The sequence below is a fragment of the Herpailurus yagouaroundi genome, unplaced genomic scaffold (assembly GCF_014898765.1).
Source record: "Herpailurus yagouaroundi ecotype Mexico unplaced genomic scaffold, PumYag 186, whole genome shotgun sequence".
NCBI lineage: Eukaryota > Metazoa > Chordata > Mammalia > Carnivora > Felidae > Herpailurus > Herpailurus yagouaroundi.
In genome coordinates, this window is record NW_024412417.1 from 13,925,920 (window position 1) to 13,998,008 (window position 72,089).

At 45.6% G+C, this 72,089-nt stretch overlaps 1 protein-coding gene and 2 long non-coding RNA genes across 3 annotated transcripts in view; 1 reads left to right on the plus strand and 2 right to left on the minus strand.

The window, feature by feature from the left end:
• Positions 1 to 10,129: 10,129 nt before the first annotated feature.
• Positions 10,130 to 22,530, plus strand: LOC121042807 (uncharacterized). Its single transcript, XR_005796456.1, has 4 exons — positions 10,130 to 10,392; positions 19,777 to 20,026; positions 21,368 to 21,425; positions 21,712 to 22,530. It is a non-coding gene; the product is annotated as an uncharacterized LOC121042807 (long non-coding RNA).
• Positions 18,234 to 44,602, minus strand: LOC121042808 (uncharacterized). The gene is made up of 3 exons (XR_005796457.1): positions 44,529 to 44,602; positions 39,421 to 39,530; positions 18,234 to 18,356 (listed from the first exon to the last, which is right to left on the minus strand). It is a non-coding gene; the product is annotated as an uncharacterized LOC121042808 (long non-coding RNA).
• Positions 44,603 to 70,709: 26,107 nt separating this feature from the next.
• Positions 70,710 to 72,089, minus strand: part of KLF10 (KLF transcription factor 10) — a 6,930-nt gene continuing 5,550 nt past the window's right edge. The window contains exon 4 of the mRNA XM_040494156.1: positions 70,710 to 72,089. This exon is cut by the window's right edge and continues 224 nt beyond it. Coding sequence (XP_040350090.1) covers positions 72,054 to 72,089 — 36 coding nt within the window. The 3' untranslated portion in view covers positions 70,710 to 72,053.

Below are 72,089 nucleotides of genomic sequence, written 5' to 3' on the forward strand. Positions count from 1 at the left end.
TTTGTGATCACGGGTAGAAGATGAACTCAGAAGTTGCCCTCAGGGAGCACCTGCTTTCCACGCTGACCCAGAAGCACTTCTTTCCAGTCTGGAGCTGTACAGGCAGTATTGGGGGCTGTTTCTAAAATTATAAAGCAAAAACTAACTGCATCACTGCTTAGGCCACTGGATCTTGATGAATGGCTAAAATTTGACAATTTTACGTGCTCTTCTCCCTAACCATTGCCAAGTTCTGGTACCACTTTTAGTCCCCCAAAGGTCAACAAACCTGGCTTTGACAGGTGATGAGGCCCATGATTCGAGGGCCTTGGGTGGGCTTCAGAGAACGTGTCAGTTAACGGAGGACTCCTAGAGCCAGGATGCAAGAAGAGATGTTGGAAATCCAGAATTCACTGTTCCTGAGGCAACTGGTCTACCAGTTAGAACCTTTTCCAGTAGGGTCATCTTTCTCTTTGCATAGTAGAGAGCTCCCCGACAGGCATGCACATAACCCTGCACAGCTGGAATAACTTCTTCCCTTAGTAGAACTGGGACCACCAAGCATTAGAGTATCTGGAATTACTAGCCTGGAAGGTTCTGGGGGAAGATAGCCCTTCTCTTCAACTGAAATTTGAACTGTAGAACTGCATTTTCACACACTGAAGAAAATGATCTGAAAAGAGTTTTACCCTGGGTTGTCAATTTATTTTTTACACTCATAAATTCATAGGTAAGAAATTCAGACGGAGCATGGCACGAATCTTCTGGAGGCTTCTTCACTCACTCTTTGGCACCTGGGACGGGATGACTGCAGGGTTGAGCTTAGCTGATGTGGTCACCTGGTCCGTGATTTCAGGTGAAAAATCTTAAACAGCAGCATACAAAATGTCACCATATGTGTAAACAATTGCTTTTATTGAAAGCAATACAGCAATATTAAAACATAATATTCAGCACTTAAAAATATTTTTACTCATGGAACATTTGAAATTAATACTGCATTAAAAGATTATAGGAATACAGTCACCATGCCTGTGAAAATAACTACTAGGGTCAAACACAAATAAGTTTTGTTCACTAGTTTCTTTCCCATATGTTTGTGGTTATTAAAACCATTTAGATTGAAAATGGATCAAGGCTTACTATTGTTTCTATAAATATAGTTTCTATAAATTATATAAATATAGTCTGTATCCCAGATTTTCCGGGACAGCCCGGTGACCGAGTCCTGGTTTGGGGATGGAATATTGTGGTCCAGGCGTATTGCCCGTGTGGGAGTCGGGGTCTGCTGACTGAGGTGTTAAGGGGCTGGGACAGGTTATTCAGATAACAGCAACAGAGTGAAAAGGCACAGTAGCAAAAAAGGTGTTTGAGCCAAACTGGCAGCCCTTGAAGAAGCTTTCAAAGGAGGCAGGAATGCCTGAGACCAGCATGTATCTGGGCAAAACAACTCGATGATAGAGTAGGCAACTATTTTGGAAGAGGAAGTTGGTTCTCTTGAGTCAGCAGCTTAGTCACCTTCCGGTATTATCGGGATCCAATATTTTTAGCCTTCAGGACCTGGCCAGGGCCTTCTGAGGCGGATCCACCTCCTACGAAGGGGTGGGTTCTGGAAGAGTGGGCCCATGGGGTTCAGCTGTGGGAGGAGCCTTCGTTCCTTCTTCACGTGAACCCTCACAAAGACGCGCTCTGTGCCCAGCAGCCTGAGAGAAGCAAGCAGGATGCAGAAATGGCCCACACCCAAATCTTTGCCTTTGATGAGTTTTCAGTCCAGCGTGGGAGACACATAAAGTGAAAAGTTATAATTACACCTTATCAAGGATTCCTATTCAGACAGAACCAAGCCCTGAGGGACACACAGAGGACAGCTCCACTAGCCACAGGGCAGCTGGGGCGACTCAGGTGGCCCGTCGGGTGGCAGGCCTCACACACGCCCTTTCTAAGTCCTCACTCCCTCAGTGGACAAATGAATTGCTCCTCCTGGGTCTGTGTGAGCTCTTCTGAGGAGCCCCCTTATCTTTCCAAGCTCTTTTGCTTCTTTCCCTATTTTCTGCCCTTTAGGGATCTGTCAGAGTCCAGGCAGGAAACTGAGCCTACACTCAGCTGGAATTTTTTTAAGCCTTAAGTAATAAGGGATGTTGATGCCCACGGTAACTACCAACAGAGAGAAGCTGCTCTCAACCTGACCTGCAGAGGCAGGGGAAGAAATGGGATCACCGGTGTCCAGATGACATCTGGGACCCTGGGCGAGGAGCTGCTTGAAGGGTGTGGCTACAGAAGGGTGCACCTGCCGCCAGAAGGACTGCCCAGCAGGTGGGGAGTGAGAGGAATAGATACTCTCGCCCACTCTTTTTTTTTTTTTTTAATTTTTTTTCAACGTTTTTATTTATTTTTGGGACAGAGAGAGAGCATGAACGGGGGAGGGGCAGAGAGAGAGGGAGACACAGAATCGGAAGCAGGCTCCAGGCTCCGAGCCATCAGCCCAGAGCCCGACGCGGGGCTCGAACTCACGGACCGCGAGATCGTGACCTGGCTGAAGTCGGACGCTCAACCGACTGCGCCACCCAGGCGCCCCTCTCGCCCACTCTTTCCTCCCTGAGAGTGCATCCCGTTGACCAACCACAGTGGAAGGTGAGGGAGCCCGGGTGATGTGCTTTGATGAGGTTAGCCACTGAGGGGTAACAACAAAACAGAGAAGACCTTAATATGAAACTTCAGGGTTAATGGAAAAAAGCCAAGGCTCTTTCCTTTTATCTTTCCTCCTTACCTGCCTTCCTGCTAGACAGGGCCTCATGCCAGGCATTAAAGGATCAGGGATCAACAGGCCAGACCTGGATCTCCACTTTATGGAGCTCATGGTCTAGGTGGGAGACATATATAAAGCATACAAATAAAGGGATACAGGAATGGGATGGACAAGCTCAGAGAAACAACCCTGAGGTCTGTTTTTGATTCTCCAAAGGTGGCCACATAGCTCCTTGCTCCTAGAACTACAGTGTCTGAAGAGACCCCATGAAAACTCTCGCTGAGAGCGGGTCCTAGAAAGCCCACATGATAGACCACTCAAAATTCAGGGACAAAATGCTTCTCAGCTCCACAGTCACTCCTCTGTTATCCTTCAGCATTTCTACCCCTTTTGCTTAAACCTATCCACTCTTCCATAATATGTAACAGAAGAGAAATTCAGGAGGATGTTTTTTAACCTTGGGAGGAGGAAAACCATCAGAGCAAGATGGGGTTCCCAGTGCACAGTGAAGGAAACCATCAACAAAACGACAAGTCGACCTACTGAATGAGAGAAGATATTTGCAAATGATATATCCAATAAGGAATTAATATCCAAAACAGATAAAGAACTTATACAACTCAACACCCCCTTCCAAAAAAAAAAAAAAAAAAACCACCCGGGCAGAGGAACTGAACAGACCTTTTCCCAGAGAAGACATGCCAATGGCCAACCGACACACGAAAAGATGCTCAGCATTGCTAATCAGGCAAATAAAAATCAAAACCACAATGAGATAACACTTCACACCTGTAAGGATGGCTAGTGTCAAAAAAACAAGAAATATGTGTTGGCAAGGATATGGAGAAAGGGGAAGCCTTGCACACTGTTGGTGAGAATGTAATTGGTACGGCGACGGTGAAAAACAGTACAGAATTTCCTCAAAAGATTAAAAGTTGAAATACAGTGCGATCCAGCAACTTCACTTCTAGATATTTACCCAAAGAAAATGAAAACACTAATTTGAAAAGATACCTGCACCCCTATGTTTATTGCAGCATTATTTACAATAGCCAAGATATAGAAGCAATCCAAGTGCCCATCGACAGATGATTGGATAAAGAAGATGTGGTATATATATACAATGGAGTATTACTCAGCAATCAAAAAGAATGAGATCTTGCCATTTGCGACCACATGGATGGAACTAGAGGGTGTTATGCTAAGTGAAATAAGTCAGAGGAAGACAAATACCATATGATTTCACTTATATGTGGAACATATAAGTGAAACAAATGAACAAAACAAATGAACAACCAAAACAAAATAGAAACAGATGAATAAATACAGAGAACAAACTGGTAGCTGCCAGAGGTGAGAGAGGTAGGGGGAAATGGGCCAAACAGGTGAAAGAGATTGAGAGCTGCAGACTTCCAGTTATAAAATAAGTAAGTCATGGGGTGGACAGTCCAGCATAGAGAGTATAGTCAACAGTATTGTAATAACTTTGTAAGGTGACAGATGGTGACTACACCCATGGTGAGCTTTTCATAATGCATAAACGGATATAATATTGCATGTCAACTGTAAGTTTTAAAAATATATTTATAATCTGACAATACCTCAAAAACGAAGAAACAAACAAAAGATGGGATATCCAGTAGCCATAACAGAAAATACAGATGTAGTCAATTACATTTTACAATACTGAGGCAAAAATCAAGTCAAAAGAAAAATAATAGACTAGAGAAAAATAGTTGTAACTTGACAAAGCATATATCCTTAATGGACAATGTGGAAAACAGAAGACAAGCAACTTAAAAATGGGCAAGAAGGGGGCGCCTGGGTGGCGCAGTCGGTTAAGCGTCCGACTTCAGCCAGGTCACGATCTCGCGGTCCGTGAGTTCGAGCCCCGCGTCAGGCTCTGGGCTGATGGCTCAGAGCCTGGAGCCTGTTTCCGATTCTGTGTCTCCCTCTCTCTCTGCCCCTCCCCCGTTCATGCTCTGTCTCTCTCTGTCCCAAAAATAAATAAACATTGAAAAAAAAAATTAAAAAAAAAAAAATGGGCAAGAAGAAGGCTCATGGCAGCTTTATTCATAATCTCCCCAGACTGGAAACAGCAAAGATGTCCTTCAATAGGACACTGAGTGGATAAATACACTGTGGTACATCCACAGAATAGGGTGGTAATATTTTTTAAAGTATCAAGTCACAAAAAGACACAGGTAAAACTTAACTACATTTTCTCAATGAGTGCCTATCTACCGTATGATTCCAGTGATAGGAGATCTAGGAAAGCCAAACTAAAAGAGACAGTAGAAATGGTGATCGCTGGGGGTTTGGCAGGAGGGGGTGGAGGCTTGGATAAATGAAGCAAGGGACTTCAACAAACCAAGGCCTGAGCATAAGATAAGCCCATTGCTAGTTGAGTGTTGCCGCTGCTACGTCCTCTCAGCTGACAAAGCAAGGAAATATATGTGTGCCATAGAAACTAATGTTTATATACATATCGATAAGCATTTCCATATGAACATGAGTTCATTCCTATGTCTGCAACTCTAGTCCATGGCCACTCCAACAGTGAGAAGCCTGGCTCTTCTGTATGATACTGACACTATAGGCACAGGACACTACATAATTTGTTAAAAACCCACAGAATTTTAAAGCACAAAGAGTGAACCAGTATATACAAATTTTAAAAAACCATTTAGGAGGTCAAGGCATACCAGGATAGAGCATAGACCGTGGCAAAATAATCTGTATTATAAATGTATTAAAACATCTTACTGAAGTAGGTGGGAGAAGAAGGTGGTGACCTGAGTAGCTTTGGAAATGAGTGGAATTATGAGACTGAAGGCAAAAAGAACTGTACATAAAACTTTACTCTTGTTGATGAAGTTTCCCATCAGGGGATGGAGGTTAACAATTCTGATACAGTGAGACCTGTCTGCTGGAAATGAACAGTTAAGTAAATATTGGGGGATGGCGGGAGCCAGGCTTCTCACTGTTGGAGTGGCCATGGACTAGAGTTGCAGACATAGGAATGAACCCATGTTCATATGGAAATACTTATAGATATGTGTATAAACATTAGTTTCTATGGCGCACATATATTTCCTTTGCTTTGCCAGTGGAGAGGACGTAGAAGGAGCAACACTTAATTAGTAATGGGCATATCTTATGCCCAGGCCTTGGTTTGTAAAACCATTCTCCAATAAAGAAACCAAGACTGCTTGGAGAAATAGCTGATTCTAGGATAAGGGAAGGAATATACAAGAGGAACCTGGAGGATCCTGTAGTGGCACAAAGCAAGGAAGTACTCATAAAAACAAAGCAACCAAAATCACATTGGTAGGGGTATGTCGAAGGGACATGGGAGCCAACTGAAAGAGGTCCCAGTGGTCAAAGCTGGAACAACCAGAATATCTAAAGTAGTATTGCATTAAGCCCAAAGTGTAAAGTAAATATCCGTGCATCTACATGGATAGAAATGAATGCTTAAATAATTAAATAAGGGAGAGGAAACAAATCTCTCCCGCAGAAGAATTCCAAATTATTCACAAAGACTCTGTCCTCAAAGAGGCAGAGCATAACTCCCTACTCCTTAGGTGTGAGGTGTCTACATGACCTCCTTCCAAAGAGTATACAGCACGGAAAAGGCAGGAAGGAAGATTAACTGGAGCAGAGAAATCTGACAAATACAACCTCAGCCAGGTGATCAAAGTCAACACCAACAGTGATGAGTCACATTGATGGTATGTGCTGTAACACCCGTCTGGTCACGAGAAAAGGCTCAGGCAAATCTCAGTACAGGGACATTCTGAAAAAACAATGCCTGACCAGTACTCCCCCAAATTGTCAAGGTCATCAAAAACAAGGCAAGTCTGAGAAGCTGTCAAAGCCGAGGGGAGCCTGAGGAGATACAGCAACCAACCGTAAAGTGGCATTCTGGAACAGAAAAAGTACATTAGGTAAAAACTAAGGAAATCTGGATAAAGTATTCACTTTAATAAAGATGTATCGATATTCGTTCATTCACTGTAACAAATGTACCATAGTAACCTAAGATGTTATTAGTAGGGGAAATGGGCTTGGACTCTACCCGAGCTTCACAATTTTTTTCTGTAAATCTAAAACTCTTCTTAAATACAAAATGCGTTCAAAAATAATAAAATAAAAAAAAAATTTTAAACGATAAGCAAGAATATAAGCAGGCAATTTGTGGAAGAGAAAACGCAAGTAGTCAATAAACACGGAAAAAACCCCACGACGCCTGTGGTCTTCGTGGAAATATGAATCAAAATAACAATGGCACACTCTTCGTTCGCACATCCAATTAGCATACGCTATAGAGAACAATACTATTTAACTGTGGCTGAGAGGCAGTTTTGCAGGAAAGTGGACACACTCATTTCTTGATGGTAAAAGTGTAAATGACTAAAACTTTGGGAAAATAACCTGACATTGTCCCCTAAGAATGTGCTTATCTTTGGAGGCCCCATTCTACTTTGGGGAATCTTCCGGAAATAAGAGCAGTGGTGCAAACAAACAAAAGGGCACATTTTGAAGCTGGGTTTGAAGGTGGGGCTATCAGAACACCATCTGAATATCTCCCAACGAGAGAATAGCTGAATCAGTTAGTCTACCCATCCTGTGGAATATTTATTTGGCTAGTTAAAAGAACTGATGGGTGAGGTCCCTCTGGGTTGGCCTGGAGGGATTCCATGACACATGAAGAGGAAAACGTTGCAGGTTAATGTTTATGGTCCTGGTTCTGTACCACGCAGCACAACATGCAGATCTGCATGTGTGAGGCTAGGCGTGGACGCAAGGCTGTTTCCCCACAGGAATTATCAGGAAAGGGTGGGCCAAGCCATCATCTTTTTCCTTACGCAGCTCTGTATCGTTTGTAACACAGAACAAGTGTGTGTTACATTTTAAGAAATTTAATGACGTTTAAATGGGAACGTTTATGGTCACGTAGTAGGCAGAGTGGTTTCCCCACCCACCCAAGACACTCGGTATTAATCCCTGGAACCTGTGGATATGTTACTTTACATGACAAAGAGTTTTAAGTCATATTTGCAAGTGTGAGTAAAGATTTTGAAATGGGGAGAGTATCCTGGGTTATCCAGGTGAGCCCAATGTAATCACAAGGGTCCCTCGAAAAAGGAGGCAGGAGGGCGCCTGGGTGGCGCAGTCGGTTAAGCGTCCGACTTCAGCCAGGTCACGATCTCGCGGTCCGTGAGTTCGAGCCCCGCGTCAGGCTCTGGGCTGATAGCTCAGAGCCTGGAGCCTGTTTCCGATTCTGTGTCTCCCTCTCTCTCTGCCCCTCCCCCGTTCATGCTCTGTCTCTCTCTGTCCCAAAAATAAATAAACGTTGAGAAAAAAAAATTAAAAAAAAAAAAAAAGAAAAAGGAGGCAGGAGGGTCCCATCCAGAGTAGGACAGAGCAAAGGTTGTAGTGATGCAAGCCAAGGGGCCACGAGCCAAGGAATGCAGGTGGCCTCTGAGAAGTGGAAAAGGCAAGGAAATGAATTCTCCCTCAAAGTCTGCAGAGAGAGCACAGTCCTGCGGACGTCTTAATTTTAGGACTTCTGACCTCCAGAATTGTAAGCAGATAAATTTGTGTTGTTTTAAACCACCGAGATTGTGGTACTTTGTTAGAGCAACAATAGGAAATAAACACAGGGTCACATTTAAGATATGACCCGTCATTTTTACTTTAGTATTCTGAGTTCCCAAAGGAAGATTTTTATGGGGTAAAAACGAAGTAGCCAAAGTATCTCAGATTTCAGCTAGGGAGGAGTCAGTCCCATAGAAGAGATGTGTGAAGAAGGCCTTCAAAGATCACAAAGTTTGTTGAGGAATGGCAGTGGTCCTCACCCCTGGCTGTGCATGAGATCAGAATCAGTCACAGATGCTTAGAACACTCCTCCCAAGGGGAGTTCTCACCCAGGCTCACGAGGGGACGTGCGTGAGGACGCTCGCTGCAGAACTGCCGGGTCCAGAGGCCAGATGAAGGCAACACAGGTGTCCATCCCTAGGTGACGGACAGTCAAGTGCGAGGGATACTGTGAAGAAATGAGAAGCCATGAATAGACATTCATACGTCCATCAGCACAGAACCTCAAAACATAGTATTGAGGGCAAAAGGTAAGAAAGCATACAATTTATGAATGTACGTTAAAAACACAAAGACTCAGAACATGATCCATTCGCAAACACAGATGCGTACTTAAGAACGTATAAAAGTCCATGGGGTGCCTCGGGTGAGAGTAGGGATCAGGGACCAAGAGGTCAAAGAAAATAAAAAGCAGGACTCTTTGAATAACTCAGTGCTGGTAAAGTGGTATATATGGTAAAGTCTGACCAATTCAATTCTGCACCCGGACCCCTAAATGGAAGAAGAATAGATTCAGGTTAATGAGATCCAGCTCAGGCCTGGGCCTTGGCCATTTTTAAAAGCTCCAGAGATGATTCTGATGTGCCTCCAGGTCTAAGAACCTGAGGTTCATGCTGAACACAGGCAGTTCGGTGAACAACCGTCTAGACAGGAGGAGGCTCTGGAGAGAAGGGAGGGTAGTAGGGGAGACACGGACCCCTAAAATGGCAGCTATTGTGTTTGGATGGGTGGCATTATAAGAGACCCCCTTCCTGTCTCTTCGACACTACTCTGAATGATGTTGCATTGCTTTTATGTATTTTCAATGCCATCGACTTTTGTTTTTAAGTAGTTCAGAGTTTCTAGGGAGAGTTAAAGGTCATGAGGGAACTCAACAGCCACTTGAGATTTTAAAGCTCAGAGTGAATAGTAGCAGTTGCCAAATTCAGCAAAAATCAATGTTCAAGTGCAGTTGAAACGACTTAACTCTTGAAGGTCGGAAGAAGTCTTAACAGTTATACTTAAAACATTTGTCCTTATATGTTGCATTTCACAGTTCAAATGAGGAAGTACATTTAACTGATATCTAAATACATGACATACTTATAAAAAGGAAAGTGAGCGTACCGAATGGGGAGAACAGGTTCGTCTGAGTCCTCCCAGGAGCAGATGTGAGATGATAAAAGATAGGAGAAATTTATTAGGGGAGGCATCAGAGAGAGCAAACTTGGAGGGAGCCAGAAGAGAGTGGGGGAGCCTGGCTTTGAACCATAATGTGGGTCTGGGACTGAGCAATGGAAACGGGGAAGGCACTCTGGGGGAGAATTGACTGACATTGCCTTGCAATCTAAAGAAGGACTGATATGGCTGTCAGGGAGTTCCCAAGCAGTCACAAGGCAGAGGAGGCCACGCCCTCTAGCAATGGGCACGCCCCCTAGCAATGGGCAACATGGTGGGGAGGCGTGGCCTTGGCGTGAAACGTGAAAGATTTTGCAGCGGCGGCTGAGGCCTTTGGTCAGTTGCACTACCCGCAGTTGCATATGAGTGATGCATTCTCGTAGCCACCACTGGCAAACTCAGTTTTGTCCACAAATGTTTGTGAACTGGCCTGATGTCTATGCTTGGACTACGGTCATGACATCATTCAGGGAGTGGTGGCACCTGTATTTAAACTTTTTCTAGGACTTGCCTGAAACTTTCACTCAGCTTATTTTTTGTGATGACAAGATCAGGGACCGTGGAAAGCAGAGGACAAAGACGTGTAATAATGACAGGAAACTTGAAGATGCGGCAAGATTCCTGAGGTTGGTGCCTTCCTAGGTAGTTAATGGACCTGGTCCTATTCTTAGAACTGTGCCCAGAGAACACAGCAGGGCTACTGAGGACTTTGGGTACTCCCTTTACGAATATCAGCGCTGAATCAAAGACCATAGGCCTTGCCTTGTTTGGGGACACCACGCTGGCCTCCCGCACGCTCTGCGACATTGGGGAGAGGGTTGGAGCACCAATAACGCGTGCAACTGACCTTCCACCACTTTGGCAGGGTGGAGGCTTAGAAACTAAATTTAATTTAACAAAGTAAAAACGTGTGATGTTTCTGGCACACCCGTATTGATGGAGCACAAGTCACTGCAATTTCATATAATTTTTCATGTGGGTGCTAGGAAGTCATTTTCAGTCATTTTGGGGGGCACTCTTCTCTTACGGTTGTACTCGGGTCCTGGGGCATACAGGGTCAAGAAGTCCTTTGGCCCGCAGCTCTGCTCTTCCTCGGCCCATTTCTGGCTATGGAGACATCTGAGTGGGTCACCCTTGTCTGGTGTCCTGCGGACAAGTCTGAGACAGGTTTTCTTTGGTTGAAAGATGGCTTTCAGAAACCCAGGTGCCTTTCATCTTGTGGCTCCTTTCTCCTACAGCCTTAAAGATCTCCATACCCACCCAACAGCTTGTGCATATAAGAGGGAAAACAGGGAAATGGGTAACTTCCTTAGCCAGCAAATGCCACAAACTTATAGTCAATTGGCAACTAGTCACATGGCCCCATCTGGATGTGGGGGAGTCTGGGACGTGTAGTTCCTAGCTTGTCTACTCTATAATATGGAAGGGGAAGGTGAGGGAGCATGAGTCTTTGCTGTACCAATAGCCAAGTTTGTCTGCCTTCCATAGCCTCAGTTCCAGCTAATGACCATACTTCATACTTCTCTGAAAAATAGAACCATTCAGACATTTCCTTATCTTCCTACTACCAAATCCACCAGGAAATGTATGTACCCATGCTTCTCTCTTGACACGGGTGTAACGCCTGTCACATGGTCCTTTCTTTGTTGTCTACATCTTGACTGAAGACAAAGACAGAAAACAGTGCCATAGGTGCTAAGTACCCCTCAATCCCAAAGTGGAGTGCCAGTTGATAATGGAAAGCAGCCCCTAAGATAGCTCCCCATGGTCCTCATCTCTTAGTATTCGTGCATTTGCCTCGTTGCCTCCTCTCGAGGGTGACCTAGGCCTGGAGATTCACTCCTAATAAACAATGCCGTAGAAGTGGCACATGTCCTTATGTGATTAGTTATTAAAAGACTATGGCTTCTGTTGGGCTCCCTTGCTCATTCTGAGTTAATCCAGCTGCCGTGTTCTGAACTGCCCTATGAGGAGGCCCACCTGGCAAAGAACTCACATCTCTGGCCAAGTCAGTGAGGACCGGAGGCCTGCCAGCAGCCTTGAAAATGAGCTTGAAAGTGGATGCTCCCAGTCAAGCCTTGAAATGACCGCAGCCTGAAACGGACATCTTGATTGCAGCCTTGGGAGAGAGCCTAAGCCTAAGGCCCCCAGCTGAGCTGTGCTTTGCTGACTCACAGTGTATCAGTTTGCTGAGGCTGCCATGACAAAGTCCCACAGACCGGGTGGCTCAAACAACAGACATTTATTTTCTCACAGCTCTGGAGGCTGGAAGTCAAAGTCAAAGCGTTGGCAGGTTCGGTTTCTCCTGAGGCCTCCCTCCTTGGCTTGCAGATGGCCACCTTCTCTCTGTGTCCTCACAGGGCCTTTCCTCTGTAGGCAACAACCCCTGGTACCTATCCCACTTCTTACAAGGACACTAGTCATATTGGATCGTGGCCCACCTTATGACCTCATTTAATCTTAACTACCTCTTTAAAGGCACGACCTCCAGATCTAATCACGTTCTAAAGCACTAGGGGTTAGAGTTTCAACCTATGAATTCTGGAGCCACGCAGCTCAATCCTTAACACACAGAAACTGTGAGATAATAAGTATTTGTTGTTTTAAATGCTAAAATTTGGGACAACTTGGAACACAGCAATAGATAACAAGTACAAATGCCTAGGTGAGACTTTCTAAGAGACTGTGAAACTGTCTCTGTCCATGACCCTCCTCCAGGCATCTCCAAGAAGACTGGGGGGTTTCACTGGGCACGGAAGCAGGCGCTAGTGAGGCTTTCCGTAAAGAGAGATGTATGTCAGTGTGCTGAGCTGTTACCATCCTCCCCAACCCCCATCGCTGGAAGCAAAGGAACATATCCACCTCGCCTCAACTGGTGTGGGAAGTGACAGATGTCAGGACATGCTACCCCAAAATACAGCACCTTGGCATTGTTAAAAAGAAAACCACAGGTCCAAAATGGAGTCGCTTGTGCTAGGCCCATGCCACCAAAGCACAGCTTAATTCCTAACCTAGTTACAGTTTCAACCTTTCCCTGGAATGTAATCTTAACCAGTCAGTCTGGAATTTCCTGGTCAGCACCAGTGAGGTCATCTACCTAATAAGACCCTTTGGTCTGCTGAAGGGAGGTGACCTGGCCCAAAAGAATCCTTTTGTTGTTGTTTACACCGAGGTCTTTGCCCCACCTCACCTCTGCCTTAAAAAAAACCTTCCATCTGGTACAGCTCTTCAGAGCTCCTTTCTATTTGCTAGATGGGGATGCTCCCCAATTCATAAACTGTAGAATACAGCCAATTAGATCTTTCGATTTACCCAGTTGAATTTGTGTGTGTGTGTGTGTGTGTGTGTGTGTGTGTGTGTGTGTGTGAAAATTAATAAAAGGAAACCTCATTTACAATGGAGTAGGGCAGCCAGCAGGGGGAGCTCTCACACCCCATCACTCCTCACTTGTCATCACAGACCCTACAGAAGGCCATGACCATCTGGACACCACTTTACTCTCCCGCAAGAGGAAGGAAGGCTTTCCTCCTCCCCAGCAATAGCCCAGCCAATGAGACACTGTCACAACAAAAAGCCACCGTACATCAAACTCCCATTTTACTCCAGTGGAGCAAGAGGAAGGAAGGCTTTCCTCCTCCCCAGCAATAGCCCAGCCAATGAGACACTGTCACAACAAAAAGCCACCGTACATCAAACTCCCATTTTACTCCAGTGGACTTTGTTTACACCAGCCTTGCCAATTTCTCCTTTCCTCCATCACAGAGCCTTCATCTCCTTTGTTCCCTGCACTTGCCGTGGTTTTGCCTTAGCTTGCTTGTCCTGGATTGCAGCTCTCTGCTATTCCCGACTAAACTCATTTTTGCTGGTAACATAACTGGCATTTTTATTCTTTTTTGAAAATTTCTTTTTTTTACGTTTATTTATTTTTGAGACAGAGAGAGACAGAGCATGAATGGGGGAGGGGCAGAGAGAGAGGGAGACACAGAATCGGAAGCAGGCTCCAGGCTCCCAGCCATCAGCCCAGAGCCCCATGCGGGGCTCGAACTCACGGACCACGAGATCGTGACCTGAGCTGAAGTCGGATGCTCAACCGACTGAGCCACCCAGGCGCCCCGGCATTTTTATTCTTAAGGTTAACTGTTTACAACAGCATATTGAATATGGGGCGCCTGGGTGGCTCAGGGGGTTCAGGTTAGGACTTCGGCTCAGGTCATGATCTCAAGGTTCGTGAGTTCGAGCCCCACGTCGGGCTCTGTGCTGACAGCTTGGAGCCTGGAGCCTGCTTCCGATTCAGTGTCTTCTTCTTCTCTCTGCCCCTCCCCCGCTTGTGCTCTATCTCTCTGTCTCTCTTAAATAAATAAATAAATAAATAAATAAATAAATAAATAAATAAATGTTTCAAAAAATTTTAAACAGCATATTGAGTATTTTAAACTGGAGGAGTTTGAGAAAACAACAGAAGCAGGATGTTCACTTTGACCTTTCCCTGCCCTTCTCAGAATGGGTCATAAAACCCTCCTGTGAGAGGTGGCCTCCCTATACCTGGAGGAAAGGAACATCCTAATATCGGAAGACAACAGGACACTGTAGGAGCAGAAAAGTTTTCCTTTCTTCCCTTCTAAATTCTTTGGCTGGTCTAATAATTACATTGACATAAGACAGAGTACCATGAAGAAAACAAACAAAAGTTTAATAACTGATATACCTCCGGTATACACGGGACAGATCCAGGAAAAGGAGGTATAACTCTCCAAAATGCCTGAAGCCATCACTTTTAAGTACCATCTCAAGCTAAGGACAAAGCAGGTGTTGGGGTAGGGAGTCAGTTATGGGAGATTACCAGGAATCGCAATAAACAAGGAAGCACAATTAATAAGGATAAGGTTATTATGCAGATTTAAATTACTGCCTCCTTCATCATAAGAGTTTCTAAAGATTTGTTCATCCTCCTCTTCAAGTTACAGATGGGGAGACACCCTTGCTAATAGAGCTTTCCTTTGTAAATGTAAATGTCTTTTACAAAAGGGGAACTTCTCCATTTTCAAAGCTTCTTCTGTGTCTGCAGCTTCTTAAAAAGAACCAGCTTAAAAGAATCAATATGCTAAAGAAGCATTCCTTGGGGTGGCAAAATCTGCTCCCCTTCAATGCCAAGAAGAACCCCAATAAACAGGTCTTCTCCCAGCTCACTCTGCTTACTCCATACTCCTCAGTCTATCATATTCCTACACAATTTCATCTATACCACTCCTCGTCAGACACAGCACAAAACTACACAGACCTTCATTTCCTTATGAAGGCTCCCATGTCATGTAAAACTTACAGCAAACAAATCTGTATGCTTTTCTCCTGTTAATATCTTTGTCAGTTTAATTACTAGACCTAGCTGGTACCCTAAGAGAGTCAAGGAAAACTTTTTCCTTCTCTACTGAAGCTTTGAGAGAACTGAAGAGTGTGACATGTGTCCCCTGGATTTAGGGGGAAGAGTGGCTGGTACCTGACCCCCACCTTGGGAACACCCTTCTGCCTGAGGGTGCCTCTATCCGGCTTCAGATCTGAGAGGGAAAGAGGCGAGCAGGTGAAGAGTAGCAGGAAAGGACACCCCCAACCTTCCACTTTGATATAAGGATTATTTTGAGCTAAAGGCAACCGAGAAGCAGCAGATACAAGAAAAGGTCTCTGCCTTCCCCCTATTTGCCTAAAAGCAGGACGTTTGTAAAGGCATACCCCCACCCTCTCTACCAGGAAGGACAGAAGTTTATCACTGGAGTCAATTCTAGACTCTTACAAGCGCCAAAACCTTGCTAGCTAAAAGTAGCCCTTATCCATTCGTTTCCCCATATATTTGCTTTCCCACAATCTGCCAGCCTGAGGAGCTCAGAGTTTTTTTTTTTCCTTTGTCTTATCACTTCTCTACAACTTTCTTGTTCTTTTGTCATGCTATATAAGCCCAGGTTCTAACCACCCCTTTGAGTTACTCATGGCTGAATGCTCCCCTTGCAAATGTACATGTTAATACACTTCTGTTTTCTCTTATTGTTCTATCTTTTGTCAGTCTAATTGGTGGGGCCCTAGCCAAAGAACCTAAGAGGGGCAGAGGAAAAAGGTTCCCCCCCCCCCCTCCTACACATGTTTCCAGGCGCCAGGTGTAAATGGGTGGAAGGGGGCTACACTTGGAGGCCTGAAAAGGGACACTGGTGAAGGATCTGTCTGGAGGGGAAGGTGACCCAGCAAAGAGGGATGCTGCTGGAGGTTGGGGGGCTGGGGGAGATGTAAGCCAGAGCTCCTTAAACTGGACTGCTGATCGCATCACCTGGGCCTCTTGTTAACATGTGGATTCTGATTCAACAGGTGAGGTGAGCCTAAGTTCTCCATGTCTGGCGGGTGATGCCTGTGCTGCTTACCAGCAGAAGGCTGGAGAAGGTACCCGCTGTGGGTATAACACCCCTAGAGATGGGGAAAGAATAAAGGGTTTCCTCCCTGCACTGAGTCTAGCTGGCGCCATAAGCTGGGAGCAAAGTGGATGCAGTAGCCCCTGCCATCAGACCTTCCCAGGGACCTTGGTCCTGTCCCCTCTCTCTGACTGCCAAGGTTGCAGCCCCAAACCTTCCCTCCTTCTCTGATATCATCAGTTCCTTTCTGCCTGTTAGATCCTCCCCAGCCACACACCAACATACACATCTTCTTTAACCAAGCAACATAAACCCTTTGCCCCTTCAGCCACAGTTCACAGTAAAATTTCTCCTCAGAGCATCCACATTTTCTCCACGTCCTTGCCATACATTCACTTTTTAAAAGCACATTTAAATTGGGAAATATGTATACATAGGAGGGTAAAGAAGGTTTGTTTGTTTTTTTATTCCTTGGACAAGTAACTAGTTTCTCTGAGGCTTCTTTTTCTTATGGTAGCAAGGATATGGCCCTGCTATGCTTTGAGAGCACTAAATAAGAATCAGAGGCACAAAGGAGGTCCTCAGTAAACCACCTCAGTCTTGGCTGAAGATAAGAAGAAACCCCCATGGCGGATGCCTGGGTGACTCAGTCAGTTGAGTGTCTGACTCATGATTGCGGCTCAGGTCATTGTCTCACAGTTCGTGAGACAGAGCCCCACATCAGGCTCTGTTGCTGACAGCACAGAGCCTGCTTGGGATTCTCTCTCTCTCCCTCTCTCTCTGCCACTCTCTCACTCTGTCTCTCTCTCTCAATAATTAAACATTAAAAAAGAAGAAGAAAGAAACCCCCATGGCTCCAGGTACAGCAGGGCTGGCGTTGGCGGAGATGTGCCCAGACACGTCCAGGCATGTCCCTGGATTTCTCTCTGCCTCCCTGCCCCCATGCAGTCATCACCTCGTGGCCTCCATTCTCTGTGGCCTGGGCTGGAGCTGAGGACTGAAAAATGAATCAGCCAGGAAAGGGCAAGAATGAGAGGCCAGCAGACTATGCATTCCACCCCCCTCCACCCCCTGCAAGCTCCCTAAAGTACAATCTATCCCTCAGGTCCCAGGGGTCTGGTGATTTCTGGATCTCTCTCCTATTAAACAATGAAAACTCAACTGAGTAAATGTTAAAGATAATGATTGGCTTTACTGAATCATTCATGAATCGGGCAGCATCCCACCTAGCAAATAGAAAGAAGCTCCAAAGGGCTACAAAAAGGAAAATGTTTTTAAAGGCAAGACAAGGAAGTCATTTAAAAAAAAAAAAAAGAAAGAAAGAATTATTTCGGGCAATATCACCTCCCTTTGGGGGACGAAAAGGCCTGTCTTCTTAGGTGAATTCCCTTACCCATGCCAACCAGGAAATTCCAGACTGACCAGTTAAGATGACATTCCTGGGAAGGGTTGAAACTGCAGTTAGGTTGGGTATAAAGTCCCAGTGTGGCGACATGGCGTTAGCACAAGGGACTCCATTTTGGGCCTGTTGATTATTTTTATTACTCCCTTATTCCATATATTCCATACCCTGTTCTTACTGCATGTGCCCTGGGGGGCTAGGATGTGCCAGCCGCGGGGCCAGGCGCCAGAGGGTTTCAGAGACTACGACCCAACACATTTCCTGTCCTCCAGGAATTCATCAGAGGGGAGAACAAGGCAATCGGTTCCAAATCGGGACTTCATGGGGAGGGATGGCTATGTGACATTGACTGAGACACTTCCAAGGACACTTCCCATCTCTTCAGCCACAAAATAGGGAGAGTGACATGTACCTTTCAGGGCTGTTTTGAAAGTGACACGGTGCAATCTAGCTCTTCGGATTTACACAGTAGGAATTTTTCTGTTTTGTTTTCTCTGTCGAGAAAAAAATGGAACAGCCCCGTAAGGAAGGGAACTTACTTCTTTCTAAAGATATGCAAACACATTGGAGATAAAAATAAGAATCATACATGGTAATGCATATTATAACCTGAAAGACAGAAACGCTGTTTGGGGAATTTTTGAGTTTTATTGAGAATTAAACCCCACCTTGCTGGGTGAAAGGTGAAAGGTGAAAGGTGGAAAGGTGATATCCTTGTCCAGGCTTTGGTGTCGCCACTAGGTGGCATCAGTCTGTGGAAACTAAACTGTGGCCTGACTGCAAAGTGACTCTGCTTTCCCTGTGGAAGGTAGAAAAGAGAGAACACAGCTAATTGTCAAGAACTAAGCTGAGGCAGGTATTGAATTTTCATCTCATTTCTAAATTTAGTTCTTAAGCCGTGTGACAAATAGAATAAAAGAGACAGAATTACAACCGAGTGAGAGAAATGTACATATTGGTCTTTCTCTTGTAAAATACCTCCTGGAGGAAAAAAAAAAAAACAAAAACGTGTTCTACTGCAATGCTGTTAGATGGTCAGGGCTTTGCAGATGCGTTCTTGGAGGAATTTGTGAATGCAGATCCCACAGTAATGAGTGGACACGAAACATCTTGCTTTGGGAGGTTTCTTATTTGACTTCCTGAGGGATTTCTTTCGATTCATATCTACCTGGAAATTCATGGAAAAATGTGAAAATGTTGTTTGCCTTCATTTCTCTCTTAAATGTTGTCTGTTTTATTTTCGCTTCTGCGGGGCTGGGGAGCACCCTGGGAGCTGTCCTTCTCACCCACTTTATTCAGGATTAAAAAGAGGGTTTTCACTCCCCTCTAGTGGCTGGCTCTGGTCTCCTTGTCAGGTTGAAAGCGCAGAGGAGCTGGGTCAGCAGGGGTGCGGGGCACGCGTCCATTGGGAGGAGAGACTGAGAAGGTCTCCAGGCTGTGCAGGGGAGGGACAGAGGAAGATTCCTGCCCCAGGGAGGCCAGGCTCTTCTGCCCCACTCCCCGCTCCCAGGCAGGAAAACAGGCCTGGCCACCGGCAGCCACAGGAGCTCTCCTGACTCAGGGCAGCACCCAGAAGGTCCCTGCCCTGGGGATGGCAGGAGGGCCCAGCCCTGCAGGGGGAGCCGGCGTGGAAGCCACTCAGGCCTTGTGGTTCTGTGCTGTGAGAGGAAGGAAGAGGCCACAGTATGGGACAGTGTAGTTCTAGACAGTGGGAGAGGGAGAACTTTGTAACCCCAGTCGTGTGCATGAAAAGGGCAGTCACAGGACTGGATTCACGATGGACCGTGCAAGCTCGGACGTGAAGGCAGTCGTCAGACAGACGCAATCAGACGCATGCATCCATCCAGCCAACAAACCTCTTCCCCCCACTTTTATGATAATGTCCAAATATGACTTAGTGCCTCCCCCACGAGTCAGGCAGCTGGGCCGCTGCCACTCTGCCCTGTTCATCCTATTCATTTTGGTTTCCCCAGCACCAAACACAGCACCTGACATGTAGCGGAATCTCAAAAATTATTTGCATTGAAGGAATGGAGAGTGCTAGGCCCTTGGTCAATCAGACCCAGATCCTACCCTCAGTGACATTATGGCCCAATCATAAATACGCAACATACTAGATGCGAAGACCCGTGTGTAAGCACTGGCGTCATGCCTGGCACAGAGCAGGCCCACGATAACTATTTGTTCTTTCCTCCCTTCCTTTCTTGTATTCTCCCCAGAACCTACCCTCCAAGATTGCCCAAAGGGAGGAAGTGCTCAAGGCTTTAGAAGTGGCAAAGATGAATTTTGTCTGGGAGAATCAATGAAGGCTTCCCGGAGGAGGGAGCATTTGGTCTGGCTCATCCAGGACTCTAAGCAGCATGAACACGGACACAGAGTTGCGTGGGAAAGTAGAGACGTGCGTGGAGAAATGCACAAAAGTGCAGCTTTGTTTGTGGAACTATATGAAGGGAAGAAGTAGAAAACAGGGTAGGAAAGTCCCTTGGTTACTAGGTTAGGGGCCCTAAAGCATGGTGTGAAAAACCTGGATTTCACTACCAGAGAGATCAGATAGCCCCGGGCCTGGCCCAGACTCTGTTGTCTGACTACAGACTATGTGATAACTGTGGGCAAGCTACCTAAGTCCTCCGAGCCTCACTTTCTTCACCTGTAGAATGAGGATAATACTACTTACTCTTTTAAAAACATGAATGAGGGCACGCTGCAAATACACACTGTTTGCATCTTTTTCCACTTTGGGAAAAATCTGCATATTATCACATACAGGGTTAACTCTGTACTCACTTATATGCCATTATCACACTCTAATTAACTTTTCTATTTATGGATATTTAGGTTGCTTCCGATCTTTAAGTAGTTTGTGTCTGTGTATCTACAAGATGAAATTCATAAAGTAGCATTGCTAAATCAAAGCGAATACAAAATTTAAATGTTGACCGAATCACCAACTTAGTCTCCATAAAAGAGGGAATCAGGTTCCACTTCTATCAGCAATATATGTAAAGGTCTCTTTCCTTATGCCTTCACTAATAGGGTTACCAAATTTTTTTGATTAGGGTTACCAAATTTTTTTGATCTTTGCCAATCTGAAAGGCTTTGCGTGTGTGCGTGCGTGCGTGTGTGCGTTTTATTTATTTATTTTGTGAGAGAGAGAAAGCGCATGCAGGAGGGGCAGAGAGAGAGGGAGAGAGAGAGAATCCCAAGCAGGCTCCATGCTGTCAGTGCAGAGCCTGACGTGGGGCTCAAACTCACAAATCGTCAGATCATGACCTGAGCTGAAATCAGGAGCCAGATGCTTAACGGAGCTACCCAGGCACCCCTGAAAGGTTTTAAGTTGGCATCTCATTGTAGTTTTACTTTACATTTTTATTATTAAAATTGAGGTTGGGCACCTTTTCAACTTTTAAAAGCCATTTGCATTTCTTCTCTGGGAACTGTTTGTAGCCTTTTATCATTTCCATTTGGTTGTTAGCTTTTTTCTTATGGATTTATAGGAACTATTTATTTATTAAGGAAATTAGTTCTTCAGGATATGGTCACAAATGTTTCCACAATTTGCCACCTCTCTTTCACTATGTCTATTTTATTCCCCTGGAAGATATTTTTTCTTATCTTTATGTAGTCATACTGGCCATTTCTTTCCTTCACAGTTTCTGTATTTTGAATCCTGCTCAGAAAGGCATCTCACTCCCAGATAATGAAAGAAATCCTGGCTTTATTTGGGGCTGAGGAGAGAGGCAGGAAATTCTGCTTTATTTTTTCCCAGATGGCAGTCACACTAACCCCATTTCTCTGGATTCCTTTAAGCAGCAAGAGCCATTCAAGAACCAGTCAAGGGGCCCTGCTGAGAGGAAGAACACAGATTGACGTAAGTGTTCTAAATGTCATTTCATCCCCACAACCACCACGTGAGGTGTCAGCATCTTGTTTCTCAAATGAGGGAGCCAAGGTTCAGAGAGATTGAGTAAATTGCCCACAGTGGCACAGCCAGCAAATGACAGACCTGGGATCTGAACACCAACCAACGTCTGTGTTCACTCCACCCAGGAGCATTAAGAGTCCGAGGGGAGGCATGGTATATACCATACAGGGCTTTCTGGAAGGATTGGATGACAGCTTTTCAGTCTCGTCCTCCTCGTTCCTTCCTTCCAAAGGCCTCCTACACTCTGTGGCCAAAGCTCCCTGTAGCCAGCAGACACGGGTGTCTGTCCCGGCAACGCTGCCCCTGTTCGAAATGACCAACAAGGAACAGTCACAGGAGCCAGAAAGAAACCTTCGTCGTGTTCACTGAAAATTCTTCAGTTGATGGGTAGCAGCAGCTAGCATTAACCTGAGTATTAGAACTGTCCAGTCACAACGGATCCTTGAGGGAACCACAATCGAGGGCAGTTAGTTCATCTCTGAGACCATCTCCTTCTTTCCACTTGCCTGGAGGCAGTGGTCCTTCTTTCCTGCGCTGTCTCAAGAGCATCACCCACTCCATCCCTTCCCTTCCCTCCCTGTTTCCTCTCTTTTCCCACAGCCCTAGTCTGAACCATGCTTTGAGAGCTGAGAAGCTCCCTCGCAAGCTGGCAACACTCACTCAGGTCTCAGGCTGTGCACAATCTTTGTATCTATTTTGGAATGGGCTAGAGCAGTGAGAGCAGGGAAATTCATAGGAAACACACACAGGAGCGCTCCAAGGTAAACCCTTCAACCTGCCCGGGGCCCCCGCTGCGGGTGCTGCATAACCGATTCTTCTCCGGTCCCTCCAAGCAGGACACAGGCCCAGTGGGGAGTGCCTTGGCCTGGTTATAATATCCAGCTTTTATTACTGCTCTTTCTATATCTTATCAGTGGGGTAAAGGGCAAGGGCCTTAGGCATGTGTCCAAGGACATGCACCACGCTCACAGCAACTCGCTGGCCCAATTCAGGCAAGTTGTGCTCTGAGAGGTCTAATTTCGCAAAAGGCAGGTTAGGCTGTCTTGCAGATGGTGGCGGTGGTGCCAGCAGCAGGGGCGGTGACAAGGGTAAGTGGGGGGCAGTGATGTCAGAGAGGCAAAGACTCCAAGGGAGGTGGTCTCTTGGTAGCAATTTTAAAATGCCTCTGTGGGGGCACCTGGGTGGCTCAGTCGGTTGAGCGTCCGACTTTGGCTCAGGTCATGATCTCACATTCTGTGAGTTCGAGCCCCGCATCGGGCTCTGTGCTGATGGCTCAGAGCCTGGAGCCTGCTTCCGATTCTGTGTCTCCCTCTCTCTCTGCCCCATCCCTGCTCATGCTCTGTCTCTTTCTGTCTCAAAAATAAATAAAAACATTAAGAAAAAAAATTTTTTTTAAATGCCTCTGTGGGATGTGTCTGGGTGGTTCAGTCAGTTAAGTGTCTGACTTTGGCTCAGGTCAAGATCTCACGTTTGTGAGCTCCCCCCTGCCTGGGGCTTGGGGCTGACAGGTCGGAGCCTTTAGCCTGTTTTCAGATACTATGTCTCCCTCTCTCTCTCTGCCCCTCCCCCACTCACACTCTGTGTCTCTCTCTCTCTGTGTCTTAAAAATGAATAAACATTTAAAAAAATGCTTAAATGCCTCTGTGGGAAAAGTTACGGACTACCCTTGAAATCAGATTTTATTTTTTCTGTTAATAACAGGCGTCTCCTGAAGTAATGTCTTTGACATCAGCCATAGAAACACTTTTCTACATCCGTCTCCTCAGGCAAGGGAAACAAAAGCAAAAATAAACAATTGAAGCTCAGTAAAATAAAAAGCTTTTGCACGGCAAAGGAAACCGTCAACAAAACAACAAGGCAACCTACTGAATGGGAGAAGATAGTTGTGAATGACAATATCCAATCGGGGGCTAATATCCAAAATATATAAAGAACTCCTACAACTCAACACCAAAGAGAACGCCAAATAATCGGATTTAAAAATGGACAGAGGAACTGAGTAGACTGTTTTTCCAAAGAAGACATCCAGGCGGCCAACAGACACATGAAAAGACGCTCCACATCACTCATCATCAGGAAAAGGCAAATCAAAACCCCAATGAGCTACCCCCTCACACCTGTCAGAATGGTTAGAATCAAAACGATAAGAGATAACAAGTATTGGGGAGGATGTAGGCTCATCCGCGATTGGTGGGAACACAAATTGGTGCAGCCACTGTGGAAGACAGTATGGAGTGTCCTCAAAAAAATAAAAAATAGAATTACCATATGATCCAGTAATACCTCTGCTGGGTATCTACCCAAGAAAATGAACACACTAACTCAAAAAGATAGACGTACCCCTATGTTTACTGCAGCATTATTTACCATAGCCAAGATATGGAAGCACATGTAAATACATACATATATATATATATATATATATATATATATATATATACACACTGTAATATTACTCAACCATAGAAAAATGAGATCTTGCCATTTGCAACAACATGGATGCCTAGAGGGTATTACGCTAAGTGAAATAAGTCAGAGAAAGATAAATACCATGCAACTTCACTTATGTGTAAAATTTAAGAAACAAACCAAATGAACAAAGAGATAAAAATACAGACTCTTAAATGCAGAGAACAAACTGGTGGTTGCCAGAGCAGACAGGTGGTGGGATGGTTGAAATAAAGGGGATTAAGAATACACCTAAGGGGTGCGCGCCTGGGTGGCTCAGTTAGGTAAAGCGTTCAACTTCGGCTCAGGTCATGATCTCACGGCTTGTGGGTTCGAGCCCCGCGTCGGGCTCTGTGCTGACAGCTCAGAGCCTGGAGCCTGCTTCGGATTCTGTGTCTCCCTCTCTCGCTCTGCCCCTCCCCTGTTCATGCTCTCTCTCTCTTTCTCTCTCTCAAGAATAAATAAAACATTAAAAAAGAAAATTTTTTTAAATGAAAAAAGAATACACTTCATTATGGTGAGCACTGAGTAATGTAGAGAATTGTTGAATTATTATTTGCTACACCTGAAACTGATACAACACGGTATATTAATTACCAGAAAAAAACAATAGTGCCTTTATCATCCCAGATGTTGAGGGGCATCACAATGGATGACGTGATCTACTTGGTGCTAACTACTCACTGACCTTGAGTAACCACTAGAAAGTCGTTGGGTCTTGAATTCCTCAAATTTTAAAGTGATCATTCTCACTGCCTAAGCATTGCCCGGTGCGCTGCGAGGAGAAAGACCTTTATACCTTCCCAGTTCTGGCTACCTTATTTTTTTCTCTACAACTCAGCTCGAATGTCATCTCTTCTGGCAGAATGTCTCTAAGCCCAGAGTCGACTGGTCTAAACTCCCATCTCTGTGCTCTCAGCAATCCATGCATTCTTGTAACACATCCCCACTGTCTGTTCATATCTTGCCCTCTCATCGGATGGCAAACGCCTTTCAAGTAGGGATTGGGACTGTTCCTTGCCTGACTGTGGCCAATTCATCCCAGTGCCTGGCAAAAGGGCAAGTGTGTTCGGTAGAAATCAACCCTTTTAGCCAAAATGGAATATTTTTCAATAGACGGTTTTGGAAAGGGAATCTTAGGACTTGGACACTGCACAGACCTAAACCTTCAGAAGAGGAAAGGAAGGCCCTGAAAATGAAATGGCTTGCCCAGAGCAGAGCCACATGTCAGCAGCCCGGCTGACACATGAGCACCTTTCCTGGTGGAACAAAGCTTGTTAGTGACATCGGAAACTATCCCCAGGCTGAGGTCTGCTGGTATGAAATACCCCGAGACCCATTCATTAGTCGGTATGGTCTTTCACCCCAAAGTCTAAAAAATTCTTTGGCCTCTGTATTTTCTGTCCTTTTCATTTCTACTAGATAGTTTTCTTTTAAAAATTTTACCTTTTATTAATTTTGATTATAAAAGTTTACATGTTTATTGTAGAGATTCTGGAATATGCTAAAAAGTAAAAGAAAGAAAGAGAGAAAAATTAAAAATACCCTAGAATTCCATAAGCCAGAGACAGCCGACATTAGTATGGGATATTGCCACGGATAAATCTATGTGACTGAGATCAGGTTATATGTTGAATTTTATGCTTTTTCTTACTGTTGGGTTGTGAGTAAAGTCCTTAAAAATTAGGTTTTCCAGGGCACCTGGATGGCTCAGTCGGTTGAGTGTCCGACTCTTGATTTTGGCTCAGGACATGATCTCACAGTTCATGAGTTCGAGCCCTGCATCAAGCTCTGTGCTGACAGTGTGGAGTCTGCTTTGGATTCTCTCCTCTCTCTCTCTGCCCCTACTTCATTTTCTCTCTCTCAAAATAAATAAACTTAAAAAAAATTTTTTTTTAAATCAGGTTTCCTTTGTAGTGTTTGTGCTGGAAGCTTCTCAATCAGTACACTTTGTACTGAGTTAATTTATAAATAAAAAGGAGCCAATAATGAAATAAAAAGGAAAAATGATACATAATCTATTATTTGTAATAGCTACACTTTAGCCTATCGGAATAGATCACCTTTTCCTAACATCTGGGTGGCTCACAATTTTTCCCTGCAATACACGAAAACTGTGTTTATTTCACCATCTCACTGTGATGAAACATCTCTGTATGAAATCTCGATCTGTATTTCTAAGTATTGCTTTATGAGTCCTATGTTATGTCCTCAACTTTGAAGGAAAGGTTTTAAAAAGGTGAATTATTTTAAAACTTAGGATCAGCTCAAAAGATCATGCTGTTTTTCAAGTTGCCTTAAAAGCACTGATCCCAGGGGCACCTGGGTGGCTCAGTCAGTTGGGCATCCTACTTTGGCTCAGGTCATGATCTCACGGTTTGTGAGTTCGAGCCCCACGTCAGGCTCTGTGCTGACATCTCAGAGCCTAGAGCCTGCTCCAGTTTGTGTGTCTCCCCCTCTCTCTGCCCCTCCCCTGCTCATGCTCTGTCTCTGTTTCTCAATAATAAATAAATGTTAAAAAAAATTATAAATGAGGCTGAAGAGGAAGAGACAGATCCAGATGTGGTTCAGTCTTCTGGAGACACATGAAAAAAAAAAAAAAAAGCACCGATTCCATTTTGGTAGAAAAAGGAAAGATAATTCAATAAACAGCAAAAAATATATATAATAGGGTCAAATGGTGTTAAGTTTGGCTTGTAACATTAGACACTTGACTCTTAGTATTTGAGGGAGGGATTGATTTCTTTTTTTACCTAGAGCTATAAATTACATGTTAATTGCACTTATGTAATGCTAAAGAAGAGATACTGCTTTTTGAACTATTTATGCCATCTGTATAAAAGTTAAATAGTCTGAGGAGCACCTGGCTGGCTCAGAAGAGCATGTGACTTTTAATCTCAGGGTCGTGAGTTCAAGTCCCATGTGGGGTGTAGAGATTACTTAAAAAAAAAAAAAAAAAAAAAAGAAGTGAATAGTTTAAGTTCAAAGATAAAGTAACTAGAAAGACTATCTGGTTCTTAGAACAGGGAAGCCAGCTCCTGGATTTAAGTTTGTAGCCATAGGAAAACGGAAGTACAAGAAAGCTGTTTCCCTAATAATCTGTTTACAGAAAAAAACACACATCTTAAGCTTCATCACATAAAGTTTAAATATCTGCAGATTCATAAAAAAATATTTTATTTTATTTATTTATTTATTTATTTTTTTAACATTTATTTATTTTTGGGACAGAGAGAGACAGAGCATGAACGGGGGAGGGGCAGAGAGAGAGGGAGACACAGAATTGGAAACAGGCTCCAGGCTCTGAGCCATCAGCCCAGAGCCCGACGCGGGGCTCGAACTCACGGACCGCGAGATCGTGACCTGGCTGAAGTTGGATGCTTAACCGACTGCGCCACCCAGGCGCCCCTAAAAAAATAGTTTAAACAAGGTAAAAGCTACAATAAAATTCAGGTTGGAGAGATTAAAAATAAAAGCAAGCAAGAAAAATAGACCCCTAAATGTTTCTATTTTTCGGTTCTACATGTATTTGTGCTGAGGACATTATATCGATACTAGCTTATGGGGATTATACTTTCATTTCACAAACATAAAAATGTATTTTAGTATATTAATATGATCCAACTCTCCAGTTTTTGCTTATTATGAAATGAACAGTAAAAATAATTATAAAAAGGCAACCTATACACCTCGAGACAGCTTTCAGTGTGGCACGTGTTTTCCAACTTGCCTGGCATCATTTGTTCTTTTTTAATCGCTTGAGGAAACTGCTTAAAAACAGGATTAATGATGGGCAAACAAGATTGCTGTGGAAGTGATTTCAAGGCTACAAAGCAATTTTTGAGCCCCCAGGGGACTAAACCCCTGAGACTCTTCAAAACAAAGACTTGTGTTTCAGGGGAGAGCCCCCCAGTGAAGACGGGCTATGAGGCTGTAACGAACCTTCCATGCAAATCTCTCACTGATTTCCAGGAAGCAAGACAATCACCCACTTTCCTGACATATTAATCACTATATCCTAGGAACCGTGCAGGGCACTTTGCAAACATCATTCCTCCACCCCCGCCCCATGCACAGCCCTGTGAGATAACTGTCATCATGATCCCCATTTTACAGAAAGGAAAGCTGATGTCCAGAGAGGTCTACTCTCTCTCCCAAAAGTCACATGGCAAGGGGGTGGCTGGGATTCAGTTGGGGTCTGTGTGATGCCCTTTTAACTTCCCACCTCTCACACTGTCATATTAGGCATGTTTTAACACTGAGACAAAAAAAACCCAGTAGGAATCAATGTAGGAAGAAGGGTGGAGTCCCCCCAGATTGGATTTCTAAACTAAAATGCAAGAAAGATTCAGTGCTTTGACAGAAGAATATCTAGGTTCTCAGAGGACTCTCCATGGACATGGGGCTTAAGGAGATGAGGACCGTTAAGGCAATAGTGAGTGGAATATTTGAGCTGGCAAACTCCCTTCTCCCTTTGCTCAGCCTCCCCGTGGAGAGGAAGGGCTGCCCTGACTGCTCCCCAGTCCTACAAGTTCCAGGTTGCAGCCTGGCCTCATAATACAGCTGGTCTGCGGGAGGCCTAGGGTAACACACCCACCCGCAGGCTGTGCTGGGGCCACTCGTGCGTGCGGGCCAAAGTCCAGGCAGCTCCACCCTGAGGGGAGAGAAGAAGCCCCGTTTCCACCCAAGTGTCCTGAGTCATTCGATCTAATTCCACTCGTGGTGAAACTCACGCTTCACTTCGCCGCTGTGGCTCCTGCTGTCTATTTGACAAAGCCCAGGAGGGGAACAGGATGGGGCAGAGCAGTCAGAGATGGGGTGGGGGCTCCCACCACCCTTGGATTTCAGGTTAAATCTCTTTACCCTCCCTTGACCCTCAAGACCAGAAGGAGTTGGGCTGGTGGGGACCTCTTAGATCGCTTTGGAACTAAAATCCTATGAAATTTATCCAAAGGGGGGAAAAAAAAAGACTAGAAAAAGGAATGAGGGCAGGTCTCCTACCAAAAAAAATAAAAAAGGTTTCCAAGGATTGTCACAGATAAATCTTTGGATAATTTGAACTTATAATTATCTTGGGCTTCCAGCTTTATTTACTTCAGTAACCCAAGGAAGAACCACTCGTGGATCCTTTTCATGAACTGTAGCACTGTTTAAGCCTCCACCCCCCCAAATTCCCCTCCCTGATTATACTCTCCTACCCTCCTAAATCTAGCCTTCCACCTCACCCAACAGTGAGGTCTTCCATTCCTGCTGTTCCAGCCCTTTAGGAACATGGGTCACTCGTGTCCCTGGGATCGATCTCCCCTCTGTCCTATACCTGCCATCCTTCCCACACAGTCACTATGGTCTAAGGGGGGAAGTTACGGGGGCCTATGACTCGGGCCTGGTCAACAGATACTTGCTGCTTACACTGACCGAGGCACTCTTCTAAGTACTTTTTTTTTTTTTTTTCCAACGTTTATTTATTTTTGGGACAGAGAGAGACACAGCATGAACGGGGGAGGGGCAGAGAGAGAGGGAGACACAGAATCGGAAACAGGCTCCAGGCTCTGAGCCATCAGCCCAGAGACCGACGCGGGGCTCGAACTCACGGACCGCGAGATCGTGACCTGGCTGAAGTCGGACGCTTAACCGACTGCGCCACCCAGGCGCCCCCCTAAGTACTTTTTTAAAATATATTTTTTAAGTCTATTTTTTTGTTTTGGGGGGGGAGGGGCAGAGAGCGTGGGAAAGAGAGAATCCTGAGCAGGCTCCACACTGTCAAGGCAGAGCCCGATGTGGGGCTCGATCTCATGACCTCAGCCAAAATCAAGAGTTGGTTGCTTAACAGACTGGGCCACCCAGGCGACCCCCTCCTAACTACTTTCTAAATGTTAACTTATTTAGGCTACATGACAGCCCTATTGGATGAGTACCATTCGCATTTTGGAAAGGAGAACACTAAGAGAACTTAAATCACTTGCCCAAGGCACACAGCTAATAAGCTGTATTTTCCTCTCACTAGTATGATTGGTTCAGCATTGTACCTGGGAGCAAATAAGAGCCTATATGATGCAAATGCTGGGGCTTCTCCATAAGAGACTTTCGTTCTCACTTGTGCTGGAAGTAGGGTAGATGTGAGGAGCAGTGCAGCCAGCCCCCTGGTGACCACATTCTTTATGAAGGAAGCCATTATAGGACTGAGGGAAAGAAAGAGAGAAACTAAGTCTCAGCAACAAACTGGGAGCCCCTGATCAAACTGTGCCTGAAGGCAGGCCTACTTCTGACTTTTTCAGTTTGGTGAGCTAGTGAATTACTTTTCTGTTTAAAAAAGATTGGTTTGGGGGCGCCTGGGTGGCGCAGTCGGTTGAGCGTCCGACTTCAGCCAGGTCACGATCTCGCGGTCCGTGAGTTCGAGCCCCGCGCCAGGCTCTGGGCTGATGGCTCAGAGCCTGGAGCCTGTTTCCGATTCTGTGCCTCCCTCTCTCTCTGCCCCTCCCCCGTTCATGCTCTGTCTCTCTCTGTCCCAAAAATAAATAAACGTTGAAAAAAAAATTAAAAAAAAAAAAAAAAAAATTTGGTTTAATTTATTTTTGACTTGAAGTAAAAAAAAAAAAAAAAAAAAAAAAATTCCTAGCTATGGGGCACCTGGGTGGCTCCTTCGGTTGAGCATCTGACTTTGATTCAGGTCATGATCTCATGGTTTGTGAGTTTGAGCCACCAAAGCAGGCTCTCTCTCTCTCTCTTTCTCTCTCAATATAAAGAAAACATTAGATTAAAAAATTCCTAGCTAGTACAGCTTAGTTCATCAACTGCATAAATCTGCCTATATAACTTCTCACTATTACAAAGTCAACTGACGAGAAAAATAAGCATGCTTTGATGAATATAAACACTTAAATGCTTAAAAGTTTTGTGTGGCATCATATTATACCACCAAAGTCATGATTCATGCAGATAAGCACCAGTATGCACACGTGTATTGCCTCGATTGTTTTTAAGGCCAACGCAATGGTTAAAAGGCCAATGCAGAACTAAAAATGTCCAAATCAGTGACACCTTTACAAAAAGTCTGCCGTCTGGGGCGCCTGGGTGGCTCAGTCGGTTAAGCGTCCGACTTCGGCTCAGGTCACGATCTCACGGTCCGTGAGTTCGAGCCCCGCGTCAGGCTCTGGGCTGATGGCTCAGAGCCTGGAGCCTGCTTCCGATTCTGTGTCTCCCTCTCTCTCTGCCCCTCCCCTGTTCATGCTCTGTCTCTCTCTGTCTCAAAAATAAATAAACGTTAAAAAAAAAATAAAAAATAAAAATAAAAAAACCCCAAAAAGTCTGCTGTCTGCACAGGGATGGCCTAAATGTGACTCTTCCCTCCATTCTGGTGTAAGCCCCTAGCCTCACTTCAGCCCCTGTCAATCTGCGGCGCTGCAGAGCGTCTCTTGATGACCTTTGTTTTTGTAGACTTTTCTGCTGCATCTAACCCTATTTGCCCTCTGCTTTTTTTTTTTTTTCAACATTTATTTATTTTTGGGACAGAGAGAGACAGAGCATGAACAGGGGAGGGGCAGAGAGAGAGGGAGACACAGAATCGGAAACAGGCTCCAGGCTCTGAGCCATCAGCCCAGAGCCTGACGCGGGGCTCGCACTCACGGACCGCGAGATCGTGACCTGGCTGAAGTCGGACGCTTAACCGACTGCGCCACCCAGGCGCCCCTGCCCTCTGCTTTTTTATTCTCTTCCTTTGGATACCTGTTAACAGTTTACTTTGTCTTCTCTCTCTTTTTTTTTTTTTAAAGCAATTTCTTAAAAATGTTTATTCATTTTTGAGAGAGAGACAGAGTGCGAACAGGGGAAGGGCAGAGAGAGAGAGGGAGACACGGAATCCAAAGCAGGCTCCAGGCTCCAAGCTGTCAGCACGGAGCCTGATGCGGGGCTCGAACTCACAAACCACATGACCTGAGCCCAAGTCAGGTGCTTAACCGGCTGAGCCACCCAGGGGCCCCTCTCTTCTCTTTTTTATCTCCACTTTCCCCCACTTGTACATCACAAGGGTTGGCATCTCTCAACATTTTCTTCTCCACAGAATGAAACTTAGTGGATCTTAGGACACAGGCTTAGCTGCTGTGGCAAAAAAGACACTCTCGCCCTCCGGCTTCCCCACAGAGTAACCCACGACACCAGCTCCCACGAGAGACAGGTGTGTTTCCCTTTCACTTGCTAGCCGTCTGTGTTCCACAGACCATCCGGGAGCCGGGTTATTTCTGTCTAGCTCTCCCACCATTCCTACGAGGGGTATCATTGTTTTGGTGATCAGAGCTGCCTCCCCCCCAGCCCCAGTGTTCCAGCCTGTTGACAGTGGGGAAACAGAATGACCGAAAGGAAACAGTTTCCTTTTTAAAAGACATGACCTAGGCGTCGCACACATCGCCACTTCCACTCACATCCACTTGGTCACGTGGCCACAGCAAGGTGGGGTGAGGGGGGCGGTCAACCTGGGAAAGAAACATCATCTCAAGCCGGGTGGCCATGTGCCCGGCTCCAACTAGGGACAGTGGATCCCGGCAACAATGAGCAGTCTCTGCCAGCATCCCTGGCTTCTTTCTCTGTCTTCTCTCCCTGGGCACCTCACCCTGTCTCCTTGCAGTGGCTCTGTCCTCCACACGGTGACCCGCAAAGTTCTAGCCCGACTGCATCCCGGGCTGCCCCACACCCAGATCCACCTGCACGCTCCCCCCACGACCTCCCTCTGCCTTCCCTGTCCTCTAGAGGAGCCACCACACTCCTGGTCACTCAGGCCCCAAATGTGGTATCATCAACTCCCGTCCCCAAGCCCTGGTGCCTCGTGCTCCCACATGACTGAGTGATCCCCAGATAAGGGCTCCTGTCCGTTCCTGTCCATTTCCTTCTTCCCACCACCCGAGCTGCCGTACAAGCCTCCTGCCCAGCCTCTCCGCATTCAGGCTCTCCCCTTCCAGCCTGGCCTTACTCACAGCCATCCAAGAAGCGTTTATAAAGTGTGACTCAGACCACGATACTCCCTGTTCAAACCCTTCTTTGACTCCACCTGCCTATGGCTGAAAGTCAGAGCTCCTGGGGAGGCAGTTAACAGTATACCCTCTGGAGATTCTCCCCGGACTCCCAGACTTATAAACCATAGGTACAAAACCTCTCACCAGCGGGCCCAGAGCCCTCCTATTTCTGGCTCAGGCTATTTCCTCTGTGGCTCTTCCCGCCTGCCCCATACCCCGTGTGCCCAGCAAATCCTACCCAGCCTCCAAGGTCCAGCAGTCAACCTCCTCCCATGTCCCTGCCTCGAGTTCCAGCTCCCACCCCACCCCTACCCCCCACCCCAAACACCCAGGCTTCTCTGCTTTTGTGGCCCTTTGCTTATAAATTCTTGTTTGGCCCTAGACCCCGCCTGCCTAGATGCGTCCAGATGCCTTCTCCTTGAGGGACAGCCCTGAGCTTTGTCCCTTGGCACACTGTCTCCCCTACATGCAGGGTCGCAGGCGTCTGCTGCTTCCTCTTGCTGCGAATCTAACTCTATGACCACTTTCTTGCTACAGTGCACAACTTCCTGAAGGGAAAGGGGACCCGCGGAGGGAGCGAGGTCGCTGCTGAAGCTCAGGGCTCCGTGGTTTTGCACTTGAGCTGGCCCCCGTGCTGGCGGCTGTCCCCGTCAGCGTGACCTAAGAATCAGCTGCTGGGCCCTCTCCTGCCAGCTCCTGCCAGCACAGTGGTCTGCCTTCCAGAGCTGTTCAGCCTGTGGGCTAAATGCTTTCGGTAACCTGATCCAGGGTTAAAAATAACTCAAAGGTCTGACCCACTAAGAGCCTCCTTGGATCTTCCAGGTGGGGTAAGCTTTTCCTGGCAGCGTAGGTGCATGCTTTAAAACGACCACCCCCTCCCCCCACTTCACCTCACTTTCACCTACACTGCGGGGGGCCTTGCCTCTCTTAGCCCAGGTTTGGTGAAGGCCTCTGGCTTTCTCCCTCCCTGTGGGGCTGGCCGAGCGCAGTGCGTCCCACCCGCCCCTGGGCTTCCTGGGCCTTGGGTGGAATTGCTGAGGTCACAGCCAGATGTGCTTCTGCTAACAGACGCTGGGCAGACACCCGTCCCCGTGAGTTCTCTTGGCTGAGCGCCCCTTCTCACCCCCCCCCCCCCCAGCCCCGGCCAGCCTGCCAGAGGCCTGCAAGCCAGCAGCCACCACAGGGTGAGCTGAGGACAACCACTCTGCCCTCCCGTCAACCAAGAGTGACACTATCGTCTCTGTTCCCTTGGCCTTCTTTCCACCCAGAATCAAGGCCAGATGGAAAGTTCCAAATGGTATTTCTTCAGGAGGTGGCCTTTGGTGGGTAGTAGCAGTGTGGAAAATGGGCTTCTCTTCCTGCCCAGGGCAACAGTCTCATCTTCAGCTAAAGGGAAGCTTCAAGCCTCTGCCATTTGGAACTTGTCCCCAGGCAGCCAATGGAACCTGCAGCTGGGACTGAGACCAGGACAGCCAAGGGGAGGCCTGGCAGCGATCCGGACCCAGGTTCTAGGTGTTCCTAAAGCCCAACGATGCATCTGCCCTTCCTGGGGTCATGGAGCTCAGACATTCCACTTCTAGCCATTTGAATTGGATTTTTGCCAACTGCAACAAAAAAGGACCTGATAAATATATCTCCTAATTGGTCCTCCTGTCTCCAGGCTTGCCAGCATCCAATCCAGCTGGATCTTTCTAAGCTGCTGATCTAGACACCGTCTTCCTGCCTAGAACTCTTCAGTGACCCCCCCCAGCCATTGAGGAGAATGCCCAAATTCTTCAGCATGGCCTTCCTTAGACTCTGGCATCCGAGCCAAGCTTTCCAACCTCATCTCCTGCCGTTTCCTTCCATTTCTTCAGTTTACATAAGACCACTCCTTGGTGCCAGAACCGTGGGCCACGTGCTCACAGCTCCAGGGCTTGCTTAGACTTTTCCTTCTGCATGGGTGCCATTTCTCACCAAACGGACACCCACCTGTCTTTCGGGTTCCATCTCCCACGACGATGATGGCGACGACTTTCCCAACAATACTCCTACCAAAAACAGTCATGTCCTTAGTTTCAATTTCAAAACACTTGATTAATCCATCATTCAACAAATATTTGTCGAGCACTCCTGTGTGCCAGGCACTGTTCCCAGAGCTGCTGAACTCAAATGACACAGCCTTTGCCCTCACAGAACTTAGGGTCTAGGTGGATGGGAGGTGGGTAGGAAGTATAGACAAATTAGAGTGCTCTTGGCTCCAAGAAACAGATTAATTCATTCAAAGTGGCATAAGCAGGGGCGCCTGGGTGGCTCAGTCGGTTGGGTGTCCGACTTCGGCTCAGGTCATGATCTCACGGTCCGTGAGTTCGAGCCCCGCATCGGGCTCTGTGCTGATGGCTCAGAGCCTGGAGTCTGCTTCCGATTCTGTGTCTCCCTCTCTCTCTGCCCCTTCCCTGCTCATGCTCTGTCTCTCTCTGTCTCAAAAATAAATAAAAACATTAAGAAAAAAAATTAAAACCAAAAAACCAAAAAAACAAAGTGGCGTAAGCAGTGAGTGCTATATTATGTAGCATAAGAAGTCAGGAGGTAGGCAAATTGAGAGTTGGTGGATTCAGTGGGTCAGTGATGTCTGGGACCGGGGATATGAGGTAGAATAAGGGACCTACCTTACAGGACTGCTGTGGGATTAAATGGGTTTACACATTTAAAGCAATAGAACAGTCCCAGGCACATAGTAAGTGTTCAGTGAGCATTAGTTATTTATGAGCTCAAAGACGTATCAGCAGCGCATCGGTGAGTGCACGGGTAAGCAAATTGTGGTCTGTTGAGCCATAAAAGGGGATGACGTGCTAATACATACTACGATCACGATAAATGTCAAAAGTATAATGCGAAGTGAAAAAAAGTCAGGCACAGAAGGTCACGCAGTGTATGATTTCTATTTACATGAAATATTTGGAGTAAGTAAATCCATAGAGACAGAATGCAGATTGGTGGTTGCCCGGGGCTCGGGAGAGGGGAGAGTGGGGAGTGACTGCTTAATGGGTAAGAGATTTCTTTTTGGGGTGATGAAAAGTTTGGACCTAGCTAGAGGGGGTGGTTGTACAACGCTGGGGGTGCCCTAAATGCCACCGGATAGTCACTTTAAAATGGTTAATTTTGGGGCGCCTGGGTGGCGCAGTCGGTTAAGCGTCCGACTTCAGCCAGGTCACGATCTCGCGGTCCGTGAGTTCGAGCCCCGCGTCGGGCTCTGGGCTGATGGCTCGGAGCCTGGAGCCTGTTTCCGATTCTGTGTCTCCCTCTCTCTCTGCCCCTCCCCCGTTCATGCTCTGTCTGTCTCTGTCCCAAAAATAAATAAACGTTGAAAAAAAAAATTAAAAAAAAAAAATAAATAAAATAAAATGGTTAATTTTATGCCGTGTGAATCTCACCTCAGTAAAGTAAACATATCCACGAGGCTGTTCACGGAGACACGGTTTGAAAAAGCAAAACACTGGATACAGTCTAATATCCATCAATGTCAAATAAATTAGGGTCCACCCACACCATGGCATATCATTTAGCCATTTAAAAGAGTGAGCTAGAGCTGTATATACTAACTTGGAAAGATCCCTAAGACATACAGTTACATGGAAAAAAAAAAGTCATAGAACATTCTAGTGCGATTCTATTTTTTTTAAGTTCATTTATTTATTTTGAGAAAGAGAGAGAAACAGAGCACATGAGCAGGGGAGGGGCAGAGAGAGAGAAGAGAGACAGAATCCCCAGCAGGCTCTGCACTACCAGTGCTAAGCCTGACCCCAGGGCTCGAACTCGCAAACCGTGAGATTGTGACCTGAGCCAAATCCAAGGGTCAGACACTTAACCGACTAAGACACCCAGGAGCCCCAGTGTGACTCTATTTATTAATTATAAAATGATATGTAATGGGGCGCCTGAGTGGCTCAATCAGTTAAGTCTCCGACTTTGGCTCAGGTCATGATCCCACAGTTTGTGAGTTCGAGCCCCATGCCAGGCTCTGTGCTGACAGCTCGGAGCTGCTTCAGATTCTGTGTCTCCTTCTCTCTCTGCCGGTCCCCTGCTCGTGCTCTGTCTCCCTCTCTCAAGAATAAATAAACATTGAAAAAATTTATAAAATTATATGTGTATGTCTATTAGTTTATAAATGCATTCAAAGGGGCCTGGAAACCCAACTAACTGTTGAGAATGGTTACGTCGGCGGTGACCTAAGAGGTGAAAGGGATCTTGTGCTTATTAACTTGTGTCCTCAAGCATTATTGCTAACTTTTATGATGAGAATCTTCCCAGGAAATACAAATTAAAGTAAACATGAGAAATCACTTTCAATGCACCAGATGGGCAAAATCAGAAAAAAAAAAAAAGGATAAGACCTACTGCTGGTGGGATGTGGGAAGAGGGTGTTCTCATTCAGCGCTGGGGGAAATGGGAAGAGCTATCGCTTCTTTGGGACCTGGTCTGCCGGCATCTATTCAAATAAAAATACATATACATGTTGGCCCAGTAATCTCATTATTTTCTTAATAACAGCTCTCCTGAGCTATGGTGTATATGCCATACAAGTCACCCACTTAAAGTATACGATCCTACGGTTTTTAGTACATTCAGAGTTGTGAAACCACCACCACAATCAATTTCAGATTCTTTTCATCACCCCCCAAAAGAACCCCGACCCTGCCTGGCATCCGTTAGCAACCAATCACTCGTCTTTTCCCACCCACCCCTAGGCACCCACCAACAATCTATATCTGTCTCTTTGAATTTGCCTATTCTGAACACTTCATATAAGTGGAATCGTATTTATAACTGGCTCCTCTCACACAGTGTCATGTGTTCAAGGTTCATCCTTGTTGCAGGAGTCTCATTCCTGCAAATCCATTCCATAGCAATAAAAGCACCTGTGCCTCAGGACATATGTACGAGGATGTTTATGGCAGAGATGTTCGCGACAGTAAAAAGAGAGAAAGGAAAAAGGAAAACTGGCAGTGTCACGGATGGTCATTAATCGGAACGGGGCCCGGAAGGTGACACCACTAGAAAAGAATGCACGAGCACCAGGCCACTTGAACTGAAGGGAATTCCCTGAGCAAGAAAAAGGACGATAGAGAAGGATGCACAAAATATTCAAATCCAATTTTTGATCTACAAACTCATTTTAAAATACTTTTTGGGATAAGTTTGTTTATTTTGAGAGGGAGAGAGAGAGCGCGCGCTAGTGGGAGAGAGGCAGAGAGAGACACACAAGCAGACTCTGTGCTGTCCGCACAGAGCCTGACGTAGGGCTCAACCTCACAAATCGTGAGAGCGTGACCTGAGCCGAAATCAAGAGTCAGACGCTTAACCGACTAAGCTAACCAGGTGCCCCAACTTACAAACTTATTTCATTGATTTACATTTTCAAATGTCCGCTTGTTTTTGAAAGAGAGAGAGAGATTGAGGGCCAGAGCATGAGCAGGGGAAAGGCAGAGAGAGAGAGAGAGGGAGACAGAATCTGGAGCCGGCTCCAGGCCCTGAGCTGTCAGTGCAGAGCCTGACGTGGGGCTCGCGGGAGAACCGCGACATGAACCGCGAGATCATGACCTGAGTCAAAGTTGGAGCCGCCCAGGGGCCCCTATACAAATTCACTGTATGAACACTCCTCCCTATTTAGGCCTTATACCTGAATCTGAGAAGACCTGAACTGGATTCAAAGACGGCAGAGATGAAGCTCTTTAGTATTGCTCAGTCCTACTCACAAGCTCCACCGAGTGTAAAAAGTTGCGAGAACAGCACAAAGAGTGCATCAGAGAGAGGGAGGTTCCAGGGATTGCCTTCTGTTCCTCCTGCAGAAGGCCCCAAGCAGAGGAGGCTGCCCTAAACAGAGGCCTCCTGGGCTTTACCATCCACCCCCACAAAGGCCTGGCCAGCATCTGATGATGTCACATGTCACCCAGCAATTCAGGTGCTCTGCGAACCTGGCCGGCCAAGCCCACCATCCACGACTCATCCACACCGAGTGACTCCCCTTTGCGGTGCCCGAGTCTCAGGTCCTATGGCTTTCCAGCATCTGTGTCTGCATTTACATGATCCAGGGCTTTACCATTCACGTCCACATGGGAGCTTTCCGTGGACAGGCCTGGCTATGGCTTCTTACAGTGTGTGTAGACGGGGAATGGTAAGGACGGACACGTAGTTGGTTGTAATCATGCACTACGGGAGTGCGTAGGTAGGGGGTAGGGGCCGTGTGGTGAAGGGAAGACCAGAGAGGGAAGCGGGGGGCCAATAATAAATGGAAAAGCAAACCAGAGTGGAACCACATACAATTGCATTTATGCATCTGGAGAAACTTTTGCATATGCCAAGGCATATAAAAAGAAATTAAATTTAAAAATTAAAAAGACAAAGAGAATATCCACGCTACTTGGGTGATTAAAAAAAAATCAAAACAAAAAATGCCAGCTGCTTGACTGCACGAAGGACTGAATTCTTCCCTCCCTTCTTCCAGATCTTACCTCAGGGAAGGGTTTTGTGCAGAGGACTGTGAGCTCACAAGCTGCCGTTCGCTTCATGTGTTCCCTTAACACAGCTTCCTGGAACACATTAGCCGCTTTCCTACAAAAGTCTACAATGAATAATTGAAATTAAACATTCCTGGTCAAAATAAATCAACACTGAATGACACATTGCCCTGATTTTTCCTGTTTCTCACATCGTTCCTAATCCACCAAATGTGGTAATTTATTTTTTTTTCAACGTTTTTTATTTATTTTTGGGACAGAGAGAGACAGAGCATGAACGGGGGAGGGGCAGAGAGAGAGGGAGACACAGAATCGGAAACAGGCTCCAGGCTCCGAGCCATCAGCCCAGAGCCCGATGCGGGGCTCGAACTCACGGACCGCGAGATCGTGACCTGGCTGAAGTTGGATGCTTAACTGACTGCGCCACCCAGGCGCCCCCAAATGTGGTAATTTAAATTAAATTGAATTTCCTTGTCTTCTTGCTGAATTTGCCAGGTTCCACTAAACTGACCATCAGGTGAAAGCAGCAAATGAACTACAGTGAAATCCTGAGCCAGAGACCTGACTGACGTGTGTGTGTATGAGGAAGGGTTGTTCTGAGGCTTCTTGACTAGCTGACACAAGGTGACAGATCATAGACTCGAATGAGTGCCTCAAAAACCATCCATGAGTGGATAATATCATTGAGAACCCTGGATTTCCAACATTCTTCTCTTGCATTCTCACGTGTTGACTTTCCATCCTAGATTTGTTACCTCATTATCATGAGTGAATGGTGGCCTCATGGGGTGCCTGGGTGGCTCAGTCGGTTAAGTGTCCAACTTTTGATTTCAGCTCAAGTCATGATATCGTGGTTTGTGAGGTTGAGCCCCACATCGGGCTCTGTGCTGACAGTGTGGAGCCTGCTTGGGATTCTCTCTCTCCCTTTCTCTCTGCCCCTCCCCTGTCATGCTGTCTCTCAAAAAAAAAAAAAAAGAAAAGAAAAGAAAAGAAAAGAAAAAGAAAAAAAGGTGGCCTCACAAAAGATATGTCCACCTAGAACCTGTGACTGTGACCTCATTTGGACCAAGGGTCTTTGTAGACATAATTAATCTCAAGATGCCTCACAAAAGAGCGATCAACCCAGAACCTGTGACGTTGACCTCATTTGGACCAAGAGTCTTTGTAGATATAACTAATCTCAAGACAAGATTATCCTGAATTAGGATGGACCCTAAATCCTATGACAAGTGTCTTTAGAAGAGAAAGCGAGGAAAAATACCAAGAAGGAGCTGTGAAGACAGAGGCACAGAATGACAAATTCTCACTCAGAGGTTCTGGAAGAGACCAACCTTGCCGGTGTCTTGACTTCAGACTTCTGGCCTCCAAACTGACGAGAAAATAAATTTCTGTTGTTTTAAGTCACTGAGTTTGTGGTCATTTGTTACAGCACTTCTAGAAAACGAATACACTTCTGGTCTAAATATGGCTGCTGCCTCACAAGCATCACATCCTCACACCCTTTTATTCACAGTGGAAAGAAAGAGAGCAGGGACAGGAAGGAATTTTATTTTTCATTAGCAGAATTCTACTCCCCTTATTTCTTATTAAAAAATAAGAAAATTTTGGAAAACGAGTATTTGTCAGAAAGAAGCAACAAGAGTTTGAAAATGTGGGGGATGACAGTGGACAGTGAGGAGGGCCTTTTTAGTGGTCAAAAATGGTTACTGTCATTTAATGAGTGGGGACCAGCTATCCTAAAAGTCTTGTAATGTGTCCTCTATTGAGACATATTAGGGATCAATTATGAGTTATCCCTGCAGGCTGGATCCTGGTTGCCCTGTTAACAAGAAGCGGGGGGGGGGGGGGGGGGGGGGGAGGGGACAGGAGAAGTGGCAGACCGGCAGGCAACTAACAATGCCTGTCACACATGGGAATGACTCACTGTGATATAAAGCTATGGCACAGAAACTGACTTGGATGGTAGCAGGTGCTCTTGGTTTTGTTGGTGTGTGGCCAGATTCATTCATTCATTCACCCACTCATTCACTGATTCAATGAGCACAACTCAAATAGACTTAAGCCAAAAAAAAAAAAAAAAAAAGTATTATTAGTACATAAAACCAAAGTCCAGAAGAAATTTGGGGGAATCTGCAGGGGCTCCAGTGCTGTCATTAGGACCTGGTCTCTCTCTACGTGGGTCCTTTGACTGCTTTCTCTGTGTTGATTTCATTTAAATAAGCTCCTCTCATTCAGAGGTGAAATGGCTAAGAGTTATTCCAGGTTCACATTCCAGTCAAAAACATTCCCCCCCACCCCGCCCCACCTGCTCCAGGAAAGAGAGATCCTTTTTTACAAGTGTTCCATTAAACCTCCCGACACTAAGTGTCATTGGGCCATCTGGACCAAGTGCTCACTCCTGTGCCATCTCTGTGCCTGAGGGTAGATTACACAGCCAGGTGAGGTTGGATTGCAGGTGGCCCATGTTGCAAAGGGGAGGGGACATTGCGAGGGGGCTCATGGATTTAGCCACTCCAAACATATGCACTCAGAGTGGGGAATTGGTTTCCCAGGGAAAATCAGATTAAAAAAAAAAATTAATGAATTTAGAGCAAGCAAATGTGACAAATACCTGCTGCACTCCAAGTCTGTGAAATGAATGTCATCGTACATGAGCATAAGATAGATGTGTATGGTCCAGTGCAAATTCATCATTACTCTTGATGGGGGGAGGGCAATTTAGAGTACAGGAAGGGCCTTCTAAAGGGGGAGGGGGTCAGTAGCATCATCTAGACGGATAGTAATAATTGAGTTCCACAAAGGGAAAGCTGAGGATCCTATAGGAAACTATACTGGCAAAATTCCGTTAAATTAGGATTTGTAATACTTAATCTATCAGGTGTAATATTGGACATTGATCAGACCATCTGGTTTGATGTTTAGAGAGCATTCCAAACATCAAAAATATCAAAATGAGGTCCAAGATCCCCTTCTATTTAACTACTATGTTTGGTCATACAGACTACACAGCTCATTTGTGGAAAATGATGTGAGGTATGAGTGTTTGGGAAGATTTTCAAGGTGACGCTTTGGTTTCCACTTAGATAAGGAGGTTAACCTCTGGCTAAATATGCATTAACCTTACCAGATGAAGAGGAGGAAGAAGAAGGAGAAAAAGAAGTCTGAAAGAAAGAAAGAAAGAAAGAAAGAAAGAAAGAAAGAAAGAAAGAAAGAAAGAAAGAAAAAGAAGTCCTGTAAAGTCGCTGGAAGCCACATGGACCCATGGGCAGGTCACCAAGCAACAGCATTAACTAGCACTGCTAGTCATGATTTCAGAGTACAAGCCAATTGCTGAAATGATTCGGTCCCATCAATGGAAATGGTCTTCTCTGTATAGTTCTGTATTATGTGACCATCTCACACCAAGATCCCAAACGTTGGCCCTTGAGTACAACCGGAATACGAAAACCTCCCTGCGTTCTGTTAAGCCAGCTCTAGGCACTGGCACAGAAGGCTGTTGTTCACAATGACGTGACTTGGTCTCATTCTGGGGTTGGATCCCCAGCAAAATTCTGTCTTGCCCTCAAAGATGACCCATGTAAGACAGGTTAAGGACTATAGAACACTCCAGCCTGGTCTCCCAGAAGTGGCGTGGTGGTGGGAGCACCGTGTCAGATCTGTGTTCTTTGGAGGGCAAGTTGCAGAACTTCAAGTTCTCCGCCTCTGGTTGCCTCCTCAGACATGCAATTCAGTGCCAAGTACGTGCGTTTAGTTACTGCCCGTTTGGACGGTGAAAAATCAAGTGCATTTCTGACATTCTTTCTCCTTCTGTGAGTCCCTAAAACTTAGGGACGCGTAATCTGCCTGGAAATGCTCAGTCTTCCAGGTGTCAAAACAGCACGTGCGTGGGCTGGGCACCCAGGTGTTTGGAGAGCTGTGATACTGCAAAGCACTTCGCAGAGTTCTGCATTCTCAGACGGTCATGTTTTTCTCCGCTTTTTACTACATACCGATTACTAAAAAGATATATAGACTGGGCATGAAAATGTCTTAGAAAATATTACAAATGAAAGTCATGCATAAATACATTCTTCTGCTTGAACGTCAAAGTAACAATTACCATAACTAGCATATTCTGTTGGAGACACTGCTAAGCACTTTATATGGAGCATCTCACGTACCCCTCACAATATCTCAGTGAGGTACCTACCTAGTATTCCCATTTTATAGATACAGAGAATGAGGCTAAAGAGGTCAAATAACTTGCCCAAGGTCACACAGTGAGTGACAACATTGGGATTTGAACCCAGGAAGATTGACTTTTCATTACTTTCTAATCCTCACCATGTATAAGGTTGTACTTGGCATATTAGTTTTGATAAAGAATATATTCCTTTACAGGGGTGCATGGGTGGCCCAGTCGGTTAAGCATCCAACTCTGGCTCACGGTTTGTGAGTTCAAGCCCTGCGTCGGGCTCTGTGTTGACAGCTCAGGGCCTGGGACCTGCTTCAGATTCTGTGTCTCCCTCTCTCTCTGTGCCTCCCTCACTCGTGCTTTCTCTCTCAAAAACAAAAAAAACATTAAAAAACTTTTTTTTAAAATAATATATTCCTTTACAGTAAGATCAGGGCGACTTCATACTGGCTATTTCCAATAATCACAGGAAATCCCTAATTTCCACATACTTCAGGTTTCCGGAACTTGGAAGATTGAGAACAGCGCAGGATGGAGGCAAACAGAACTCATCAGCCCAGCCCAGTCGGAGTGTGCCCCTAATACCCAGGAGCAACTCTGTCACAAGCTCATCTTAGGTTTCTGGCACTAAGGAGCATTCCAGACAGAGCAACAGGGGATGAAAAGGTGACAGGAGCATTAATTATCTCCAGGCTTAGCCAGTTGGGGACTGTCAGACACCCTTTCCTATCTAGACCAGGGTCAAAAGTTCTCCTACTAATAATAGCTGGGCCAGGCCAGCTTTGCTGCTTCAAAGGTTTATCAAAGCTCACACAACAGTTCTGGGGTGGCCAAAGCGCTCTCGGAGGGGTCAGCAAAGAGTCAAGAAATGGCGCCTGTGTTTCTTTAAAACTTATTCAAGTAGGTGCCCTCCCTGCCCACCACCTACCTAGTTGGGTTCAAAGTTTGGTCCTTCCTGTAACACGGATGTGGGTGGAAGAACTGGGAGGATTGTTCCAGTTCACTGATCTTTCCGGAAGCAGTGGGCGGGCTGAACCACAAGGTGATTGACAGGCCCCAGGAGTCCAAGAAGGCACTGCATCCTGTCTGATACCAGGACCCCCGGACCCTCTGAGACAGGAATGAGACTCTGTTTTTCCTGTCAGTAAAAACGCTGTCTCTTTGATAATTAACAGTTGTTCTAATAGCTAAAGAAAAAACACTGCTAGGGAAAAAAAATATGCAAAATTTCCTGCAACAATTGAAGCTTTCTGTGAACAGAAGTTGTAGCCGGTGGTCCAAGTCTCCAGGCTACCAGGAAGTACCTGTTCTCACCCCTCTCCTCCAAAATAATCCCTGAGGCTCCCAGGCCTGACATCCAGCTGAAGTGTGTGCATATAAACCTCACACAGTGTTCTGACAAGGAGCTGGCTTGGGCTGATGATAGGAGAACAGTGCGTCCCAAGCTGTCCACGTTACCAGATTTACTTTTTCTTGAGAGAAGGGAGGTAAAATACACATAACAGAATGTATCATTTTAAGCACTTTTGAGGGTACAATTCAGTGACATTACACACATTCACATCGTTGTGCCTCCATCACCACCATCCATCTCCAGAAGTTTCTCATTTCCTGAACTGAAACTGTTCCCGTTAAACAATAGCTCCAATCTCCCTGCCCCCTTCCCCCTCCCCCGAACCTCTAGTCTACTTTCTTTCTTTTTTTTTTTAATATTTATTTATTTTCTCTGAGGGGCAAAGAGTGAGGAGAAAGAGAGAATCCCAAGCAGGCTCCATGCTGTCAGCACAGATCCCGATGTGGGGCTCGATCCTAGGAACCGTGAGATCATGACTTGAGCTGAAATCAAGAGTCTGACACTTAACAGACTGAGCCACCCAGGAGCCCGTTTTACTTGCTGTATCTACGAATTTAAGTACTCTAGGTGCCTCATATTAGTGGGATCATGCGGTATTTATTCTTTGTAACTAGCCTATTTCATTTAGCATGATGGATTCAAGGTTTATCCATTTTGTAGCATATGTCAGAATTTCCTCTCTTTTTTTAAGGCTACTATTCCATCGTATGGATATACCGGTTTTCATTTATCTGTTCATCCATTCATGGACATTTGGGTTGTTTCCACCTTTTGGCTATTGTTATAATGCTGCTGTGAATGTGGGGGTACAAATTCTGTTCAAGTCCTGCTTTAAATTCCTTTCGGTATATACCCAGAAGTGGATCAGGTTTACTTTTTAAAATTAAGTGTTATTGACTCAGACAGCTTGTAGTGTATGCTCATCCCTGGACTTTGCACTTCCTCTCTAGAAGAAGAAATAAAGCTAGTATATAAATAGCAGCCTCACACAGCAAAGTGTGGCATAAGCATCTGTGATATTGTAATTTAGAATAAGAAGTTCGTCTTCCATCCTGGAACTAGCTCCTAAAACCTTTTTAATTTCCTAAGTGATATGAGCTAAGGAGGCATCTCTTTTTCCTGGTTCCTGATGTAGCTGCAGAGCCGTAAAGGCGAAGTGGATTGTTATGTTGTTATTCATAACAAGCCCCTTTCAAACACACCCTATGTTAAGGAGGTGACTTTCTCGGAAAGCTGCTAGTAACCTAAGGATGGGGGCTGGTTGCCAGGGGCAACAGTCTTGATTAGAGGATTGGATGGGGGAGCCTGAGTGGCTTATTTGGTTGAGTGTCTGACTTCGGCTCAGGGCATGATCTCATGTTTCACGGGTTCGAGCCCCATGACAGGCCCCGTGCTGACAGCTCAGAGCCTGGAGCCTGCTTCGGAGTCTGTGTCTCCCTCTCTCTCTGTCCCTCTGCGGCTCGTGCTCTCTCTCTCTCTCAGAAAATAAAAAAATAAATATTAAAAAAAAAAAAGAGGGTTGGAGCGTCAGAAGTGAAGCAGGTTGCAGTAGAGCATTGAGTATAGAGGAGACGCACAAGAGTGGTTTTCCTTCAGAGTCTGAGCGGGATCGATCAAGTATGGAAGGGAGAGCAGAGGGGTGAAACTCCGTGGCCAGACTGTGAGCACTGAAGAACAGGGACTGCTCGTTTCCAGCGGCTCATCCATCCCCGCACACAGTGGGGCATCAGCGGGTGTCTGTCGACTGAATGTATGACTGAGGGAGTGAAATGACATTTTGTGGGGCCGTAAAAGGACAACTTTTATCAAGGACAGGGCACTGTGGGGGGAAGAGGTGGGGAGCATTGCAAGGTTTGGGTGTGGGAGGAAGACATCCTCAGGAAAGATACCGCCTAAGCCAAGGTAGAGACAGAAAGCCCAAGGCATAGTCTGGAAGGAGGGGCCGTGACTTAGATAGTCCCTAAGAGATAAGCATTGGCAGGGAGAGGCCCGAGGGATGCTCTCCTCTATGGTTCAGCTGGACATATGGCCCCTGATGTGAGCTGAATTATGCGCTCCCCGGATTCCCATGTTGAAGTCCTAACTCCCAGTCCCTCAGCATGTGACTGAGAGCCTTTACAGAGGTGATTAGATGAAAACGAAGCCCTCAGGTTAGGCCCTAGTCCCGTAGGACTGGTGTTGTTTTAAGAGGAAATTTGGAGGCAGACGCACAGAGGAAAGACCACGTGAAGACACAGCAGGAGGATGGCCATCTGCAAGCCAAGGACAGAGGCCTCAGGAGAACCCAAACATGCCGACCCCTTGATCTTGGACTTCCAGCCCCCAGAAGTGAGAGAAAAGAAACTTCCATGGTCTAAGCCCCGCAGCCTATGAGAGCCTCAGCAAACTAACACCAAATCCCTGTGGTTAACAGGCTGCCGAGGGCATAGCATGTGCAACTTTCAGATCATGTGCTTACGAAGCGAGGACCTCGTGCTTCCCCTTTCGTCTCTCCTTCTCGTGGGCTGTGGATTGGGGCTGAGCCATGTTTGTGCAGGGAAGGCAGCATTCTGGAGGAGCCTGCAGGGCAGGATGGCGGGGAGCCTGGGTCTCTGACACGATCCAGCCCCCCACGCCAGCCCCGGAGTGTCGGCCAGAACTGTTCTGTGAGGAAAGTAAACTGCAGCCCCCTGTTGCAGCCACCTAGCCTTTGTCCTAAACATCACAGCAGGCAGGCTACTCGGGTTCTAGCCTATAACTAGGACCCGAAGAGTAAGGCCAGTGGGACAGACAGAAGGTAGATGGAAGGCAGTCTGCCATGGAAAGTGTCCCAGCTGACAGCAGGAAGTGAAGGAGTCCCAGAGTGCCTTGAAGCATGCATTAGCAGGAAGAGGGGAGGGCACCCTGCTTTTCAGGTCACTGCCCTCATCTCCTCTCGATCTTTCCTTGAGTTTTTCCCTCTGTCCCTCTCATCTCTTCCCTCTTCCAACCCCTGCTCAACTCTCCAAATATTCCTTGTCACTCCTCATTTTTCTCCTGCAGTCTTCTGATAAGAGACCCCGTGGAATAGAGGGGACCCTCTGTGCCTAGGGCCCTGCCAGCTCAAGGTTATTCTGTGGGACAAGCCAGGCAACCGAGAAATTGGAGGACACTTTCTCACTTACAAGACCCCTCAAGAAGCTCAAGTTCATTCAAGTAAGAAGAAAGTATTGAGCGCTTACTCTGCATGCCCCTTGGTAGGTCCTTTGGGGTGACTGATGATGGGACGGTATACTAAGGTATAAACAGGAGGACTTTGACATTTCTTAAATGACTATAATATGCGAGATGCTTTATAAAAATGTGCTTTCTCATTTAAATCTCATAACTATCCTGCATTTTCTTTTTCTTTTTTTTTTCAACGTTTATTTATTTTTGGGGGACAGAGAGAGACAGAGCATGAACGGGGGAGGGGCAGAGAGAGAGGGAGACACAGAATCGGAAACAGGCTCCAGGCTCTGAGCCATCAGCCCAGAGCCTGACGCGGGGCTCGAACTCACGGACCGCGAGATCGTGACCTGGCTGAAGTCGGACGCTTAACCGACTGCGCCACCCAGGCGCCCCTCTATCCTGCATTTTCAAGACGAAGTGGATAATTTCAATTTCTGAATAATTTATTGATCATTCATAAATTGCTCTTATCAGTGATCCTCTATTTTTCTATATAGACAAAGACCAGAGTTCATAGTGGTAAAGTGTTTCGTCAATGATAATGGTAAACGTAGACTCAAATGAAAGAGCTAGCTTGCCCCGGAACAGCTGTGCGACCTTGACAAGTTCCTTATCCTTTCTGATTGAATTTCCTCATCCACACTCATGTTAACAATAGAGGAACTTCACCACGCAGGGGTGTTGAGAGAATTGAAAGAGAAATGGCATGTAAAGTTCAGAACCTGGCATTACACTATTCAAGAAGTCTCACTTTGGGAAAAAGTCCCCCAAAAGCTTAGCTAAATGGCAGAACTAAAGGGGCTACTACCTTAAGGATGAGAGAAAACTGTATTCCTTAAAGTGGCCACATTTTACTACAGAAAGCAACCTGGTGAACTCTAACACCGAGAGATGATGCTGATAGTGATAAGGAGGCTGATGGTGAGGTAGATGATGATGAGAAAGGTGATGGTGAGGAGGAAGGCAATGGTGAGGAGGATGGGGATAGTAGGCATTTATTTTATTACATCCCAGCGTCAGGCACCGTACTGCTAAACTCTACACAAATTATCTTACTTAACCTACAAGTTGGTCCTCGTATCCTCATCTTGCCAGTCAGGAAACGGAGTTTTTCAGAAATTGGGAAGCTTGCCACGTTGCAAATGGTGGAGACTGAGGGGAGCCCAGGCAGAGAACCACTCTGGTTTGTTTTCCATCCTTTCCAAATCACTGCAGTCAGCATTGGTGCTACTTTCCCAATGGTACAACAAACCGTCTAAACCTTTCTAGAATACGGAAGCTTCACTTTTTGCGTTTTCATTCTTTTCTTTCATTTTACTTTCTAGAACCTTTCCAGAGACTGCCCCCCTCCCTTTATTAAGCACTAGAAAAACTCTTAAAAATAAGTAGAATTGAGAGAACTGCAACTGGAGACGCTTGCCCCAGACACAACAAAATTCTTACACAAATGTATTTTGGACACAAGATTCAAGACCCCAATCGGTTTTCCTCCAGACTAACATCTTTCTTAAATCTGGTTATTTTCCTTTTAAAGAAGTGCTCTAGTTTTGATAATAACTTTTTTAAAGCTTGCGGCAGGGGGTGGGCAGGTGGTGGTCACAGAATAGAGTCCTGATTCCACTGTGCATTTACTAGGCCTCCTAATCCAGATTCTGTATTAAAATGGATTTGAGGGTGAGAAGGGTTAATTACTGTAGCTTTCTGAGTCTGAACAGAGAGATATCGTTTAAGATTCTAGAATGCATGAGAAGTACAAAGTTACCCAGGCTCACAGTTTGCCAGAAAACCAGGATGGAAAATAATCAGGGGGCAAGGTATCCAGAAAAAAACCCAAAAGGCACCAGCCAGGCCAGCTACAGACAATTACAGAGCACAGGAGAATCCAGCCCAAATGAGCCTCCAGCCGGGCAAAACATCTCACCTCATGGGGTGCTGAAAATCCAAGGAAGGAGGAGGCTGGCTGGCAAGGGGGCTTGCCTGATGGAAGGTGGGCAACCCAATGCAGAGAAAGTGCTTCCCCAACTCCCAACATCAGCCTTGTTCACCAGTGTGCACCCTCTCCTTCCCCGTCTAAAGCTACCTATGGGTAGTCCCCATGGAACAGGCAACATTCTCCAGGCCGCATTTCACCTCATTCTTCCCCAAAGTTTTGGGCTACAGCAGCGTGTCTCCAAACCTGGTGGGAAGACACCCCCCCCACCCGCCCTCCCCAGGATAATCACGTGAGATGCTTGGTGCCCCTTCCAGCCTTGCAAAGTCAGAATCTTGGGGCTGGGGCTCAGGAATTAGCCCTTTGAACAAGCTCTCTAGGGATTTAGATCCAAACTCAAGGGTAAGAACCACTAAACTGTAAGCAGTTTGAAAACAGGAGCGGTGTATTGTCCACTGTGGTTTTCTTGGAGCCTGGCACAGGGTCTGTGACTGGTGAGTGATTGGCAAGTATTTAGCAGACGGTTGAATGAACACCGGGAGCTATGTCACCACCATTTGGGGTGGGGGTCAGCTCACGGAAGGGTCTCCTGGTGGGCTCAGGCCTGCCTAGGCCAGGGCAAGGCCTCCTGGACTCTTGCTTGGGGACTGGCATCCCTGCCCCTCTTGCCTTCCTTTGCCTTGCCCTGTGGCTCAGCCACGTCTGAGCAGCCCCAGCCCTGGCCCAGGGCCCAGCAAGGCCACCCTGCAGTCAGACGCATCTGTCTCCAACAAACTGCCAGGCCAACCAAGTCGGGCTCTCAGGATTGGAATTTGACAGAACAGGAACCGACCTCAGACTTGGAGACAGCCGCACCACCCTGAGCCTAGAGGGTGGTGCTGGGGTCAGCCTGAAGAGAGGCCGCAGGAACTCTTGGCGGTTTAACCACATGAAACCACACAGAGCCACCCTCCAGCCTTCCCTGGAGTGAGGTTTGCCCTTCCTGGACCAGGTCTAATTTGTTAAAGCAGTACAGCACCCCCCCTCCCCCCCCCGCCCCGCCCCATTTGCTCTCCCCCAGAACACTGAGTTCTGAACTTTCTAAGTTGATGAAATTATCTGATGTGGTCACGCTGCCTCATTTTGCAGGGCACTGTTAGCTTTCAGCGCGCTTTCATTTCTGTTATTTCTATTATCTCAGTTTGTCCTCCAGGAAGTACGGGGGTGGGGGAGGTGGGGGGGTGAATATCTGACAGTACAAAGAGGTGGAGCCAAGAGCTCACGGTCACAGACCTGCTGATTGGCAGAGCCAGCGTGGGGACTAAGGTCTGAGTCTTTGCTCAGAGCTCAGCCAGCAGACCTGGGGAGGCAGCTGGCCACCTGCTTCTCCAACATGGCTATGATGAACTCACCCTGGGGAGTGTCTATGCAGCTCTCCAGACCCTCCTCTGAGCATTAAGCAGGTTCAGTTCCCCTAGAAATCTGCATTTGAATCCGCACCTCCAACTGAATCGAACATAGCAAGAGGCCTTTTAACACACTTCATGGAGATCTCACTGGTTTATGTGGTTTGACAAAAATGAATGATTTGACTGGTGAGAATTTGAAAGCCCTTTGAAAGGAAAATTGTGCCTGCAACCCTCAAGCCCTTGGCTCAAGCTACATTGGAGGCCCTGTCAGAGTGATTAACCCACCAAAGGAAGATAAATATACCCTAAAGCCCTTAGTCCACTCTCCGGTACTTTGGCAACGCCCAAAAAGTGTTGGTTTCTTTCTTCCTTCTCTTCAATGCCAGTAACTTCTGGCTGTATATTCTTAGGCTAATTTTGAATTTTGTCCCACTTTTGCTTGTAGCTGTTTGGGTTTTTTTGTCTTTTTCACCACCATTAATTGTCACTTATTTTTTTCTCCTGTCTCTCAAACTCCTGAAAGCTTGACCTTTTCTTTCTCACAAAGGCTCCCTGGTTGAAAAATGTCTTGGGGCTCACAGTGGGAGCCATCATTTATTTCCACCTGCGCCCCACTTGGGTATCAACACCCTTCCCACAGTCAGACCTCGGGTCCAGAGCCGGCGCCGCACCCCGCAAAGAAGCCACCTGTGGTATTTATGTATATTTACTGTGTTTCCTGGGGTAGGTGCAGAAGGGTGCCTCCAGGCCAGCAGGCCGCCGCCTACGTCAGAGCCTCCTCTGGGGGAAATTGACTAGTTGAGCGTTACAGACAATGAAGACCGTGGGGGCGTCTGGGTGGCTCAGTCCGTGTCGGACTTCGGCTCAGGACCTGATCTCACAGTTCATGCGTTCAAGCCCCACGTCAGGCTCTGTGCGACAGCTCAGCGCCTGGAGCCTGCTTGGGATTCTATGTCTCCCTCTCTCTCTGCCCCTCCCTGCCTCTTAAAAATAAACATTAAAAGAAAAATAAGTGGCGCCTGGGTGGTTCAGGCGGTTAAGCGTCCGACTTCAGCTTAGGCCATGATCTCACGGCCTGTGAGTTCGAGCCCCGCGTCGGGCTCTGTGCTGACAGCTCAGAGCCCGGAGCCTGCTTCGGGTTCTGTGTCTCCCCCTCTCTCTGCCCCTCCCCTTCTCATGCTTTGTCTCTCTCTGTCTCTTAATAATAAATAAATGTTAAAAAAACATTTTTTTTAAAAGAAAAGAAAATGAAGACTGTGTCTCCTAAGGTCTTGCAGACTTACAGATGCTGGTGTGTCTGAGGTTTTGATGAAAGTCTGCTGTCATTTTTTTACAAGTGAAGGGCTAGTGTGCTCCTCAAGGGCTTGTTACTAAGATGTTTCACCTACTGTTTCTCTTTTGCTCAGTTCTAGTCTCTTGAAAATCTTTGCATTACTTGTTTGCTAATTATAAAAATGCGTGCTCATTCAGAAAATTTGGAAATCCCGGAAAGGTATAAAATAGAAAAAACTCACAAAGCTCCCTCCACCCAGACTCCCTCTATTAACATTCTGCTGTACATAGTTCCGTTTTTATGTCTGTTGAATTTTGAATAATGTATTTGGGATCACACTATTTTATTTTTTTAACTAAAAAAATTTTTTTTAATGTTTATTTTTGAGAAAAAGAGAGAGAGAGAGAGGGAGAGATGGAGTGGGGGAGGGACACAGAGAGAGACACAGAATTCAAAGCAGGCTCCAGGCTCTGAGCTGTCAGCACAGAGACTGACGTGGGGCTCGAACTCACAAACCGTGAGATCATACCTCAGCCAAAGTTGGACACTTAACCGACTGAGCCACCCAGGTGCCCCTGGATCACACTATTTTATAACTCAAGGGTTTTTTTTGCTTTTTTTACTTAAAGATAATGATACTTCCTTGGGTCATTATATTTTCTTCCAAAGCATGATTTTTTTGTCAAGACTCCCATGGAATGGAATTGTTTGTGCCACAGTGTACTTACTAATCCTTAGGGAACACTGTAATGGATGTTCATCATTCTTGTGGTACTTAGTACTTAGTAGACTTTGTATCTGAACCCTTTCCTATGTTTAGAGACTCCCCTCCCAGTGAGACAGAACCTGCCTCCCACAAGGGAAGTTGGAAATAATACTTTTCCAGGCTACCTTGCAGCAAGAATGTGGTCACGTATCCTAGGCCATGCCAATGAGATGAATTTGCCCCAGAAACTGGAGTATGAAGAAGCAGAGGGATCACAGGCCTGCAGTCAGGTAAAGGTGAGGCAGGGTGACAGCTCCATCAGGTTCCAGAAGCTTCCAGAACCTGTCATTTAGCAGCTGTGGTGCTGACAGCATCAGCTGCAGTGTTTGTGCCCAGGAATGTCACCAGAGTGTCTTCATTAGACATACTGTGGCTTATTCTGACTGTTTTTTCTGACACCCTCCATGTCTGATTTCCTGCTTTTCCTGGAGATTCTGTGAGCTATCCACTGTCCTTTAATAAATTCCTGGGTTTTTTTGCTTTTTTTGTTTTTTTGCTTAAAAGAGCCAGATTTGGTTTTTGTTGTTTGTAACAAAGATCCCTGCCCAATTTAACCAAAAAAAAACCCAAAAAACAAACAAACAAAAAAACCCCATACACATCTTTGTTACAAGCAACAAAAACTAAGTATGGCTCTTTTAAGAAAAAAAAAAAGGAATTCATATATATATTATATATGTATTAATATATAGTGTCAACATTTGCCATTTTATTTATTTTAATTTTTTTTAAGTTTATCTATTTATTTTTGAGAGGGAAAGAGGGAGTGTGGGAGGGACAGAGACAGAGAATCCGTAGAGAACCTGATGCAGGGCTCGAACTCACGAACTGTGAGATCATGCCCTGAGCCAAAATCAAGAGTAGGTCACTTAACTGACTGAGCCACCCAGGTGCTGCTCAACATTTGCCATTTTAAAAAATGTTGGGGCTGACATCCCTAGACACAGCTTTCTACATATCTATCCATTTCCATTGGGTAAATTCTAGAACTGGAATTCCCGAATTTAAAGTATAAACATTTCCCGGGCTCTTGATAAATGTTGCCAAATTATGCTCCAGAAAACTAGGAATTTTTAATGTCCCATTTTTGCAGTTCTCTGGGGTGTTTTTTTTTTTAGCGGTGATATTTCTTTGTAGTGTTTATCATTTTCCCAGTTTTCATTCATTCCCTCAACAAACACAAACACCGAATGTGTCAGGCCCTATCCAAGGCCTTTAAAAATAAAGGTGTATTCAACTAAGTAGTATGCAGTTAAAAAGACTGTAGTAGAGATATCAAGCCTCAATCAACAGCACCCCTCTTCCCAGCCTGATGCTAAACCAAATGAGAAATACAACAAAAAGAATAAGGTGTTTAGGGTCAAAAATATCACCTTTGTTAAGCTAATATTGAAAAATCTGGCTTACGTCCGCAGGCAAATCAGCTTCCTAATTCTGAAGCCCCAAACCAGGCAGGCTAGAGGACCAGAATATAACTTGCAGTCCTTATTAGAAACTAGCACCCAAGAGAAAGGAAACAGGAAAAGTCTGGGTTCTACCTTCCAAAATTACCAACCTGGTTTGTCTTGTCTCCCTCCAGCCAGTAAGTGATAGAAGGTTACCAGGAGTGCCTAGGCCGAGGGAACACTCTCCCATGGAAGGAAGCAACTGCAATGAGGAATAAGTATTTTCCCCTGACAAGAGGTATAACGAGAGGAGGGAGAGACTGCCTAGGAGGGTGGGGAAGAATTTGCAATGGGCCCAGGTAATCTAGGACGCGAGGGCCTTGAAGGATTTCACCTGAAGGACAAGCTGTGAAACCAGCTCTGTTAGCTCATACAAGCACCTGGAACAGACCTTGAAACTTGCGAATCAAGGAGAAAATGTCTGATGGCAGATCAGCCAGTGTTTGCCACAGGCAAGGGGACTAGATAAGAGAGATGTCAGTATGTAACTGGTTCTGCCTAAGGGAGAGTCATTCCTTCCCCTGGGAGCCTAGGCTTTCTGGTCCTGGACAAGGACCCTCCCCTCTGTTCCCTAAACCAGTTTCCTAGTTGTTCTGGGCACAGATCAATTACAGTTTCCAGTGTCTCTCATAATTAGGTACATCCATGTGACTAATCTCTGGCCAGTGGAAAGTGAGCACAAGAGGTGAAACATATCCAGGTGTGCCCTGTAGTGTGGGATGCAGTGTCTCCCCCGAAATTCATGTCTACCCAGAACCTCCGATGTGACCAAAAGAAAGACTTTTTCTGTACCTACAGAATACTTCTGACCCCAAATATTGGGGAGGGGAGTTCCCTCATACCAAACAATTCTCCACTTCTCAGTGGACACCAATTGGCTATCCTCCAAGTTAACTCAATTGGGACGCTAACTACCTGGAGTTAGCACAGACCCCACAGGTTAAGGGCTCAATCCTACATGACTGTCCCTACTTCAGACACTAATCTCAAGTCCTATGTTGTCACCTGTACTTCTGACCAATCAGATGTACCTATACATTGGGGGAATCTCACAATCCTCTCCTCAGGTTGAGAATTTGTTAGAACAGCTCACAGAACTCAGGGAAATACTCACTTATATTTACTGGTTTATTATAAAGGATATAATAAAGGATACAGATGAACAGCTAGATGAAGAGGTACAGGGGGCAAAGTCCAGGAGGGTCCCCTTGGAGGGGGAGCACAGTACCTTCCCAGCCCATGGAAAGTCCACCCACCTGGAAACTCTCCAAAGCCCATAGTTGAGGGATTGTTATGGAGGCTCATCACGTAGGCATGATTTATGATTAACTCATCTCCAGCCCCTCTCCGCTTCCTGGAGGATGGGGGTGGGTCTAAAAGTTCCAAGCTTCTAACCATGGCTCGGTCTTTCGGGTGACCAGCCCTCATCCTGAAGCTATCCAGGAGCTCACCAAGAGTCAGCTCATTAAAACAAAAGATGCTCCCGTCACCCAGGAAACCCCTAGGGACTTAGGAGCTCTGTCAGGAACTAGGGTCAAAGACTGAATATTAGAACAAAAGATGTCCTAGCACCATTTTTTTTTTAAAGGAAACATTTTTATTTTATTTATTTATTTATTTAACTTCATTTTTTTATTTTTTAAAATTTACATCCAAATTAGTTAGCATACAGTGCACCAATGATTTCAGCAGTAGATTCCTTAGGGCCCCTTACCCATTTAGCCCATCCCCCCTCCCACCACCCCTCCAGTAACCCTCAGTTTGTTCTCCATAATTAAGAGTCTCTTCTGTGTTGTCCCTCTTCCTGTTTTTATATTATTTTTGTTTCCCTTCCCTTATGTTCATCTGCTTTGTCTCTTAAAGTCCTCATATGAGTGAAGTCGTATGATTTTGTCTTTCTCTGACTAATTTCACTTAGCGTAATATCCTCCAGTTCCAGCCACGTAGCTGCAAATGGCAAGATTTCATTCTTTTTGATTGCCGAGTAATACTCCATTGTATATAAATGCCACATCTTCTTTGCCTATTCATCCATCAGTGGACATTTGGGCTCTTTCCATACTTTGGCTATTGTTGATAGTGCGGCTATAAACATGGGGGTGCATGTGCCCCTTCGAAACAGCACACCTGTATCCCGTGGGTAAATGCCTAGTAGTGCAATTGCTGGGTCCTAGGGTAGTTCTATTTTTAGGTTTTCGAGGAACCTCCATACTGTTTTCCAGAGTGGTTGCACCAGCTTGCATTCCCATGTCCTAACATCTTTATGACTCAGATTATAAGGGTTTTAGGAGCTCTGTGTTAGGTACTAAGGGGCAGAGGCCAAATATATATTTCTTTTTATGTCCCTGTGACCTTATTTGGAAGAAGGGTCCATAAGATCATCCTGGATTACCGTGGACCTTAAATCCAACAACAAGTGTCCATATAAGACAACAAAGGAGAAGTCACAGAGAGACACATAGGGGAGCAGTTCATGGGAATGGAGGCAGAGAATGGAGTGGTACAGGTATAAGCCGAGGAATGCCCAGGATTGCCAGCAGCCACCCGAAACTGGGAGGGAGGCATGGAACAGGTTCTCCCTCAGAGCCTCCAGAAGGAATCAACTCTGCTGACACCTTGATTTCGGACGTGTGCTCCCCAGAACTGTGGGAGAATACGTTCTTGATATTTTAAGCCCCTAGGTTGGGGTGGTTTGTTACGGCAGCCCTAGGCAATGAGACGGGCCTTAAACCCCTCCCAATCAGTCTTCCCTGCTCTCCCCCTCTGGCCGGCTGGCATGGGGACAAGCCCCTGGTGATCTTGTTGAGGCTGCGGGGGCCACCAGATGGAATGAGCCTGGGTTCCTGCATCACTGTTCTGAGGGAGCAGGAATGCCTGTGGGGCAGAAGCCACTTGGGCTTCTGGATTTATCTGTTATCGGCACAGGTCACGATCTCACGGTTCATGAGACTGAATGCCACGTGGGGCTCTGCGCTGACAGCACAAAGCCTGCTTGGGATTCTCTCTCCCTCTCTCTGCCCCTCCCCTGCTCGTGTGTGCACGTTCTCTCTCTCCCAAATAAATAAATATTTAAAAGTTTCAGTGTTTTCCTCCCCATGTAACGTATTTCAGTGTCTCTCTCTTATACACACACACATGTCCCACCAGATCCTAAAAGCAAGACGTTATGTGGGTGGCTAGTTTCCAGTGGACTCCCCTGAGAGCAGGCTGCATTGCAAAGTTCTCCTGCCCAAGAATGAGCCCACGAAGACAGAGGTCACTGAGGGTAAGGATTGGAAGTGCCAGGTCCAAAGTCAGAAAAAAGGCTACTTCAGCCATACAGATAACATCACATCAGCCTCAATTTGTGCTCCATGAATGTAAGACACCCTTGGACAAGATCCCAGCCAGTGGCGGAGTCAGCCTCCCAGCTACCGTGGAGATTTTAGGCTAGTGAGATTTCCCTGGAACCCAGGGTTTTGTTTCCTGTTTGTTTTCCCCTGTCTCTTTTCCTTTCCTCTCTTCCTCTTCTTGTCTGGCCTGAGAATGTTCTTGGAAGCGTGTGGTCCAGAGAAGTCACGGTGGGTCATTAGTGACGACGATAAACCCCTCACTTCAAGTAGGTGAGTTGAAGGAGAGTCCTGGGTAACTCGGTGGGGTTGACTCAATACCAAATACGTCCAGCTCAAAGCCCTGCCCAGGGAGTGAGATAAACATTGCATCAGACACCGAAGCCGCCCAGAGAAGGTGACGGGTCATGGACAGGTCAGGACAGGACAGGGTTTAGCCAGGGGCTGAGGAGCTTGGGAGAGTGGACGCTCAGGAAGGAGAGAAGGTGGCGGGGAGCGCAGAGGATCCTAGGAACACTTTATGGAAAAGATGGGGCTCAGCCCCAGTATGTTAAGAAGGTATGGTATCCGAGATGCCAAGGGGACGCGGACCCACTGGAGAGAAACCCAGAACTGTTCCAATTCCATCCTTCTCAGCTCACGAGGCTTCGGCTCCGGATGCCCATCCTCCTCCTGGAGCCTCCATGCTCCTTTACTCTGACCTGCTGCTTGCTGCTACAGTCCTGGTCCTAAACCTGGTCTGCCTCAGTTGTAATGCTCGGTTCCCCCTTTATCCCCTGAGACCCTCTGGGAGGGACACTTGGCCACTGCCCAGACTGGGCCTTTGGACTGAGCGTCTGCGGGCAATGCCCCACACCTCAGCTTCCCACGCCTCTTGATTGCATCAGGGGATGAGGCTTCAGAGTCTTTTCTCTAGGCGGGGCACAAAGAGAAGGGGACTTTCGATAAGCCCCGTTCTTGGAAATAAACACGGACGACAGAGGTTCAAATGGCCGCCTGGGACCACCTTGGGAGCAGGAAGGGGGCTCGGGGAGTCAGGAGCTGTAGACAAGGAACCGAGTGTGAGTGCCTGTAGACATCACACCCAATACGGCTACAAACCACTTCAGGCCTCTAGGAAGGCAAGAAAGGTCACATTTGATCAATCGGATTCAATCCATCCCAGCTTCAACTTGCCAGCGTGGGGAAAAACCCGAAGTTGGTCCCTTCAGAGGCTCCCTTCCTCCGCTCTACACAAGAAACCCCAGTGCTTCCTCAGTTCAGACAAAAATGTCTTCTGTATAACACCTGTGCTAAGTACTGGCCCGTGAACTTGGCAGCTGCTCCTGTGGGGGGCCGCTCCTCTGAACGGTCACCCCTGCCAGGCTTTGCGTCGGGGCTCCAGGGTTTGGGACCTGTCTTGCCCACCATTCAGGACACCTTCACCATCCCAGGGCCAAAATAGCAAATAATCACTTCCTGGGCCTAGGAGTTCCAAACTGGCAACTGCCAACACAAAAGGTTTATGTTTATATGACTTACATGCCAAAGTTAAAAATCAAAACATTTGATATAAAAATCTAGATTTCCATGGACCGTGATGATGAGTGTGTAACATTGTGAATGTACCTAATGCCACTGAATTGGATTCTTAAAATGGCTGAAATGGTAACCCTTTATATTACATATATTTTATCACAATAAAAAAAAATCCAGATTTCCAGCTTCTTCAAAAAATCAGATTCTTCTGAAAATTGCTTTTCCACATAGCAACATTGGTACCTCAGCCATCTCTGCTCATTTTCTACATGTCAGGCTTGGTTCCTCTAAAGAATTCACCCAACCCTTCCTATAGATATTTGGGTTTGAGACCCTGGACTCTCCCTTATAAAAGAATCTCAGGGTTGGAGGAAAGTTTCTTTTTTTTTTTTAATTTTTTTTTTTTAACATTTATTTATTTTTGAGACAGAGAAAGACAGAGCATGAACGGGGGAGGGTCAGAGAGAGAGGGAGACACAGAATCTGAAACAGGCCCCAGGCTCTGAGCCATCAGCACAGAGCCCGACGCGGGGCTGGAACTCACGGACCATGAGATCATGACCTGAGCCGAAGTTGGACGCTCAACTGACTGAGCCACCCAGGCGCCCCGGGTTGGAGGAAAGTTTCAAGGTGGCCAGTTCCTACCTATACCACCCGCCATAGACGTTATTCTACTCCCCCTATATATTACTTCCTCCCAAGGGAAGGGAGCCTGAACATCAAGAATCCAGGGGTCTAGTGTGCTTCTATGGGGATCCCCAGCTGCCCCAGGAGCTCAGATCTTTCCTGATTTAACAGCCATCTGTTTCTCAGTAGTCAATTACATGGGAAGCCTGTCCTGTGAGTCTGTCTTAGAGGACAGCAAAGAAGGAAGGAAGTCAGCAGTCAAACCAGCAGGGATAGAGGGGTAGGGCAGGCCCAGGAAATGAGAACAGATGGGGTCCCTGGTTCACAGAGACTGGGAATCCTGGGGAGGAATCCCAGGGTTTAGAACTAGACCCTGTAGGGGGCCAGTTGTGTCCCCACACCCTGCCCAGTTCATATGTCTGAATCTCTAATACCTGTGAAGGTGACCTTATTTGGAAATAGGGATGTCATTAAGATGAAGTCATTAGGCCAGGCCCTGATGCAACATGACTGATGTCCTTATATAAGGGGGAAATTTGGACACAGAAACATGCCTCCTGGGAGAACACCATGTGAAACGCCATGTGAAAATGAAGGTAGAGACGGGGCCTGCTTCCACGATCCAAGGAAGGCCAAAGATTGCCAGCGAACCACCAGAAGCTGGGAGAGAGGCAGGGAACAGATTCTCCCTCGCGGCCCCCGGAAGGAACCACCATGCCAAGGCCTTGACCTCAGACATCTGGCCTCCAGAACTGTGAGACAATCAGTTCCTCTCGCTGAAGCCACCCAGTTTGTGGTACTTTGTTACGGCAGCCCTGGTAAACTAACACAGATTTGATCCAAGTGGTTCCAGGATGGGCCCTTCCCCCTTCCTGCTCGGAAATGGACATCAATAACGAACAAGACTTGTGTATGTGCAGTGGAGAAAAAAGAGATACTTGGAGACGAGAGACCAGCGAAGTAATGTGAGCAGAAATGAGCACTGGCGGGATGCTTTTGCAAAGGCGGGAGTGCAGGTAATTGCTAGCCGACATTTCTCGGGCGCCTCCTGTGTCAAACACGTTACGGAGGCCTGTCCTTAAAACAAATGAGAAAAACGTGGTTCAGAGAGTTTAAACAGTATGCCCAAGATTAGGTAAGTGAGAAAACCACAGTTTGAAGCCAAGATCATGATGTTTTCAACTTTTCAAACAGAGGAGGACGGAACTGGGGCCTCAAGTCTCCCTCTGATCTTCCACTTGGCCTGGGATCACTTGGGCACTGAGCCTGGGGCCGGGCTGAACTAGGACAAGCGTGACATGAAGTAGCTCCTCCCTGTTATCCCCAACCCAGACGCGGCCACTGGGCAGACTCAGCGTTGAGCCAGCCGAGCCAGAACAGAGGAACCAGCACTGGGGCCAAGTTCTTGTTCCAAGTCTCTCCCACAGTGAGTAGTGGCTACTATGAGGCCACCCAGGGCGCCTGCACACTGGCCAAGAGATGCAGGGTGGTTTGAGTACAGCCACGCTCACTCCTGCTGAAAAGGATTTACTTCACAGCTGCCAACGAAAGCCTGAAAACAAAACCGAACAATCCCTAAAACATTCAGGTTCAGAAAAAAAAGGTTAAACACCTCTTCACCCAAGCACCAGGCCTGGGGAGAAGAAGCTGGCCTGTAGTGCCAGCTTTAGCTCAAAGTAGGGGACAATCAGGGAGCCGGCTGTCTTGCCTAACCTGAATCTTCAGGATTGAAGAGCCTAGAAAGTCCTCCCTTAGTCCAAATGCTTATAAAGTCCTCAGTTAGAACCCCCCCCCCCTTTTTATTTCCCCTGAGGGCAGAGATTGCAAATGGATCAACCTTGTACCTGACAGGATGCCGGTGGCTGGGGGATTTGAAAGGTAGAAAATCATCAACTCATCAACACTTCAAGGTTGTGCTCACTAGGTGCCAGGCATTCCTAGGGCTTTATAGATGCAGATTCATTTCATCATCATACTTAATCCTAGCTTGCCCTAAGTCACAGAGTCACTAAAAGGTAGAGCTGGGATTTACAAGTCAACAGTCCAGACCTCATGCTCTGGGCCACCATGATACTCTGCCTTCTTAAAATATTTAGGGAAGAAGATCAGCATTTTACCCACTTAACGTTTGTGATATCCTCACCATCAAAACCAGGCACGAGGCAGCAATGGTCAGCCCAATACTCTTTCTCCCCTACTCTTTAGAGCTGCAAAGTGCAAAATGCTGGGAGAGACCTGCTCACCCTTCTCTGTCACCTTCCGAACTCCTCGGAGGATTCCACTCCCCAGCTTTCCTCCCTACACACAAGATACTTCAGGTGAAGGGAGTAGATTGTCCCCATTAAATACTTGTGAGTCTCAAAACCAAGGCATTAATTCCAGGATGTCTTGTGTGTGGTCTAAGATGGCGCCATTGCACTATCTAAACAATGGTTTCTAACCTTTGCTTTGTCTCCACCAACTCAAGCAGGGCACTGGTAGTGTGAAGGGGGATGGTGTGACTGCTGGTGCTTTTCTCTCTAGGTAGACAAGGTAGATGTGACCAAACACCTTGTAGAAGTGCTTCCTTGTTCAGGATCAAAAATAGGATATGGCCGCATTTAGTTATGCAAATATAAGGCACCCAATGTCATGGGGGAAGTGTAACAGGTCTTTTTTTTTTTCCTTTAAAGTCACACGTTTCAGGGGCGCCTTGGTGGCTCAGTCAGTTGAGTGTCCAATTTCAGCTCAGGCCGTGATCTCGCAGTTCATGAGTTTGAGCCACGCGTCGCTGTCTGTGCTGACAGTTCAGATCCTGGAGCCTGCTTCTGTGTCTCCCTCTCTCTCTGCCCCTCCCCCACTCACGTGCACATGCTCTCTCTCTCTCTCTCCCTCAAAAATAAGTAAACATTAAAAAAATTAAAAAAGAATTTAAAGTCATACCCCTCAATACCACATGATACGTTGAAACGATCCCTGGAGGGAGGAGAATAAATTCATTTGGAGCAAAGCAACCTCATGGGACAAAAGGGCTTGTATCAGTCAGTACACCTTTACAAGTAAAGGCTATGAGGTGGCAACCAACGATCCCCCAAATCACATCTTAAAACTACAAAAGTTTCGTTCTCGCTCCTTACCATACTCATTCCAGAGCTAAGGTTGACTAGCTGGAATTCTCCTGGTCACCATAAGAGAGGGAAAGACAGCGCTGGAGGGCCTAACACCAGCAGTTACATACTCTGGTCCAGAAGTGACACATATCATTTCTGTGACCAGACCAGAAGGCATGACCTCGCCCAGCCACCAGGGAGAAGTGTAACGCTAACATGTGTCTGAAGCGCAGAGAGAGCCTGAACTAGTCGATGAACTCACTATTATGACCCTTACAGGGGTGGGGACCCAGGCTCCCTTTCTGTTTGAAGATCACTGTTACTAGAAGCACACTCACACAGAACAGAATGGATGTGATAAATGGAATTGGAAGGTGACACGGCTGGGTTATGTCTCCAGCCTGCAAGGCTGACTACAGCCTGGACCGAATTTCCCTAGTTGAACTAAATGGAAATTTGGGAAAAGAATATTTAATCTCGTAGACAAAATAAAACTGAACGAGTCCAAACATGGGTATCAAAAGGCCACCATTATACCTATTCTGTTCACGGTATTGTTGGGATCAGGCAGAAGATGCCGTATCCGCTTTATGTCCGAGGCAGAACAAGTTTACCTTTAGAGACAATTAAGAGAAGAAAGGGGATTGTCACATTACATTGCAAATAAAGTTTGTAAGTATGTAATGAAGGAAAGCTTTGTCGAGGATAAAGATTATTTCATGACTAAGAAATACCTGGGTGCATAATAGAATAACATGTCTCCCTTATGGCTAGGAATTACACACTGCACTGGGCATGATGTCACTGTGTGACACGCGGTAGGGAGTTGAGGGTACTTAGTTCTCATGGGAAATTTACCAGATACTAAAAATAGGAACATAAGACCAGTTCACTACTCTCCGTGTATTAAGATGGGGCAGTATAGACCCACATAGGTTGCCCAATGAGTCACATTGCGTTGTCTCAAAATTCCAGGACCTCAGAATGTGACTGTGGTTGGAAATAGGGTCTTTAAAGAGTTAACAAGGTAAAATGAGGTCATTGGCGTGGGCCCTAATCCAATATGACTGGTGTCCTTAAAAAAAGAGGCGATTAGGACACAGGCAGACACAGAAGGAACACCACGGGGAGACATAGACAAGACAGCCGTCGATAAGCCGAGGAGAGAGGCCTCAGAAGAAACCAACCTTGCTGAGACTTGATCTCAGACTTCTAGCCTCGAAGTGTGAACATTTTTGTGAACATTTGGAACTTGACCTTCCCTCGGAACAGGGACCACGCCATCACAATTTCTAACTAACGTTAGAAACTTTGGAGCCTGTTCTGTTTTCACAATTGGTCTGAGTTGTGACAATTGCAGTATCCGCTGCTTGTACTGGGGCAGTTCCCTTAGCATTTGTTTGCTTGTTTTGTTCACGGCTTTCCCGCCTAATTCTCTCTTGGGAAGCAGGTCAGATAAGCATCAGAATCCCCATTTTAGGGCTAACAGAGCTAACAGAGCCATGAAATACATTGCTGAGCTCATAATTACAGTCAGTTCAGAGCTCATAGGCCCTCACTGGCTCCATGACCCCAGGAGATGTTTCCTGTTCCAGGACTACACTGCTTTACTTTGAACAGTGGTAATAAACACTTGATGCTTGTATTTATCTTTTCAGTGAGACTGTGCAAACTAAAAGGCTGCCTTTTTAAACTATGGTCAAGATTTGGATAATTGAATTTAATCAGAGGATCCAATCTCATCTACCGACACCCACCAGTGATCATCCCTTCATCACTTCGGTTTATTCCTAACTTCTCTCTTTCTCCCCAGAACCTCACACGGATTCTTCCAAACCTAGGCTGTGCCTCCACTGACCAGTAGCTACGCTTAGAATTAAAATCAAATTATCCTAAGAAAAATCAAAGGATGATCAGGTATCATCTTATATGTGGGGGTATTTCTACCCTTTTCACATCCCACTTCCACACTGGTCAATCAAGATCAAACTGGGATTATTGGCATCCGCGGGGAAGAAAGCCACAAATTTCTAAGTCTCTGTCAAGATTAAGATGCCAGCCGGTGGGGGACGCTTAAAACAACAGACCTCATTTATGTGGCCCCATTTGGTTTTATTCCTTCCGCTGGAACAACAAGCCGAAGATGAGAGAATTTCGGAAGGTGCCTGTCAATAGAAGGAGGTCACGTTACCTGGGCAGACCTGGCAGAGGTGTGACCTGATCATTTTCTGGGAGGAAAGATGTTTTTATCACTCCTGCTGACCCTGGGGCTCCAACTCCTAGAGGTCTGTATAGCATTTTTAGCCATTGCTGGATAGAACATCTGATGTTGGGCATCTATCATAACTAAGACCAGATACGGAGAATTCACACAAGCAGGGGTCATTACAAGGGGAACAAAGGAAGCTCCATTAACTGACTGACTCCATAAAGGTAGTTAAGTTCAGATACTGGGTGCTTCTACAGTAACTCTGTCCAAGTTTGTATTTTATAATCAAATGACAATTGTCCATGCTTTAGCTATGCTCAGCAAATAGCCATGGCTTTCCACTTTGTGCTTTCCTTCCCATTAGACTGGTCTAATTGTAATGACAGTTACTGCAAATGGGTCACCCAAATAATTAGACACATCGAGAGAAGTATGGAAACCCTGGATATCAAAATTCTCTAATCTCCCTAGCTTTGAGTGGCTTTCCTTTCCCAGAATAGGTGGCCACCTTACATGGGAATTTTAATCCATTTACTGCCATATATATGTTCCCACACATGGGTGCTATACAGTGCCAGGAAATGTAAAATGTATTATATTTTCCAAGAGCTTTTGTATACAGAGCCTTGTTTGAGCTTGCCAGTAGCTCTATGAGTGTGTTCAGCCCTGTTCTTAAAAGCGGATGCTGAGATGCAGAACGATAAAAGCAATTTTCCCAAGGAATAAACTAGTTATCAGTTCAACCACAACCAGAATTCAGGTGTGATGGTTAATTTTGTGTGTCAACTTCATGCAGCCACAGAGTGTCCAGATATTTGCTCAAACGTTCTGGTTGTCTCTGGGAGGGTGTTTCCGTACGAGATGAACATTTGAATAGATAGACTGAGTAAAGCAGATTGCCTTCCCCAATGTGGGTGGGTCTCCTCCAATCAGCTGAAGGCCAGACTACAACAAAAAGGCTGAGTTAGGGGAAATACCTGCTATCTGACTGTCTTCAAGTTGGGACTTCAGTTTTTTTCCTGCCTTCTGACTGTGACTGAAATTTCAGCTCTTTTTGAGTCTTGGGCCTGCCCCCATTTGGACTGGAACCATATTATTGGCTCTCCTGGGTCCCCAGCTTGACCACTGCAGATCTTGGGACTTGCCAGCCTCCATAATCACATGAAGCAATTCCTCGTAATGAATCTCTTGATATGAATCCTACTGATTCTCTTTCTCTGGAGAACCCTAATACACCAGGTCTTTTAATTTGATCAGTGCTCTTTCCCTATACCTTCTCTAGAGCACAGCTACCTGTGTAGAAAATTAGAGGTATTTCTATTTGAGAACCACCTCTAAGCCATTTCTCAAACTGTTGTTAAGTTGGTCAGAAAAATGCCAGAACTGGATTAAGACAGACAGACACACACACACACACACACACACACACACATGCACAATCAGTGGGACATCTCTAGAGACAAGGCTTCCCTTAAGGTGTCCCTGGATTTCATTTCCTCCAAAGAGAAAGAACAGGTTAAGAGCTGAGCCATTCCAAGGCTGAGGAATTAGACTCACTGAGAGGGACTTGGTGAGCCTTGTATATGTCCGTCTTGATCAGATTTCTTCCCTGCCCAGTTAAAAATGCAATGAAAAGAACCTAAATTCCAGTGGCGCTTTGAGAGCTTTGAAGGTGTAGTGAGAATGCTTCTAGCACTAGCAGAGATTGATGGGAACAAGAAAAAGGCAGTCTTCAGCTCTTCATTGCCTTTGTCTGTACCCTGCATGTCTTGTAACAGCTCCCTAATTGTTCTCTCCCTAAGCTGCACAGACCTCTCAGTTTTCAGTCTGACAAAATTTAGTGAGCCCCTGCAGTGCGTCAGACACTGGTGACAGAGCAGTGAGCGAGATTCATGGAGTCCTTGTCTTCATGGAGTTTTATAGCGAAAGGGAAAAAGATATTAAGCAATTTTGGCAAAGTGTAATTATTAAAGCAGAAATGTCAAAGCGAAAGGGCAGGAAAATATTTCCAGCAGGAGAAATCATGTGTACGAAGGCTCAGAACTTGGACATGGTGTAGAGAATAAGGTGGAAAGTGGTGTGAGAGGTTGTTAGAAGCGTAACCGTGTGGGGCCTTCCAGCTCTGCTCTGTGCCTTCAGCAGCCATCAGCCACATATAGTTACGGAGCACTTGAAATGTGCCTAGTTCCAACTGAGATATGCTGTAGACATTTAATTCATACTGGATTTTGAAGTGTAGTGCAGAAAAAGGTAATATCTCATTAACAATTTTATATTGATTATATGTTGAAACGATAAACTTTGTGGACGCATCGGGTCAAATAAAAATATGAAAATTAATTAAAATTTTTTCTGATGTGGCTACTAGAAAGTCTCAAATTACGTACGTGGCTCACATTATATTGCTATTGGTCAGCACTGTTCTGGACCATGTTAAGAAACCTGGACTTGATCCTAAGAGCATTAGGAAGGTTGTGAAATGTCTTAAATGAGGAGGTGACATGGTCAGGTTTGCATTTTCAAAAGACTGGTTGAGGGGGCTGGATGGTGGGAGACAAGATGAGACCCATTAGGGATAGCTGTGGTTGCTCAAGTGAGAGAGGGTGGTAGCCATGAGGACAGAGAAGACTTCCGAACAGTGAGATGACTAACACCAAACAGCTCTCATTCCGGTGAAACATGAACATGATAGGTTGAACCCAGATAAAATTTCCATCTTAGTCCATCAAAAATGGTTGAATAGTGAGAGAACTAACAAGGGTCAAAGTTGGAACATAAAGAATGACATAAATATCCCTAATTCCACAGTGACATAAATGAATGAATACATAAATGAGGGGGGAAGCAACAACTCTTTTCCCCAGAATTCCAATTAATAATGAAGAAAATATGAAATCGCTATTAGCATATCACAGTAATAACTGCCGCATGCAAGATCTATGTAAGCATAGTGAGTGGGCAAAAGTTTAAGCAGAAACAGGTTATCCATCTTAAATTATATCTCCCCAAATAGTTAATAATTATAAGGAGAAAAATAATTTACATCGGAAAATTCTAGCAGACATCACTAAGCTAAGTGATCAAGCTTAGCATCACCAGTAATACAGACATCATGTATTTCCTATGATGCAGCGAAGACATTATCACTCTGTGGTATCTTCCCAATTAACACATAACCTCATCTAGTCATGAAAAAACATCAGACAAACCCAAAGTGAGGGTCATTCTACAAAATAACCAAGAAGGACTATTCAAAGAGATGAGAGAAGACAAAATGAGTGAGCATAGATTGGAAAAAATTGGATATGACAAGTAAATGTTTGAGATCCTGGATTAGGTTCTCTGATAGAAAAAAAAAAAAAAAAGACACTGGTAGAAACACTAGTGAAACCCAAACAGGTTCTAAACTTTAGTAAGTATTGTAGCAAGGTTAATGTCTTACTTTTGGGCTCCTGGGTGGCTCAGCTGAGCATCCGACTCTTGATTTTGGCTCGGGTCATGATCTCACGGTTTGTGAGTTCAAAGCCCCACGTGGCGCTCTGCGCTGACAGGCACCGAGTCTGCTTGGGATTGTTCCCGCTCTCTCGGCCCCTCCCCTGTTTGTTCGCTTGCGCTCTCAAAATAAACATACATTAAGCAAATTTTAATTTCTTGGTTTTGATAAATGTTCTATGGCTATGTTACCAGCAGAAGCTGGATGAAAGGTAAATGGGAACTCTATTTTTGCAACTCTAAGTCTAAAATTATCTAAAAAGAATGAACTATTAAAATAGCTTGAATATCAGTAATTTCATACAGTCCAACTTATACAGAAGTCAGACAAGAAGCAGCCAAAACTGCTAAAGCTACACTAACACCGTAATTATCATAACATGCTGCAAATGTTCTTGTCTGGGGGCAACTTTTGCACCAACATCAGTTTGCGTGAACATTCAACTCAAATTCATTACTCTGTTCCAATGATTTGATTTACAAAATTTTGAAGTTAAAGTCTGATGCCAGCTAGGACTGGGAAGAACACAGCCACGGGTGGCACATTTCCACTGGCCATGTCATCACAAGGGTGTGGGCACTAGGGCAGCTACCTTCCTCTACTCCCACTTCTGAAGACCTACCATCATGAGGAAACCATTAGGATGGTCCAGGTCCCAGCACTGAGACTGCAGAACAATACCCTCCCCAGCGGCTGTGCTGTACTTACACGGTGTTATAAGTTTCCAAGAAATAAGTCGTAACAGGTGCACAGATGACCCGAGATGCTGGTCTTATAACTGGTGCCAAGTGAGCACATTGCCCCTTACCATGCGTGTTCAACAGTGAGCCAGACTTTAGGTCAATGGCTAAGTTGGATACTGTGGACAATGTTCTCTCATGACAAGGGGATTTCAGAGCCAACTAAAATAGCAACCTCCAAAATTATACTCAATACACCCAGCTAGCATTTATAGCTCCTAATTCCACTGACAAGTGACTAGCAAGTGTTTCTCCTGCCAGGTGTATTACCTTTCATGCAGCTTAAGTATCAGCATGTTTATTGCATTTAAGGTTTCACTTAATGGCCTAAGCTAATCTAACTTCCAGAGGTAATTTACTCTCCATTTAACAGGTCAGGATTCTTTTCATTTGCCACAGCAGTCTTATTGCTTGTAATCATTCATCGTGGTATGCCCCTTAATTTAATGCTACTTAAGGTTTTGCTGAGAGCCAGAGCTATATCTCAATCCCAAATCATCAAAATGTACAAGAATGTTTCAAGATTAAAATGTGTTGGTTTCTTGAATTGGGCAGGCTTGTAAGTTATCTCAGTGAATATATGGATACCAGTCCTCACTTTGTATACTAATTTGATTCACAGTAGAGATACACCCCTGCAGTTCTAAATTTGAATGAAGCTCTTAGAAAAATGCAGACACTAAGTCTTTGGATACACTCATAAGTGATCAATGTCATGTTTAGAGTGAGAACGGTTTTCAACAAATGCCATCAACCAAGTAAATATACCAAAGGAAATTTTTATTGTAAACAAGATATAAAGTACAACAAAAGAAATATTGTGCAAATTGTAAATCACAAAGTTTTTTTATTATTAAAAGAAAATTCCTGTTTTCCAAGGGTCCAAGTTTTGATGTCAGAAATCAATACCCAATAGAGAAAAATGTTAAATGGAAAGATATAGTGCCATTTTTCACTGTAGATTTTAAACAATTTACTTTTGTTTTACCACTGTATGTATCATCCACTATATAACAGAATATAACAGAAATACTGTTAACAAAAGTGAATGTTTTAACAACTTCTATTCACCTAATTCCACTTCCCCCCCCCAAAAAAAAACTCCTATAAATTAACAGGACAACACTTGCCCATGTGAATAATGGTCACTAACTTTCTAATTCAATAAAGCACACATTATATCCTCATAATATAAGGGTACTTTACTGATGACATAAGTCATCTTTTTCAAGGAGTTATCTAAAATTCTTGGTATCCCTTCTTTACAGTATATATTTTTATCTTCCATTTTTTTTTCTAAACAAAGTGCAATGTATCTTAGAGTCTACAGAAAACACATTGGTATACAATTTTCAAATCTACACAAGAAACTGCAGGCAAACTAAAGCTCAAAGCATAATAAAATGCCTAGATATAGTCATCTGTTGAACTTTCAAAACAAAAATGCAAAAAAATTATAGCTATACTTCAAAGCAATTAAATTACTGAGGATTCCAAATCTTAGGGCCCTCTTTAGCAATATACAAGCTGCTTAATTCCAAATGGTAGCAAGTATAAAAATGCTAGTTCTAGATCATATTTAACAACTACATCCACGAAATTGACTGGAAAGACTAGGAATAGTAAACAAGGTAACTAGGAAAAGATGCCAAAGTTTGTAATACAAATCAATTTTCCATCTCCATCTCCGTACCATAATGTTTATTTCCAGTCTCTATTCTTGAAACCAGTGCTTTAGAAGAATCACATTGAAAAGTTGGTCTCAAGTACAAACGGTGAAAACGAAGTAATAAATTGTGCACACAAATTCAAAATCTGTGCTACCTGTGTTGACCTCATCTGAAACCTTCAAAAAATATTTAAAGGAATAAAAGCTTTCTCATCTCTCTTATGTGATAAGAAAGGAATCCTGCCACTCTGTGACCTGCTTGTGGCTGCAGCACTTCTTGTCCTCCAGCCCAGGGCTGAGGCTTCTCCTCAGGCTGTGGGGCTTCTGCGTTCCGCCGCACCGGAGGGCCACAGACTTGCAGTGGAAGCATTTTTACATCACCGCTGGCTCCTGGCTGTGACCAAAGTTACTTCGGATTCTCACCTTCTGAGCGGTCACTGCGTGGGGGCAGGGGTTGGAGGTAAGGCCAT